The 72,089-nt window shown below is 38.5% G+C and overlaps 1 long non-coding RNA gene across 2 annotated transcripts; it reads right to left on the bottom strand.

Annotated features, from left to right (window-relative positions):
- Positions 1-29,873: 29,873 nt before the first annotated feature.
- On the bottom strand, positions 29,874-71,383 carry LOC134728777 (uncharacterized). Of its 2 annotated transcripts, none has more exons than XR_010109576.1 (5): positions 71,215-71,383; positions 61,155-61,248; positions 53,436-53,517; positions 42,692-42,773; positions 29,874-30,898 (listed from the first exon to the last, which is right to left on the bottom strand). It is a non-coding gene; the product is annotated as an uncharacterized LOC134728777 (long non-coding RNA). The 2 variants fall into 2 exon arrangements; XR_010109577.1 differs by lacking the exons at positions 29,874-30,898; positions 42,692-42,773 and adding exons at positions 51,620-52,603; positions 52,781-52,867.
- Positions 71,384-72,089: the final 706 nt, after the last annotated feature.

The following is a 72,089-nucleotide window of genomic DNA, read 5'->3' as shown; positions in this document are numbered from 1 at the left end:
TTCCCTGGGGATGGGGTTCTCTGGTGGCTGTTGTATAACACTTAGCAAATAAATAATAATGGGGGAAATTAACTTGGGAGCTGCTAGGCCACGCTGTTGTTTACAATGTTTGCACAAGGGGTTGTGTGGGCGGCAATGTGGTGAAGTGGAAAGAGGCTGAAGCAAGTAGATCAGATTTTAAATCCAGGTTCCTTCCTTAATTGATGTATATCCTCAGGGAAATTGATTATGTTAAACTATTCAAAATTTACTTTCCTCATCTGTAAAATAAAGATATTATAGGTATCATATAAGGTTTAAGTGAAGAATAAATGATAACATATATAACAGAGCACCTGAATTATATTAGGTTTTTAATTAATTTAGTGCTTCCAAATTAAGTTTTTAATTAGTTGGCTCCTCCAGACCTATGCTGTAAGGTAGCTGCATTTTTTTGAGGTCTGTTATTCACCTTTCTAGACTGATGGACATACCTGTCAAATTTTGAGATGGAATTGGAAAATCTATAAGGTCTCTTTTGGCCTTAGTGCCTTTTTATCAAAATTGCAGCATTTGAAATAATCAAATATAAATGAGTATTCAGAATTAAAGTTGTACTAAAAACACAAGGCTACATATATTTAGTTATTTTAAAAGTTTCAAATACAGCACGCAATAAGCTTTTAAAAATTAAAACCATTCAAAAGTAAGATCAAAAAAGGAAGTTCCCCATAACGCATAACATTAAACTTATAACAATACACTCTTCTCTCCATAAAAAAGCCACTCATACCGATTTGAGTATATTGTTAAAGATTTTCTTTCTATACAAACACATTTACATGGTTTTTAAAAACACAGATCAGATATTTTATACATATTGTTCTGAAAAATGCTTTTTGTTTTCCACTCCTTCTGTTTTTACCCTTTCCATATGCCATTCTTAGCATATGGCTTTCACCTTCCAGATCATCTCATAATTCAAGATAGCTACAGGAGCTAGCCATTGTATCACTAATACAGACAAGAGTGAGGAAGAAATTGATGGGGAGAATGTAATTTAATCAGCCAGTCCCTCTTCATTAGCTTTTCCAGAAACCCACCAACTTCTGTTTGCACAACATTACCTACCCATCTCTCAAGAAAACCTTCATCTGGGCACATTGCTACTTTAAGTGAATTGGAATTCAGTCAGGAGGGAAAAGAAAGAAATGCATGTTGATTACCTTCTAACAAAAATCATGACTGGCGATTAATATCAGACTATTATAGCTGCCTCATTGTTTTCCATGACTGAGTAGTATTTCACAGAATACATCTGCCATACACTGTATAATGCTTAGACTATTATAAAAAATTAGATTACAACAATTTTTTATATTGCAAATAATATTAACTATTGACTTCCGTATACAAATATCTGTTTGCATGTATCTTGGACAGTTTTATAGATTTGCTGGAATTTCTAATTTAAAAGACATGTATGTTGTAATTTTGTCATATGACACCAAGTTACAGTTGCAAAGTTTAATTTGTACTCTCTGTCAAGCCTACAGGTTCCAATTTACCTATATATATGCCTGCACTGGTTATTATCAGCATTTTCTATTTTTGTCAGATTACTTGTGAGATTACTTGATTACTTTGTAGGTTAGGTATCTTTTCACATGCTAATTGGACTTGGTATTTTGTCCAATTATGCTTTATTGAAGCATAATTGATAGCAAAGACTGTGCATATTTAATATGTACAATCTGATGAGTTTGAAAATATGCAGACACCCATGATATCATTGTCACAATCAAGGTAATAGACATGTCCAACACCTCTCAAGGTTTCCTTGTGTCTCTTTGTTTTTGCTTTCATTTTTGATTTTCGGTAAGAACACAACATGAGATCTACCCTCTTGATAACTTTTAAAGTGCACAATACCATGTTATTAACTACAGGAACTATATTGTACAACAGATCTCTAGAATGTATTCATTTAGTGTAGCTGACACTTTATACTCATTAAACAACAGCTTCCCATTTCCCACCCCCTCCAGCCTCTGGCAACAATTCTCTGCTTCTATGAGTTTGACTACTGTAGATACCTCATATAGGTGGAACCATGCAGTATTCACCCTTCTGTGAGTGGCTTATTTCACTTAGTGTAATGTCCTCTAGCTTTATCCATGTTTTCACAAATGGCAGAATTTTCTTCTTTTTATAAACTAAACAAGAATGGGCACAGTGGTTCACATCTGTAATTCCAGCACTTTGGGAGGCCGAGGCGGGCAGTTCACTTGAACCCAGGAGTTAGAGACCAGCTTGGGCAAGATGGCAAAACCCCGTCTCTACCAAAAACGCAAAAAATTAGCTAGGGGTGGTAGCAGGCACCTGTAGTCTCAGCTACTCGGAAAGCTGAAGTGGGAGGATAGCTTGAGCCAGGGAAGCTGAGGCTGCAGTGAGCCATCATTGTGCCACTACACCCTAGCCTGGACCACAGAGCAAGAACCTGTCTCAAAAAAACCAAACCAAAACTAAACTGAACAATAGTCCATTATGTGTTTATATCACATTTTAAAAATCCATTCATCTGGCTGGGTGCGGTGGCTCATGCCTGTAATTCCAGCACTTTGGGAGCCAAGGCAGGAGGATCACTTGAGGTCAAGAATTCAAGACCAGCCTGGCCAACAATGGAGCAAAACCTTGTCTCAACTAAAAATACAAAAATTAGTTGGGCGTGCCTGTAGTCCCAGCTACTTGGGAGGCTGAGGTACTAGAATCACTTAAACCTGGGAGGTGGAGATTGCAGTGAGTTGAGATCAGGCCACTGCACTCCAGCCTGGGTTATAGAGCAAGACCCTGCCTCAAAAAAAGAAAGAAAGAAAGAAATTCATTTAACTATTGATGTATACTTGGGTTATTTCCCTGTGTGAACTGTGAACTGTTTTATTTTTATTTTTTTGAGATGGAGTTCTGCTCTGTCACCCAGGCTGGAGTGCAGTGGCATGATCTCGGTTCACTGCAACCTCTGCCTCCGGGGTTCAAGCGATTCTCCTGCCTCAGCCTCCCGAGTAGCTGGGACTACAGGTGCATGTCACCACACCTAGCTAATTTTTGTATTTTTAGTAGAGATGGGGTTTCACCACGTTGGCCAGGCTGGTCTTGAACTTCTGACCTCAGGTGATCCACCTACCTTGGCCTCCCAAAGTGCTGGGATTACAGGTATGAGTCACTGTGCCCGATTTGAACTGTTTTAAATAATGCTGTAATGAATATGGGCATGAAGACATCTCTTTAACATACTGATTTCATTTCCTTTGGATATATATGCAAAAGTGGGATGGCTGAATCCTAAGGTACTTCTTACTATTTCTTACATTTTTTTCCTCTTTAGATTATCTTAGGTCTTGTAGGTAGAGGATCATATCTAAGATAATTAGTTTTTGATTTCATTGTTCCCAAAATGAATTTATACCTTTATATTTTTCCATATTTTTTTCTTTGGCCAGGACTGCCAAGAGCAAAGTTGACAATGGCCATCTTTATCGCCTTACTGATTTTTATGAACGTGCTTCAAATGTTTTACCTAGGTAAAGTGTTTGCTCTCAACTTCCATTAGGTGACATTTATAAAATAAATTTATTTTTATTTCTTACTGATACCTTTGAAAGATAGAAACAGGTGTTGAATTTTATCAAATACTAAGTAACATGTCTTAAGATCTGTTAAAACAATTATTTGGGTGTCTCCTTTATCTTATTAAGGAACGTAATTTAATTGATTGTCTATAGTTTAATAAATTGACTGTAATTTAATTCATTGCTTATAGTTTTCTTCTTTATGTTTTCTTTTTTCTGTCTGGTTTTGGTACCAGGGTTATAGTTAGTTTCACTGAATGAGTTGGAAAGTATTCTATCAATTATTTTATATTCAGGAACAGGACATAGAAATTTATATAACATAGGTATATTATCTATTCAGATTTGGAAAAAATCTGCCTATGGAATCTAAGTGTGATGTCTTTTTTTTTTTTTTTTTTTTTTGAGATGGAACCTCGCTCTGTCACCCAGGCTGGAGTGCAATGGTGTGATCTCAGCTCACTGCAACCTCTGCCTCCCGGGTTCAAGTGATTCTCCTGCCTCAGCTTCCTGAGTAGCTGGGACTACAGGCGCGTGCCACCACACCCAGCTAATTTTTATATTTTTAGTAGAGATGAGTTTTCACCATGTTGGCGAGGATGGTCTCGATCTCTTGATCTCATCATCTGCCCACCTCAGCTTCCCAAAGTGCTGGGATTACAGGCGTGAGCCACCGTGCCCTGTCTAAGTGTGATGTCTTTAAAAAATTTTAGTAGTCATTTGACCAAATTGTTACTTTTGCCAGTGTCTATTCATCTTTCCATGTCTTCTACTGCTTATTGAGTGAAATACACATATTTTTAAACTTTCTGCAAAATGCATCCATTTCATGTATATTTTCAAGATTTTTGGCATACATCTGTACAGAGCATTCTCTTATAGTTTAAGAAATCTCTCTCATGTCTCCAGTTACAGTCCTGAGACCTTTTGTTATTCTGGGATTCTGATGAAAAAACTCCCTTGTTGGTCTGCATGGAGTTTCTTCAAATGTCAACCACCCCATGAGGATGGGAACTCTTTTCCACAAGAATGCAAATGCATTAAGAGCAGGAACTTCTGCCTGCCTAACACAGAGTGTGCACTCATTAATATTTGTTGATGAGTAAAAGTTGTAGATCAATATCGATTGTTTCATCTTTGACAACTTTTCTGCATTTTTAGAGCTGTAGTGACTGTATTTTTATATTTCTTCTGGAATTGTAATGGGATTTGGGACAGAGAATACTTATTTAGTTAGCAACCTTGAGCTGGCGGTCTGTGAACATCACTCCGTCGTGTGTGCGGTGGAGTACCATGAGCTCCTTCAGGTGGCATTAATGCCTAGGGATAATGACACACTCTTCCCTCAAGCAGTATTTGCCTTTTCTTTTTCGTTTATTCTTTCCCCTCCCCACAGTTCTTAGATAGTCACATACAAAAAAGGTAACTCCATTGAAAGGTTTAACACTCATTATTACTTAATTCTTTATAGCCCCTAATTGTCTCAGCTTTTCTTGATGATCTTATTCTCACTCCTTTGCAGTAGGACTCTCCTCACTTTCAGTGTTGTCCAGTAAGTTTCCTCTGCCCCCAACTTCTCACATCATTCTTCATCCATGTCTTCAAATGTCATGCCCCTTTACAGTGTGATCAGATCTGGATTCCAAACTGAAAAGTTCACGTTACTGATTGGTCAGAACTTCCCGAAGCATTATTCTGTTATTTTTATTGATTTTTATTTTTTTTAATTCCTGGGTCAGAAACAGCATAGCTTTATTCTAATCATTAAAGAAAAAACCCCAAATTCCCAAATTAGGGAGTGAGGACACCAAAAGGTTGCATTATTTGAAAAGAAACAACTAACCAAGCCAGTAAGTAAACACACAGACCAAAACCAAATACACAGAAATATAAATGGGTAAAGAATTTGGGTATAGTGTATACAGGTATTCTTTATACATTCTTGAAAATTTTCTGTTCATTTGAAATTACATCTCAGTAAAAAGTTAAAAAACAAGCAAACAAAAATCGTGTAAGCGCATGCATACAGAGAATCTTGAGTATATCAGTTATTCTGGAAGAGCTTTTCTTCCTCACCACTCATCCCCATCTTCCTGGAATGTGTTACCAGCTGTTGTTATGTGGTAAGATAGAGGTTGGTCCCAGGCTTCTCAGGTGCAACCACCAGGGAAGCGATCAGGAGACACAGAAAGCTTTCTTGAGAATAACAAGGTTAATACTCCCTGGTAAAAACACTTCCCTTTTTATCTGACCTCAGAAGCATTTCCCTTCAGTAAAAGGAGGTTCTGTGATGAAATGAGAATCATCTGAAATAACAGAATGCATTATATTTTCCCACATATTGTTATTTTTGTGTTATAGATTCCCTGGGTATCACAATACATTCCCAACTCTTCCCATTTAATCTTCCTATTTCCAAAGCGATGAAGCTGTGCCAGAGCTAATGGCTTCCTACGAAGTGCTGCAGCAGCAATTGCTTCCTCAGAGACAAAGCTGTTGGTGGAGACTTGAAGTGGATCTTTTCTGAACTCTTAGCTATATCAAGGAGAAGGCGGAGGTATACATCTCCCAGCACACTCAAAATGTGCCGTACGTGTCTACCCATAGCCTGGGTGGATGTGTACATGTGAAGAATAATCTTGCAAAAGGGCTTTGTGCAAAAATAAGGAAACGGGGATGAGAAGTCACTGGCTGCTAGGTGGCCTTATCTATGGCAGCCGTTCCATGGATCAAGTATCAAGCCACTGGGAAGGGACAGCAGGCACAACCACGCCATCCTTAGAGGTCCAGCAGCAAGGAAAAATGAGATGAATCAACCATAGCTATGGTTCTCAGAGGAACAAAGACAGCTACCTGGGGCTATAAGCAAAGGGTGGCTAAAGAAAACTAAAAGATGGCAGAGGTCGACATGATATCTGAAAGAATGCCAGGGAAAGAAAACAGATGGATGCCAGGTGGTGACAAGGATAACGCAAAGACACCAGGACAGTGAGGCACAATCCAAAATAGCAGGAAAAAGATGGTTTCTTCTGAAAACAAAACAAAGCATAAAACAGAGGTGGCATGGTTCCACAGTCACCTTATCTGAAGTCTAGAAACGAGGAATGAGAAAAGTAAACACGTGGGACTGGCACGTGGTATCCTGTTAGCATCTCTTTCCAACTCTGCATTCAGTGATGGCAGGTTGGTAGCTTGAAATCGACCACAGTGAGGGTATTTACACCACAGTAATCAGTAAATGTTACAAATCAGGGCTCTCCCACTCCAGAGTTGGTGGTTAAACTTTTACCAGCACACCATGGTGGCAGGGAGGAAGATTAGGTTCAGTGAGACGGCTGAATACCGACGTGAAGGGAAAGAAGACCTGTTAAGTGATGACGATTCCTAAGAGGATGTGGGTGAAGTAGAAATTCAATGTCCCTGGGAGAGAAGCAGGGGCTGCCCTTCTCTGAGGCTAAGCCCAAACCTCCAACTCCTTCTGTCACATCCTAAATTGGAGGGCTGAGCTGGAGACAACCAGAGGAATAGAGCCAAGTCCAGCTCTGAGCACGTTGCTTGCCCATCAGATTTCACTGAATTCCCCCTTTGAAGCTCACAAAGTACTGACGGTAGGGCACAGGCTGAATATTGGTTAGAAGATTACTTTCCAGGGAAAATCAGGCTCCAAGTGAAAACTTTCATGAAAAAAAATTATTTATTGTTTGAAGCCAGACTAAATGCTGATGTTCTGTTGAGAGTTTTATTTTGACCTTTTTTTAAAAGAAAAAAAAACAGAAAACTACCCATCAGCAATGAAGAGCTTTCTTTTTTTATAGCAAAAGCAGTCTGATAAACAGGACTTTAAATGAAGAAGGAAAAGATCAGTTGAATGCGTATCACTTGCAGAAACAGCAAAACAAAACACCAAAGCAAGTAGTTAGAAGCTTTTCTTTTTACAGGAGTTTTGGAAGCTAGTTGCCCAATGGGGTGAACTAATATATGCCTCAATGGCATAGATTTATCCACAATTCACTTGGAGCATTCCCCCAAATCTAATCTTTATGAATGATCACCATTTAAATTTGGATAGCAGAACGCAAAGTCATTGGTTCTCATGAAATTGTATGCTCTATGATGGTGTTGCCTCATTTGCCTTCTTCATTGCTGTATCCCCGGCTCTTTGTACAGTAGTGACTTGCACAAAGTAGGCACGCAATCAATATGTGCTGAATGAGCCAATAGGTTAAGGAGGTTTTCCAGGCTGGAGTTTGACATCAATTGTCTGTGTTTCCCAACTTCAGGGGCATGTGTCAAATGCTCTTGGTAGTCCCACTGAAACTCTTCTCTCTAGATTTAAGGTGATAGACAAAGACTCCCCTTACAGCTCCCTAATGGAGAGGGACACAGGAAATTAGTAGCTTTCGAGCAACACTCGTCTGAAATCCTCCCTCAATCTCCAGTGTTCTAGCCCTTTTTCCCTCCTTATTATGGATGAAAGGTTTAAAAGATGGCTGATCTGGATCATTGAATTAGAAAGTTTAACAGTGTGGTCTCCTTTGAATTTAATGTTTTCCTGCCTCAGCTAAAACTGACACAGAAACGGTCTCATTATAACATCCTCTTAGGTAATATCTTAGAAATTTAATTTGCATTTCTCTAATTATGAGTGGATTGAGCACTAAAAAATATTGATAGGATTTGTGTGGGTGTGTGTATGTGTATGTGTTTGTGTGGATCACATCCTTGCTCAAATTTTGTGTTTTTTCACTTATTGATTTGTAAAAGCTCTTTGTATATTAAGGAATAAGCTCTTTGTCTTATGTCCAGAAGGTACGGAAACTGTATTTTATTCGTGTATTCCCAGACATATATGCTGCACAGATGAATGAACAAATTAGTAAGTATTAGAAATATCTTTCCACAGGGAGACTTTCATACAATTCTCCTTCATTGGCATCATAAAACCAGGGTAATAGGGCTATTGGCAATGTGAAAATAGAGATAAAGCCTGTATGTACATTTGAATCAATAATCATTTACAACACTCACAAGACAAACATGGACCTTCTGGTTGCCTTTAGTATCAATAAAGGCAAATTCAACTGACACATGAACATATAGATTTTTTTTTTTTTGAGATGGAGTCTCTCTCTGTTGCCCAGGCTGTAGTGCGGTGGTGCGATCTTGGCTCACTTCAACCTCTGCCTCCCAGGTTCAAGCAATTCTCCTGTCTCAGCCTCCCAAGTAGCTGAGAATACAGATGCACACCACCACACCTGGCTAATTTTTGCATTTTTAGTAGAGACAGGGGTTTCACCATATTGGACTTGAACTCCTGACCTCAGGTGATCCACCTGCCTCTACCTCCCAAAGTTCTGGGCTTACAGGCATGAGCAACTGCATCCAGACTTAGACTTTTCATAATTTGACTTAGTTTGAAAAAGTGTGGAGAAGGAGAGCCTTCCTGGAACAAATACAGAATATTATTATTAGTACTAGCTGCCATTATTGAGCGCATGTTCTGTGCCAGACACAATGCTAAATGCTGTACATAAATAACAAAGAAACTCTACTTTGGAACTTCCCTTATCAGTAAACTGGTTCCTTTCTTGTTCCCCATGCACTTTTATGGCCTCAGAGAAGTGGGCCTGTTGGATGCCACTACCAGAAGAAGGATATGACATTGCAACGTCCCTTCCAGACAAAGAAAAGAGCCTGTGTGAAGACAGCATTGTTGGAAAACAACAAACGTTTGTGTTTTTTTTTTTATTTGTTTGTTTTGTGTGGGCATCTTTTTTTTATTTTTAAAAAACTTTAATTTTAAGTTTGGGGTCTAATGCAAGTTTGCTGCCTAGATAAACTTGTGTTACGGGGGTTTGTTGTACAGATTATTTCATCACCCAGGTATTAAGCCTAGTACACATTAGTTATTTTTTCCTGATCCTCTCCCTCCTCCCATCCTCCACCTTCCAAATGGCCTCAGTGTGTCTTGTTCCCTACCATGTGTCCATGTGTTCTTATCATTCAGCTCCCACTTATAAGTGAGAACATGTTGGTATTTGGTTTTCTGTTTCTGTGTTAGTTTGCTAGGGATAATGGCCTCCAGCTCCATCCATGACCCTGCAAAGGACATGATCTCATTCCTTTTTATGGCTGCATAGTATTCCGTGGTGTATACGAACCACATTTTATTTATCCAGTCTATTATTGATGGGCATTGAGGTTGATTCCATGTCTTTGCTATTGTGAATAGTAGTGCTGCAATGAACATACACGGGCATGTATCTTTATAATATAATGATTTATATTCCTCTGGGTATATACCCAGTAATGGGATTGCTGGGTCGAATGGTATTCCTGTGTTTAGGTCTTTGAGGAATTGCCACACTGTCTTCCACAATGGATGAACTAATTTACACTCCCACCAACAGTATATAAGCATTCTTTTTTTTCCTCCACCATCTCACCAGCATCTGTTATTTTTTGACTTTTTAATAATAGTCATTCTGGCTGGTGTGAAATGGTATCTCATTGTTGTTTTGATTTGCATTTCTTTAAAGATCAGTGATGCTGAGCTTTTTTCATATGATTACAACAAATGTTTTGATACCTCTTTTTGAACCAAAGTTCCAGGGAGGGCCAGAGTAAGGAGAGTGTTATTGCAGAACGAGGTATATTGGAAACAATGGTTCTGATCCCATTCCCTCTTTGAAACCCTGAGAGACAACTGCTAATGCTATTGGCTCCAGTGTTCAGGGGAGTGATAGCATAAAAAGGGAGTAGAGAGGTGGCCACACATGCTAGCTCTGTTGAGCTGCACTTATCTCCAGTGGGATATCAAGGGACCCAGCAGTTCCTAAAAGCCTTTTCTGGTGGCAGAAAGGAGAGTAGCTAAGAATTCTCTGGGGGTAGAATTGCCAGGGACAGGGAAGGACAGGAGTCCTGGCACACCTGCACACTGAATTGGGACCCAGTGGGCAAGGCAAGTCTTGATCGAGCCAAATAAATAGATCATCATTGTGTCAGCTGCTGGCTTGAGCAGTGGGCAGCATAGAATGACCACTCCCAACCAGGTACAACCCTGTCACTTGGACCTTCCCAGAGCCCAGGCCAGGGCAGAACCAGACCAGCCACTCTGCAGTAGAGATCAGTGAATACCAGAGTTGGCACCTGGAGTTGTATCCCTTTTCCCTGCTACCGTTAAGTCATCCTAGTAATCCTCCTTGCAGAAGAGAAGTAGGGTGGAAGATTTGACAAGGTGAATGTGTACATGAAATACGCTGTTACCCCAAGGATACTCTTAACTGGAAGGAATTGAGAGCTCTTAAATGGCAGAGTTTAGGGTTTTGTTGTTCGTGTTGTTTCTTTTTTCTACTCTTGGTGGGTTGGGTGGGAATTCTTAGGGAGAAGATGTCATCAGTTAGAAATAAGAACTGATTTTTCTCAGTACATTGACTAGGGGGCCAGAATACTTATTTGCAACTCTAGTACCTATCAAGTACCTCATTTAAATTTTTACCAAAAAAATTGTTACCTGGGTGTCTAACAAATAGGGACACTGAAATTTAGTGAGAGTAAGTGATTTTTCATATGGCCCTTCACCAAACCAGGTGGTGAAACCTATATCCAAATAAAACTTGGAATTTGGAGTCTTAAGCCCTATAGTATTAATATTTTGTTAACTGTTAGATGAAGCATTGCAACAGTAGGAAATCCCTTTCTTAAGTTTTGGGGTGCTTTCAGGGTTAGCATGGTAGGAGCAGAGAACCCAGAAATGGTCTGTTCAGCTTAGAGTGAATGTTCTGAGCTTGAGATCCATTGCTGATGCGGCACTGCACTGTGGGGTTATGAATTGCTTCTGGCTTGGCATCAAAGCGGAAATGCGTGGGAATGCACACTGGGTTGGCTGGGCTCCTACCCTGGGTGAATGTGGTGCAGATGGTCCTACTGAGGATGAAAAGCCCGGTGGAGAGATGTTCAATAGGTTAATTGTGCACGTTCTTGGATGAGTCAGCCTGTAATTGCTGATTACCAATATGTTCGCCGTTGTTGCCTCAGGGGCTTGGTGTGTGAGTCAGATGATGGAAATGAGGATAAAGTTGGCCTTGTTTCCTGAAATCTTAGAAACCGAATAATAAGTTTTTGAACTTGGTATGTGATCAAAATCACTTTGGGAGAAAGATGAAAAGACAGAATGAAAAACTTGTGAGTAATATTTCTCTATGCATTGTGAAGGTAATGGAATTGAGCAGCTAATTATAATGTAACTGGCTATTAGTCTTTATGAAGGTGAATGCAATCAGCCTAACCTAATTTTAAATCTTAATTCTCCTTCCCCAAGCCATATTTTCTATTCACAGCCTCAGAATGCACCTTAGAAAGCCAAGGAAGTCCTTAAGACTATATGTAATTGCATAGGTCAATGGTTGCAGAAAAGGTGGGTAAATTCAACTTGCTGATATTTTGCGTTTGTCTGACATGAATTTTTTGTCCTTTTGATTTAATTTTACTTTTTGAATATATGATTCAAAAGGTGTACTCATAGAATTCTCATTTCTATCCCTATTCCCCTGACCCTGTTGCTACTCAGCCCTGTTAGTAACAATTTTCATTTGTTTTATCAGTTTTTAAAATATATATACACAAAAGTATCATATTATGCCATATGCACTGTTTTGCATCTTGTGCTTATAACTTTGCAATATATATGGAATTTTGAAATTCATTCCATACCCATTCATGAAGCTCTTTCTCATTCTTTTTTATAGCTGCAAAGTACCCCATTGTGAGGATGAACCATAGTTTATTCAATAGGTCTCTAGTTGTTGAATATTTGGATGGTTTTCAATCTTTTACAGCTATCAATGATGCCTACGTGAATAACCTTGTGCCTATGTTGTTTCCTTTTGTGGGAAATAGTTTCAGGTAGGTTTCTAGAAATGGGATTGCTAGGTCATAGGATAAAAATGCATATAATTTTGTAAGATATTTCCAATTGTCCAGCTTAGATTTGTACGATTTTGTACATTCACCAGGAATGACCATAGTGTCTGCTACCTCACGACCTTGCCAGCAGCATGTTTTCTCAAGCATTTGGTTTTCGTCAATCTGTAAGTGAGACATGGTATTTCGGTGTTGTACTTTGCATTTATTTTATTATGAGAAAAATTGAGCCTCTTTTCTTGCTTACATGTCAATTCATATGTGTTTTTTTTTCTGAACTATGTGTTCAAGTCTTTTTTCATTTTTTAGGTGCAATGTAATTAATTTTTACTTGTTTATTTTTAATTTTTAAAACAGCTTTATTGAGGTATAATTGGTACATAAAAATGCACATACTTAATGTGTACATAAAAATTGATGAGTTTAGGCTGGACATGGTAGCCCATGGCTGTAATGCCAGCAGTTTGGGAGGCCAAGGCAGGTGGATCACTTGAGGTCAAGAGTTTGAGACCAGCGCAGACAACATGGCGAAACCCTGTCTCTATTAAAAGAGAGACGGGCTAAAGATTAGCTGGATGTGGTGGTGCATGCCTGTAGTCCAGCTACTCAGGAGGCTGAGGCAAGAGAATCACTTGAATCCTGGAGGCAGAGGTTGCAGTGAGCCAAGATCACCCCACTGCACTCCAGCCTGGGCCACAGAGCAAGGCTCTGTCTCAAAAAAAAAAAAAAAAATTGATGAGTTTAGATGTATGTAAACATCCCTGATACCATCAACTACAATCAAGGTAATAGACACATCCAACATCTATCTCCCAAAGTTTCCCTATGTCCTTTTGTTTTGTTTTGTTTTTGTAAGAACACATAACATGAGATCCATTCTCCTAACAAATTTTGATGTGCACAAACAATATTGTCAACTACAGCATTGTACTGTACAGGAGATCTCTAGAACTTATTCATCTAGCATAACAGAGACTAGATTCATTGAACAGCATCTCCTCATCTCCCCTTCTCCCCAGCTCCTGGCAAGCAGCATTCTACTCTCTGCTTCTATGAGTGTGACTATTTTAGATGCTTCATATAATAGGAAATATGCAGTATTTGTCCTTCTTTGACTGGTCTTGTTTTAGTTAGCATAATATCATCTAGATTCATCCATGTTGTCTCAAATGGAAGAATTTCCTTATTGTTTAGGTCTGATTAATTTCATTGTATGTCTATACCACATTTTCTGTATTCATTCATTCATTCATTCATTCATTCATAGACATTTGGGTTGTTTCCATGTACTGGCTATTGTGAATAATGCTGCCATGAACTTGGGAGTGCAGTTATCTCTCTGAGATAAAAATTTTATTTCCTTCAGACATATAACTGGCAGTGGAATTACCGGATGGTCATTCTTTTTTAAATTTTTTTGAGAAATTGGAACCCTTGTGCACGGTTGATGGAAATGTAAATGCTGCAGCTGTGGACAACAATACAGAGCTTCCCCTTTTGTCCATTTTTGTATTAGGTTTTTGGTGCTTCTTTTTTCTTATTTTTAGGGACTTATTTACAAATTAACAAGGTTAGTACTTTGTCTAACCAAATTTGTCTAAGCAAATATTTTCTCCCAGTTTATAATTTACCTTCCTACTTTTCTGACAGCATTTTTTTTTCCATGCAAAAAGTTTTATTTTACACTGCTGTAGTTGAATGTATCAATCTTTTTCTTTCTATTTGTGTACTTTCTATTTCATTTAATTGGGCCCCAGGACCACTCTGTTTTAATTATGCAGCCTGCATACTGAGTTTTAATCTGGCAGAATTCATCTCTACTCATTTCTCCTTTTTAGGGTTTTCCTAGATTTTCTCGAATGGTTAAAATGCATGTAATCTTTACAATCAACTTATTTAGTTCCAGAAAAGCAAACGCCTTAGTTTTTAAAATTGGGGTCTCATTAAATTTATATAATGGGAAGACCTGACAAGTTTATGATGTTGAATTGTTTTGTTCAAGAATAAGGATGTCTTTGCATTTGTCCCAATCTAATTTTATCTTTTGGGGGAAATATTTGAAAGCCTTCTTCATTTGACTGTTCAAATTTTTCATCTTTTCTTTTTTTGCATGTGTGGTTATAAATAGGGTTATGTTCTAGCTGATTAAAGTTTGTATATATAAGATTACTAATTTTTGTATGCTGGTATTCTATCTTTCTAGCTTACTAATTTTTTTTTCTGTTTTTACTAATTTTAGCATTGATCCTCTTGGCCTTTTTTCCAGGGCACTATTTCATCATCTGAAAACATAGATAGTGTAATGTCTTCTTTTCTAATTTCTGTGCCTGCAATTGCCACAGAATGTTTATTTATTGATATTTGAATTGCTTTCTGTGGTAGAGCATATGCTCTCCATCTGCCTTATCTCTTCCACTGCCTCCTGTTCCTCTCAGCCTGCTTCATTCATTTACGTGGCGTGCGTGGCTCCTGCAGGCATTGAAATTCATGACCCTGTCAAAGGTTCACAACACTGACCTAACCTGAACAGCTGCTGCTGCCCTTATGGTGCAGTTCTTTCATTCCATTGGAGGTTAGTTTGGTCAGCATGATGAGGATGGGTCAGCCCCATAAACTTGAATTGGTTTGGAGAAACTGACTATTTACTGTACTCATTTTCACTGTACACAATTTCATACATTTCTTTCACTGATTCTAGAAGCCTTGTACACATTGGCCGGATAACCTTTCATTTTGCACAGAAATTAACGCTAATCTCAATGCATATATGTATATGCAAACAAAGCTCAATAAACAAAATAGATACATATATTTATGCATACGAACCTCAGTAAACAAAATAGATACAAAATATCTGTATAATATGTTAGAACTGTATCCTTGGCTGGTGGGAAAGGGGGAAGAAGATTTGACCAGACATGCTCAGGACTGTAGTAATGGATCAGGAGCAGCTGGCCAGCAATCTAAAAAGTGATAACTAAAGAGATGTAATCAGATTTCTGAGAAATTGATCAGGTGGGTTGTGGGCTTAGCACGGGACCTCCAGGGCAGTGAGAACACGTTGGTGGAAACTTCTGAAGGGGGGAGTAGGAATAGCTACAGTTGTTGGCTAAAATAGGATACAACCAGCATTAGGGACTATTAGAACAGTGTCTGACCCTGTGGATCCTACCTGTCTCATTCACTACTGAATCCTCAGCCCCTAGCTGAATGCCGGGCATTAGTTGGTGCTCACTATAGGAACCACCTCACTACGAATTAAGGATATCGAAACATCATGTTGTACACCTTACATATATGTAGTGAAAATAAGTGTTGAAAGAAGAAATAAATTATCTTAGAAACTGGATAGGACTGAGTTAGTTGGTTGCAGCTTATTATTGTCGAAGCTGGCAGGGCTGAGTAGGAAGGGTCTGAGGAACTGCTATAATTGTAATTCCAGTTACCTCAATTGGTGAGCTCTTTAGACTGGGACGTTTATTCTGGCTCTCTATGCCAAAAACCAAGCATGATGGCAAAAGGCTGGAATAGCATTTGGTTCCATCATGTTCCTGTTTATGTAACCAGTACTTGTTTCTCAAGTTTTCACACACAGAAGCTGTGCCTTTCAAGACTGGGGTGTTTTGCAGAGGGGTTTCTGTCCTTCCAAATATGCGCTCATCTTCCTGCTGGTGTTCATCGTGTTTGCTAAGACAGTTTCTATGGCAAAGGCCCACCAGCCAAGTGAGAATTACATACAGTAAATATTTCAAAAAGATAAACTTGACATAGAAGCAGCTGCTTCTCACCAAACACAAGGCAGGAGTGTGCAGGGATCAGATCAGCGATTTGAGCGGCATTTTGCACCTCCGTTCCTGGAACGCGATGGCAGGCTTTTGCTACTGGCCTTTGTGGCCAAAAAGATCTGAAATCCATCCACAGTGTATATACATTTAGGAATATTCTGATGTACTGAAAGTAGTATAGAAGATACTTTATAAAATGAAAGGTTAGCAGACATGTTACAATAAAAAGATGATTTTGGAATCAGCTGGAGTCCTGCTACTGATTGCTTGTAAAGTGATATTCCTGTTAGATTTTATATATATTTTTAAGCTGTTACAGGAAAGAAATGTGGGCAGGCTTAGCTTGGCTTGATGGCTTATCATGAAGACCAAAGGTTAGCTTCTTTCTACGTCGCACAGGGACCTTAAAACCTTTTGAACGATTTTTTTTGTTTGTTTTTGACATGACTGGTCATCATTCACTCTTTACAGGCACACATGTGCCTACCTATTTTTCTTTATGAAATAGAAATTGCAGTCTTCACCTGCCAATTTCATACATTTCTTTCATTGATTCTGGAAACCATGTACACATTGGCCAGATAACCTTTTTATTTTGCACAGAAATTGAAGCTAATCTCAATTAACATTTAAAGCATGGAACTTAAATGTTTAAGTACTCAGGCCTTATGATATCCTCAGCTGTGGCTTGTTCACACTAAGGCAAATCTCACCTTCTCTCCAATATCTTTCTTTACAGTATTGAGAGAGAAGTTGCTTTCCTTATTTTACGGTTTCTTAAGGAGTTTCCATCTAGTAGTGTCTGAGGCCTCCTGTTTTCCCCTTTGTCTTCCTTCCAGAGAACTATGCTTTACCCCCAGCTGTATGAGGATATAAAGAGCAATTGCTGAAGTGCAGAGCTCTCCAGCTCATGGTAAAGATCACATGTGTCCTCTCTTCCTTCATTCCTTTAAAATCAACAAATGCTTTTGAAAATCAACTATGTGCAAAAACAACAGTGGTAGGGGTTACAGCAGGCAAAGGCATCTACAGTGGTTTATAGTGAATCCATGCTCCATCAAATTTGGAAAAATGCTGCAAGCATTTAGCCTAGTTTTTTAATTCTTCCAGGATTTCTATAACTTCCCAGGTTCACTTTAGCCTTCTCTAATACTATATTATGAGACAAAATGCATGGCTGTGTGTGCATGGATGCATGCCAAACTACATTTTGAGTAGAGTATCCAGGGAAGTTGGGACTGGTAGTTTTATTTCAGACATGTCTCTGATTTTGGTGTTAAATAATTAATGGATATCTACACTAGAAAACACAGTGCAGTTATTTAGAATGAAGATGCAAATGTATATTTAATAACATGAAAAGATGTACATGTGTGTTAGGCCATTCTTGCATTGCTATAAAGAGATAGCCGAGGCTAGGTAATTTATAAAGAAAAGAGGTTTAATTGGCTTACAGTTCTGTAGGTTGTACCAGAAGCATGGCACTGGCATCTGCTTGGCTTCTGGTGAGGCCTCAGGAAACTTAAATCATGGTGGAGGGTGAAGGGGGAGTAGGCATCTCACACGGCAGAGTGGGAGCAAGAAGAGGGGAGAGGGGAAGTGCCACACACTTTTAAACAACCAGCTCTCATGAGAACTCACTCAGTATCTGGAGGACAGCACCAGGTGGTTGGCGCTAAACCATTCATGAGATGTCTACCCCCATGATTCAATCACCTCCCATCACACCCTGCCTCCAACACTGGGGATTACATTTCAACATGAGGTTTAGTACATTTCAAACTACACCAACATACTTCATTGTTGAGTGAAGAGAAGCAAATTACAAAATATTTAATACATTTCAAGATGATTCCCTTTGTGAAAAGAATATAAGTGGGTGTATACACATTTATAGGTTTATAGGTACAAGTATATACTGACTAAAGAAAGTCCAGAAGATGATAGCTAAAGCATGAATGATGTGATTACTGATAGGTAGCATCACAGAAGATTAAGCTCTCATTGACTTTTTTTTCCCCAAGTAATTTCTATAACAAACATGTGGTCTTGTGTATAGAGGCATAAACAATAAAAATGGTTAAAGTAAAGGAACATGCAATGGTGTGAGAGGGATTCCATGCCACTGTCAGTCTTCGCACACATGAGTCCTCCTCGGGACACTTTCCCTCAAGGAAATAAAGAGACTGGCATTTGGAAACTTGATTTTCTTTCTTTCTTTCTTCTTTCTTTCGTTCTTTCTTTCTTTCTTTTCCTTCTCTTTCTTTCTTTTTCTTTCCTTCTTTTCTTTTCCTTTCTTTCCTTCCTTCCTTCCTTCTCTTTTCTTTTTTTTCTCCTTCCTTCCTTCCTTCTTTCTTTTCTTTTCTCTTCTCTTCTCTTCTCTTTTCTTTTCTTTTCTTTCTTTTCTTTCTGATGGAGTATTGCTCTTTCTCCCAGGCTGGAGTGCAGTGGTGCGATCTCGGCTCACTGCAATCTCCACCTCCCAGGTTCAAGTGATTCTTCTGCCTCAGCCTCCCAAGTAGCTGGGATTACAGGCACTCACCACCACCCTTGGTTAATTTTTTTTTTTTTTTTGTATTTTTAGTAGAGACAGGGTTTCCTCATATTAGCTAGGCTGGTTTCAAACTCCTGACCTCAAGTGATCCACCTGCCTCAGCCTCCCAAAGTGCTAGGATCACAGGCATGAGCCACCATGCCTGGTCAGAAACTTGATTTTCTTTAATGAAACAATGATATATACAGCCTTTTTAAGAGTAATTACTTTTTTTTTTTTTAGATGGAGTCTCACTCTTTTCACCCAGGCTGGAGTACAGCGGTGAGCTCTCAGCTCACTGCAATCTCCACCTCCCAGATTCAAGTGCTTCTCGGGCCTCAGCCTCCTTAGTAGCTTGGATTACAGGCATGCACCACCACACTCAGCTAATTTTTGTGTTTTTAGTGGAGACAAGGTTTCACCATGTTGGCCAGGCTGGTCTCGAACTCCCGACCTCAGGTGATCTGCCCACTTCTGCCTCCCAAAGTGTTGGGATTACAGGAGTGAGCCACCGTACCTGGCCTAATTACCTCTGTTCTTAAATGGATTTACTTAAATTCAGAGAATATCCACAGTTCTTTCATACTGAAACTTACGCAGAAAAAAAAATAACAGGATGTGAAATGGGTAAGACAAAGAAATAATCTCTCAAGCTCTTCGTACAAAGTTTGATTAAGAGAGAGTGTCTGCAACTCTCTGCTTTGCTCCCAGCTGGGTCTGCTGTTCTAGTGAGCGCCAGCAGTTATTCTCGTTTTCTGCAGTATTCCCAGGCTGCCAAAAGGCTCTGCTCTGTAAGCTGAGAAAGACTCAACAGCTACAACACTGGTGTTCACAGCAGCAAGGTTTATTTCCTCACAAGATGATATTCCTGGGTTTGCATACGTTTGCTCTTTTCAGTGAACCATGTCCTCTAAATGTCACCTTGCTTCCATTCAGCACGGTCTGTGTTCCGACTGTCCAGGGGCCTCCAGGAACAGCCCACAGATTGATGGCTTGCTGAAAGCTCCCTCGTTATCTTTCACTGTAAATTCCTTTCATCAGTAATCTCTTGTGCCCTGGATGCAGCACTTCTTTGTACGCGTGCTGTGAAATAAAATCTCAGATAATGTGTGTGCTAATTTTCTTTCTTCCCTCCCTACCCCCATTATCCCCACAATGTGACCTCAGAGCTAATTGTTTGTTTGATTGTGAAGAACTAGTTTGGACCCTGGCATGGGTTTCATGATTTATGATAGAACTCAAGAGATGTTGGTCTGTGAAGAAAAAAATGTCCTCTGTTAACTCACAAAAGGGGCTGTCTTGGCCCATATACCCCTTTTAGTTTAAAAAGCACAGGAAGAATAGGAAATAGAGAATTCTTACCACATACTTACAGAGGGATAGGTAATGTTATGTTTTTCTGTTAGGAAGAAGAGACTTGGTTATCTAGCAAGCTCACAGTCACTGTTGGGAGCCAGCTAGGGCTGCTTTTAAAATACACTTGGGATGTTGGGAACTGGAGGACCCTAAAGGTAGCAAGGATGCAACTATTTTAATATTTTGGCTTCAAACCTTGGATTTGTGTTGAAGTTTGTGAAGTATAATTAGCTATTCTAAACACAAACATTTCACTTTATATTTTGCCTTTTTCATATCAGGGCATGCAGGTAAAAGCAGAATTCAGGAACCAGGAAAACAAGAAGTGCTGTAATGTAATACAACCCTCTATTCTGTTATGACTCAGCAGAATCACAAGATTTGAGCTCTGGAGGTGTTTTCTGTCCATCAAACAAACGAAGCCCACTCCACCAAGGTAGTATGTATATAACAATTATCTTCAGCTTCTCAAACAGTCACACACAAGGCAAAAAAACAAACAACTCCCCTCCCCATGAAACAGGGGCCAAGGTCTGAGAATACACACGACAATTGAATGGCTGCCAACACTGCTTCTTTCTCGGAGTTTGCCTGAAAGTCTTTTTCTTTTTTTTGTGTGTGAATAACTAAAGGAGAGGCAGCTGCCACAGCGAATAGGATTCAAAACCCCATTAATATTGGTGACTCATCAGCCAGATTCTTTTCTCCATGTCTGAAAATGTCAGGAAATTAAAAAGGCACCATGGCATCTCCAGGAGACGAACCCCAAATCAGAGCTGTAACCACTTCTAAATATTCTTGGCCTCATTTGGAAATTGGCTGTCACCTGAGACATGGCCTGGTTTGTAGTCCCATCTGTGGGGGGCAGGACAGACTATCAACTCACTGAGTGAGCCACTTAGCCCACCCACCTTCCAGCAGTGCTGGAATTATGGGGTTGGAGGTATTGCTTGTTATTTGTGGAGTAGATAAGGTAACTAGGTGTGGCCTGGGTACTCAATGAGGCTTCCTTTAGAGAAGGAAAGACAGCGGTAGTCAAAAGCTGAAGCCACATGCACCCTTCACTTAACTAAATGACCAGCTGAATAAGACATAGGTAGAGATAGATATTCAGAAACATCTGGATAATGGCTCTTTAATTTGTAGTCTTTCTCTGAAGATTTAATCCTAACATTTGAATTCCCAGTCACTTAAAACAGACCCTATGATCTCATTTTAATTCAATGAGCTTCCTTAATCTACAATACGGAGACCAGCCACTTTTTGTGTATATAATGAGCAAAAAATGTATCTTCAGAAAAATAAAATTTCAAATCCTTCTTACAACACTGGAATGAGAAAAATATCTAGAAACCATAATGTTGCTTGTAAGGTTGTCAGGTTCTTGGCTAAAGTGAATCTTGGCTAGAATTCATTTATTTAATGAGCTCATTTTTAACTGGAGTTCCAGCTCTGAGCATGGATGACACGAGTAGCTAAGAAGAGTCTCTGTTCAAAAAGGAAAAACATGTCTATGAACATCTGTACTACAGCATGGGCTATGGGAATCAGGGAAGGTTTGAGGGAGTTTATAGCAGGTGAGCCATGCTTTGATGGACAGGTAGCAAGGGGCATGTCGAGATGGTGAGGAACCATCTGGGTAGAGTGCAGGAGGAGAGGCTTAGAGTTCGGAAAATAGCCAGGCTGAGGTTTGGTGTCTAGTGGGAAAATGAAATTGGAACGGTAAATTATGGAAAGCCTTGAAAGCTAAAAGGAACAGTTTGGATGTCATTTTGTGGTCAATGAAAAGTCACTGAAAGTTTCTCATCAGGAATAAGAGGATTCTTTTGTTTATTTACTTTACCAGTATTTATTGAGTACTTACCATGTGCATTAATCACAGGCATGCTTGACTTAGCAGTGTAAAAAGAAGCCCTTTTGGCTTGTACTCAAGGAGAGAGGAGAGGAGACAGATAAGAAGCAAAGAGAAAATAGACACAACACAGTAGAGTGAAGAAGTGTGTTATTTTAGATAGGATTGTGGTAAGGGAAGGCCTTTCAGAGTCAATGTCATTTGGTGAACGAGCTGAAACAAGTGACAGAGTGAGTGAATCATGTATGTCCGAGGGAAAGTCAGTCCAGCCAATGTCATTCCAGCAAATGCCAAGGCCCTGAGGCAGGAACCCATGCAAGGAAGACCAAGGAGGCCAGTACAGTAGAACAGAATGAGCAGGAATAAATTAGAAGAGAGTGAGGTCAGAGATGACTGGGAGCTGGACCCTTTCCAGCCATTTGATGGACTTTGGGTTTTACTCTTCATGAGATAAGAGCCATTGGAGGGTTTTGAGTACGAAAGTCACTACGTCTCAGTTATGTTTCTAAGACATCTCTCTAGAGAATAGATTTTAGAAAGACAAGGACAGAATCACGAAGAGCAGTCAGGAGGTTTTTGCAATAATACAAGGGGGAAGTGAAGGTGGGTTAAACCTGGGTGGCAGTGATGAAGGCGGTGAGTAGGGGTCAGATTGTGGACACACTTTGAAGGTAGAGCCAGTGGGATTGCTGATAGGCTGGATAGGGCAAGTGAGAGAAACAAAAAGGCCAACAATTGCTGCAAAGCTTTTGCCTTGAATAATAACGGAATGTAGGTGACATAACTCAGTTGGGAAAAACTGTGTAAGGAATGGGTGTGGAGGGATCAGGAGTTTGGCCTGAGCAAATTGGGTATAAGCAGATTAGTAGCTATCTACTAATATTGAGTAGATATTAAGTAGAGAGCAGAGGATTTGAATCAGGAGTTTAAGGGAGAAGCCAAGGCTGTACATATACATCTAAGAATTATTAGTATATAGATGACATTTCAAACATGAATGTTGTGAACTCACTTACTGATTGAAGGAAGATGTAGAAGTTTCCAGAATGGAACTAACAGTACTCCAATGTCTTAAGGCTAAAGAAATGAGGAATATCCCTTTATTAATTCTAAGAAGGAGAAGTAGCCATGTAGCAGAGGAACCAAGAAGAGAGTGGAGTCCTCACAAATTCCTTGAGGACGGCATCATTGTTACCATCATCACCTCTTTAAAAAGTGGATCCATGTTTCCATAGCTGGTATGTAGCAGTGCCCATGCTACTAACCATTATACATACTGCCTGTCATGAAGAGGTAAGGGTTACCTTCATGAGGTGGAAACACACAAAAGCATTTTGTTTTATAACCAGGTTTTTGAGCTCCATAGTCCAAAGCTATGTCTGACTCATGAATCTACTCCAGTATTTCTGGAAAGGAGGAAACTCAGTTATCCTGGTGCTACATCAAGGAGGGAAGAATTGATTTTGAGACTACAGGGTAAGATTTTTAACAGCAGAAGGCATTGCAGTATTTTTTATAGACATTAGCTAAATAGTTTACTATTAATGGTTGAACAAAAGAATAATTTACTGTTAATTGTTGAACAAATGAAAATGCTATAGTAGGAAATTCTAGTAGTAAACCGAGATTAATTTTATTCTGATTGAGACAACGAAGATATTGGGCTGCTAATTATATTGGGGAGTGAATTGATGTATCTCATTTTGCTTTTATCTTATAGAATAACTGGCTCTATACCTTGTTTTTCTAACAACCTAAGCTACGTTGTTTCCAGTTCTGGCCCTGGATTATTGGACTCACTGAGTGACCTTTGGCAAGTCACTAAACATCTCTGGACTCCAGTTTACCCATCCAAACCTCAGGGGTCAGGTGAGTGAGATCCCTTTCAAGACCCCTTTCTATTAGGTTAGTGCAAAAGTAGTTGCGGTGTTTGCTATTAAAAGTAACGTCAAAACCACAATTACTTTTGCACCAACCTATATTTCTAGCATCTAGCATCCATACCTCACTATTTATGGCAAATTTATTCCTATATTGAATTCCTACAATGCAATGCACAACTCCCAAATGCTACATCTTTTGAGCCCTCTAAATTACTTTAAAATAGAAATGCTGAAGGTGGCAGCCCTGTAGATAAAAATGTTAAATACTCCAAGTCAGGTTGAACAATTCCTAAAAACTCATGTTCTTTGTAATTTTTCGTTTTGGCTTTGATTTTCTGGGTAAAGGAAAAATGCCAACCTTTCCCTCCTCTAAACTCTCACAGCACTTTATTTTTGTCTGTCTTAGAACATTGATTGCTTAAAAACTTATTTGCACCTACACACCTTAAGTGTTTCCATTATGAAGCTGTGGTTGAATCAACCATCTCATCAGTGTATTCTTTCAAACTCAGTGTATTCTTTTGCAGGGCTGCCAGAACAAAGTACCAATGGGTGGCTTAAACAACAGACATTTATTTTCTTGCAGTTCTGGATTGTTAGAAATCTGAGATTAAAGTGTTAGCAGGATTGATTTCTTTTGAGGCCTTTGTCTTGGCTTATAGATGGCCAACTTCTGCTGTGTCCTCATTTGATTTTCCTTTTGTATGTCAATGTCCTATTCTCCTCTTTTCATGACACCAGTCATATTGGATAGGCCCATCGTAATGACCTCATTTTAACTTAATCCTTTTGTTAAAGGACCCATCTCCAAATATAATCACATTTTGAGATACTGGAGTTAGGATGACAACATATGACTTTTCAGGGGACACAATTCAGTCTATAAGATTCAGGAAGCACAAGTCTCCAATTCCAAACTTGATCTTGTTTCTGTGCACCACAGTGCTTACTGCTCACCCTCCATTCCTGAGAAGTTGCATCTGTACTCAGCTGATTTATAGGTAAGGTGGGATTCAAAAGTGATATTAGTAATACAAGAAATAGAAGCTAATCTTTGCAGTTTAGTCAGTACTTATGCCTATCTACCAAGATGTGCTTCACTCCAACTTTATAGACTTTCTAAACTTTATGGACTTTACTCTAACTTTATATAGACTTCCACTCAATCTTTATGGAACTTTGAGGCTCTAACCTAAAAAACAGATAGTGTGTTTTTGATGAGCAAAATCATTCTTGGCCGTATGGCAACATTTTGCTCTGAATAGGATTCTGTTGGTTTGAAACACAGCATTTCACTTGCTCTTTTGGAAGTATATTCCATATTGTTTACCTGATGCTCAGAGGTAAATGTATAAAAATGCTCGACCCTTCTCATACCTGGAGAAAGCCACGATCCATTCAACATGGTATTTAATTTCTGATAACTATGACAAAAGAAGGCAGAAAATATTGCCTTAACAGCTGTGTTTCCCTGAACAACCCATTATAGCTCTCCCATCTAAGGTTCTTTAAATCATTTTGGAGTCTCTTAGAGAATTTTAAGCCCAAGGAAACTTAAGAAAAAGGCTTCCATATTTTGAGTTAAAGGTATTATTTCAATGGCATTCGGGAAACAGCAAATGAGTTTAGTGTGTTCATGTTTCAACTTAGGTCCTACTCTTGGAGCTAGAAGATCAGAGCTTAAGTCACAGGTAGGCTCAGACCTTGGGAAATTAACTCCACCACTTCTGAGTCTTAATTCTTGAAGTCAGCAATTAGTGTAATGATTTTCTGCCATTCTTAACTCTTGGATAGTGTGAAATACAAACTGACAGAATTTGTTATTTTTAATAAGTTTAAGAGCAGGCTGGTCAGCTGCTGTCATCTAGGCTTGCTCATGGGTCTATGGTCAGCTGTGAAAGGTCTAGGATGATCTCAGGTGGACAACTCAGCCCTGTTCCTTGTGTGATCTTGTGTTCCAACAGGCTAGTTTCCTCAAAGACACAGGAACAAGAAGGAGAGAATAGAATCAAGGTATTTGGAGGCCTTGGCTCAGAACTAGTGCCCTATCACTTCTTCCTCATTGCATTGGGCAAAACATGTGACAAGCCAGTCCAGATTCTCCAGCCAGTGTTATGTTGAAATCTCAACTCCAACCCTAAGCCTACCTCTTCCTGGTCATGATCACTTCTGCTGGTTGTAGCCTTTATCACTACTGCCTACCGAAATTCAAATTCAAATATGGGCCCTCCCCTTCTGCTATGTCACTTTCCATCTCTTCTTCTTCCGTTATCTCTACAGCCACTTACTTCCCTACCACTTTCCCTGTCTTGGACGAATAGGAAGAGAAGACTCCATTCTTGACTAGAGAAGCTTCAAAATAATTTGAAACTGAGTGTTGACACAAGGCAAAATCAGATTGGGGCCATTTTGCAAACCATCTACTACCACAAAAATAACTGAAAAATTAGGCCATTGTTCCCATACAATTTGTGACCACTGTCTTTCTTAGGATCTCCGTGTACACAGTAAAACATTTTTCCAGGATTTGATTCTAGTTTCTTGCCCTTTTTAGACGTGGAAACCATGCAGATAAGCTTCTTACTCTGTAAGGTTACTATTTGGTGTTTTCTATCACTTCTAATTGAAAAGATACTACATTTTTAAAAGTATAAAGTTTGGGATGACTCAGGGGAAATTTTAAGAGTTCCATTAGAAGCCACGTGTGGCATACTTCACAGTTGCAATATAAACACAATGAAAAGTGTACACTTTATTCTTTCCCTTCTTGAGAAGGCCATTATTATTTCCATTTCATTGTTTTCAAAATAATTGAAAATGGTCAATTTTATGTTCCTCTATGGTAAACATATTGAGTGGAAAATTTCAAATTTAGCTATTTCTCCTACTTGAGAACATGATTTGCATTGTAAGTCATTTGCAATAAATGAACTGCTTGGACTATTAAACTGGAGGATCTCAGAATATATATATTTGTCAGCTATGATTTAAATCCCACCTTTTTTCAAAAAGAGATCCTAGTCATTTATAATAAAATGAATATATAGCAAGTTGTTTAAAATAGTTACAGAAGCATGAAGAAGAGGGAAAAGTGAAAACAGAAAAAAGTTCAAGCCAACAAAATTACTGTAATTTAGCATTAAATTAGGCTTTATGCCTCCTAATTAGAAAGAAACAATTGAACTTCCAAGTCAGGAAAGTTCAATTTATTCTCTAGAGTAATGCTTTTATCCCAGGGTTAATAACACAATAGTGCCACAAATAATTTGCTGTTAATAACTGTTAAAGTTGTTGAAGTATTTCTTTTTTAAAATATAGATAGAATGGTGTTTGGAAAAAACTCTCAAATTTTTTTTCTTTGCCCTCACACCACACAATAAACACAGACTTTTGTGACCAAATGTGTGTGTGTGGAAGGGTTTCTCTCCACCACCAAGTGAGCAATTAATCCTGCATCAGATACCAACTGGATGTCCTCCAATTCAGTGCCAACACTGTCTACCTGGAGATAGCATCAGGTCCCACAAATTGAGGGTTCAGTCCCACGAAACTGCCCTCTTCACTTCAGACACCAGTCTGAAGTCTGGGCCTTCAGAATTTCTGACCCACTGGCTTCAAGTTGGGGTTCCCATGACTCCTCTTTGGGTTTCGTTAATTTACTGGAACAAATCTCAGGCAAATGCTTATGTTTTACTGTTTTATTATAAAGGATATTACAAAGGATATAGACGAAATGTTGCACACGGAGAGGTAGTAATGCATGATTTTTCTCAACCCCTTTATTGGACTTGTGATGGGGATACCCCATCTATATGGCCCATCATGCTCAACCTCTTGCAGGAGGGAGCTCGTGAGTGAGTGTGGGATCTAGCTGGCTGCTTTGGGCACCAGCAGAAGCAAGCTCCATGCAGGCCCCATGGTGGCACCCAGGTGGAGGTGTCTGCAACCCCCGAAACCCCAGAGCGCATGTACAATGTTCTCTTAGCTCCACCATCTGTGGACAGCAGTGTGTTACCAGCTCAGTGGGCCCCTTGCCTCGTCACATGAGGCAGCTGGCCTCTGCCAGTGAGGGCAAAGGGCCAGTGCGACTGCCTTTTTTTGGTACCTGAACTTTGTGGGTCCTGAGCTCTTGTCCAGTGTCCAAGAAGAATGAGGTTGCTGGAACACTTGAAGGATGGTGAAGGTGGAGAATTTTATTAAGCAATGGAAATGGCTTTCAGAGGAGAGGAGAGCTGGAGAGAAGATGGGGTGGGCAGGTAATCTTCCCCCAAAGTCCAGCTGGCTCTTGCTGGCTCTTCCCTGACATCAAGCCACCTCTCCAAAGTTAAACCATCTCTCCTCCGAAGTCCAGTTGCCCCTCTGAAGTCAAGTTACCTCTCTCCAGTCAAGTGGCTTCTGTCTCTCTACTGACTGAATTTGGGGTCTTTATAAGCACAGGATGGGGAATGGGGAAGGCCGTAGGTAGTTTTGGAAAAGACAACGTTTGATTGGTAAAAAGACATCATTTGGAAAGAACCAATCAGGAGACAGCAGGCAAACAGTGACAGAAGTTCTCACTTTGGGCCACGGGTTTCAGGCTTTTCGGCTTGAAGGTGGGGTTTCACCAGGGATCTGCCCCTGTCTGCCTAGGATTTCTCTGCATCCTGCCTCTCTCAGTAGAAGTGAAAGAGTATGTTAAGGAGCTTCCGTGTCCTCCCTGGAAGTGCCACCCTCCAATAACCTCCACGTGTTCAGCTATTTGGAAGCTCTCCGAACCCTGTTCTCTTGAGTTCTTAAAGAGGATTCATTAGTTAGGCATTGATTAAACCATTGGCCATAGGTGACCAACTTGCCTTTCAGCTCCTCCCCTATCCCCAGAGAAGAGATTGGGGAGGGGACTGTCAGTCCCACCCCCCATTCATATTTTTGTTTTTCCTGTGACCAGCCCTCATCTTAAAGCTGTCAGTCACCATTAGCATACAAAAAGATAGCACTTGAGGGATTCCAAGGATTTTAGAAGTTCTATGCCAGGAAATAAGAAAGAAGACCAAATATATATTTCACAATATCACAGATGGATTCATTTTCACCCACTTACTTTTTGAAGTGGGAAAGAAAGGCATGTGTGTACAACTAGGTTGCTGTTTTATATCTATAGGAATCTAGCTATGTGTAAAATGTAAAAGTCATCTGATACACACGTCGGAGTGGTGAAAAGATTGAAAGCTGCTGCCCACAAAGATTCTTTGCCTGTGACCAGTTAATGCATATTGGTTCTTTACCTGAATTTGCAACCTTGGGAGAATATAATGAACTTTCAAAATCCACAGCTGTCCAGGGATCGCCTATAAGGGGATGGTCATCAGCAGCAAATAGACAATACTAATGATGTCACCACCACCTGGAATAAAGCACTTTCAAAGGTGTTTCCCGCTTATTATTTCATCTTAGCCTCCTAAATTCATAAGAGGTTTAGGAAGGTATTTTTTTTCATTTCACTGATGAGCAATCAGGACCCAGAGAGATGAAATACCTTGCAGAAGTTCACGTCTTTTAGGAACTAGAGCTAGCCTGATTATTTTTGCTCCTGAAATTGCTGGACTGCTCTGAATGACCTGAATTTTTCTTGGTAGAGACCAGAGATCTCCATTGAAGGTTCTTCTTGATTGGATAAAACCAACCTTGGCTTGAGAGAGTCTCACACTCACTTTGAACTGTGAGTTATAACCTTACAGCTGGCCAGGGCAAAGACCCCCTGGCTCAAGCTGTCTCTGTGCTCGGTGCATTGAACCATTTATGTGAATATCCCAAGGAGTTGCCAGGACTGAACTGGAAGAGTTAAGGTCTTCCCCAAAATGCTTGGTCTTGCCAGAGCAACTGACTCTAAAGGCTGGCTTGTTACTGACCCTGGGTTCTTGGACCTTCAATGCAATATAAGTTGACATGAGGCCCAAAGAGTTTTCCCAGACAAGTCTTTATTGGAACTTACACCAGGGCATAAAGGAGGCAGCACCAGAGAGAGAGAATTTTCTGGCTGGCTCCCCAGAGGGAAATGAAAAGACAGTTTTAAAAGGGCTGCAGAGGGAAAGGAATGGTGTTTGGGTATGCAGAGGCAGGGAACTGTTAGCACTTGGGCAGTTTGATAACATGCTTCTTCATATGTTGCATGTCTCATTTGCATGTTAAGTCTCTACCCCTGGGTGTGATTTTTAGTATGTGATTTTTAGTAATGAAGCTGAGGTTAAGGGTTGGTCATCTCCTGGTCTTGTGCATATGTGGGAGTTAGGGTGGACTCTCTTGAGTAAGATTTATGGTGGGAATTGCTTATTTTAGCTTCTTCAAGGTCCTGTAGTCAGTGGCTATGGCACCATGCACAAGATTATGATACAGGGTCTGAATGATCTGATTGGGGTCTCTGCTGGCCAGGAGCCCTTCCCCTCACCAGCTTGCAGTCCTTGATGGGACATGGTTGGGGGAAAGTCCCATTCTTATTCTGTCTCAGGCTGATAATTAAAAGGAATACCTGTTATGTCACCATGTATCTAGACCTCATTACTGAAATACCATTAGACAAGAAGAGACTAGAAGACAAAGCATTATGCTGTCTCTATCTTGTTTTTTTTTCACATGATTCACTAGTTAGATAATTATTGAATTTAAAGCATTTTTAAATCCTGAAATAAAAAATTTTATCTAAAGCAACAGAAAGCAGATGGTGTATGTGAATAAGAGAACCAGCTCAGAGTTATACACAGCTGTATTCTCTTCTCTGCTGCCAGAAGTGGAATTTGATTATGTCCGTGATTCACTTCCAAAATGACACATCCTTAACATCCTAGTGTAATACCAAGCTTTTGGCAGCGATGAAGCTAATCTTTGTCCTGAAAATAATACCGCCTTCTCCTCCTTACTCAGGAAATTAATTCAGTGACAAATTGGAGTGCAGTGTTCTTCATTAGCATCAAGATTTTCTTTAATAACTAGGAAAAAGCAGTGAAAATAATAAGTGTTTACAAAGATAATCAATAATGTCAGAATGCAATAACTGAGATTCTATCAATATCAGGTTCATTTTGGGGTAGAGGTCTAGTGTACTGCTTTAGAGGGTAGCCTCTGGCATCTGACAACTCTGAGTTTAAATTCCTAATTACTGTGTGAGATCAGAAAGTTGTCTCACTTTTCTCCTTTAAAATCAGATAATAGTCCCTGGTGTATAATGTTCCCCTTCCTGTGTCCATGTGTTTTCATTGTTCAATTCCCACCTATAAGTGAGAACATGTGGTGTTTGGTTTTTTGTCCTTGCGATAGTTTGTTGAGAATGATGGTTTCCAGCTTCATCCATGTCCCTACAAAGAACATGAACTCATCATTTTTTATAGCTGCATAGTATTCCATGGTGTATATGTGCCACATTTTTGGGGGAGGGATAGCATTAGGAGATATATCTAATGCTAAATGATGAGTTAATGGGTGCAGCACACCAACATGGCACATGTATGCATATGTAACAAACCTGCACATTGTGCACATGTACCCTAAAACTTAAAGTATAATAAAAAAAAAAATCTGATAATAGGCCGGGCGCAGTGGCTCACGCCTGTAATCCCAGCACTTTGGGAGGCCGAGGCGGGCGGATCATGAGGTCAGGAGATCGAGACCATCCTGGCTAACACGGTGAGAAACCCCGTCTCTACTAAAAAAATACAAAAAAAATTAGCCGGGCGTGGTGGCGGGTGCCTGTAGTCCCAGCTACTCGGGAGGCTGAGGCAGGAGAATGGTGTGAACTCGGGAGGGAGAGCTTGCAGTGAGCCAAGATCACGCCACTGAACTCCAGCCTGGGCAACAGAGCGAGACTCTGTCTCAAAAAAAAAAAAATGAGATAATAATATTTATCTTAAATAATTGTTGTGAGGATTAGGTAAGATTATGGAAGTAAATTTCTCACCACAGTACTAGGCATGTAGTGAGCGCTTAATAACTGATACTTGAAAACAAAAACTAATGGACTAAAAGATGGGTATATTATTGGGCTTTTTTGTTAATCACTTGCATAATTCTGAAGACGTCAAGTGAAACACAAGATATCCAGAATACTGTGGTACTTACACTTGGAAATTATATTTCTAACATCAGTACATGGTTGACTTTTTGGTACTTTCTATGGTGCTACCAATTAATGTCAGGAAATATAAATAGTAAGCTCAAACAACAATTACTTCTCTTTCCAATCTCTCTCTCTCCTTTTTTTTTTTTTTTTTGTATCTCTCTCAATCTTTCTCTGATGATAAGTGGCATTTAATCTACTAGGGCTGCCTGAACAAACTACACAATCTCTAAGCTCTCAGTAGCCAACAGCTAAATCTAAAAACAGGTGATTAAGCTGCTGGACTTAGAATTTAAAGTATAATTAAGAGTTTATAAGACTTGGATGTCAATAAGGACTCAATCTCATGATTTTCTTTTTAATAAATAAGAGTTTACAAGACTTGGATGTTAATAATGACTCAATCTCATGATTTCCTTTTTAAGGTCACTGTTCATATGGGGATAGAAGGCTGGGATTTTAACATAATGCTCCATACCAAGATTTTGTGCCCCAATTCTTCCACCATCAGGGACTGTTGTTTCTGGGTACTGGAGGTGGTGTTTCAAATGATTACCAGGCAGTTAACAAGGAAACCCAGGTGCCTGATGTTTTATTCCAGCCTGTCTGACTCATTGCTCTGTGAGTGTTAAATGTCAGGCAACAAGAGAGCTGGTGACATCTTATGGAAAGCACAGATATGGAAGTCAGGGACTGATTTATACACTGGGTCTTGCCACTCATGATTTCTTGGACTCCAGTTTTATAATTTCACATCATTGAATAACAGTAAGGAGAGGCTTCTTCCTGAAGAACACTTCTTATCATGAATCAGCCATGTGGCCCAGGTTGAACTTCTTTGCTGGTAAATTGAGGCTCTTGGCAGGAAAGTTAGGGGAGGGGAATACCTGCACTCTGGGTGTGTGTTGAGGGGATGCCTTCAGTGCCTACCCATCATCAAACATCAGTGGGTAGGAATCCTCACATCTCAAGACTTTGGGATTAAGCAGAATTTTCACTGGGGGACAGGGCCCAGATATACCTCCTGAGGTGTCAGAGAAGGTCAGGTGGATGGGTCAATGGGTGAATGGGTCTCCACAACCCTTCCCTCCTTGACAAGCACAGTTCAGTCACTCTAAGAACACACTAGCATTTCAACCCTGGCTGTTGCCACCACTATCTATTAATGCACTTCATCTCTGTTGGTTCTTGGACTTTCCAAACAATCTGAGACCAACTAACAAGCCGCCTATGAAGGGATTTCCAGGGTAAACAAGAAAAGCTATTTGTACTTCATTAGTTACCTTTACTGGTATGAATAACCATATGGCCTTCTCGAGAGTTTCTGCCTCTGACCTAGAGATTTGTGTCTGTCCTACTATTTTATTTGCCTGTACTAAACCAAAAGTGAGATCAAGCCAGATATTGGCAGATAGATTTGAAGAACCACCTCCCATTTCTAATGATAACACCCCCTGTTGCATCTGGAAAGAATGTCTCTTTATTTCCATCATCTGGGCATCTTTTATATTCTAAGTCAGTAAACTAAATATACTTCACCAAAATGGGCTGAAAGAAATGACAGCAGCACACAGGCTACGAAGGCCCAGCATGTCCTGAGAGGGCATATGTTCAAATTAGCCATCTTTTACAGATGAGGGACCTGAGGCTCAGATCATCATGGCTAAGCATGTTCCTACAATGCACTTGGTTATAATTTCTTATTAAAGAAAAACCCAACAGTTATGTTGGAATAGTTGAAAAAAATGTCACAACATGTGAAAATACTACAGATAGAATTTATGATCATCACGAGACCTCAGTGAGATTATTTTCACTATTTTATTGTTAAGGATTGGATTCCAATCTTGGCTCTCATACTTATGCACCTTGAGTCGTTGTTCAAATCACTAACTTCTCTGGGATTCAGTATGAGGAGGTTAGACCATATTATATCTAAAGTTTCTCCCTGGGCTAAAATCATGTGATTTGAGAGTATCATATAGCATAATGTCTGTGAAAAGCATTGTGAATTATAAAGCAATATTCAAATATTGGTTGACGTTATTATCTCTCCATGTTCCCATCACAATGTAACCTCAAATGCCTTCAATAGAACATCATTTGTCTGAGTTTAAGTTTGGGGCACAAGCAGGGAATTAGATTATTCAGCAGAAATAATGAACCTGAAAATACCCTTATTGAGTGAGGAAAGACACATTTTCACAGTGTAGTTAGAACAAAACAATACTAGTGTTTATTTTTATAGGTAATTCATTTGCTGAGCAATCCTATAGAAACGTTTTTATATATTTTATTCTCCATTGGCTATGATGGCATTAAGTCCAACTACATAATATTATTCTCAGAAATGGAACCAGATATCTGAATACTAAAATGAAATGGAGAAGAAAGAAATAAAGCTGAAATATAAATTGATTGGTCAAAAATTCTTTATTTTAAAATAATTTCACATGTAAGTAGAATTAGAGTAATTGTTGATGTACTTACTGTGAAATTAAAAATATACTATGATATATTCTACTTACATTTGTAAAGTAACAAAACTCAGATGTTACCTATTTAAGCTGTTGGTTGGATAATCTGTATTGAGAAAGCTGGACATGGTTTGCTTTTGCTGGCTTTTTGCTAGTGCAGACCTTAGGGTGGCTCATGGGAAGTAGCCTGACAATAGCATAGTTGTGGAAACTTGTTCAGCTTTGAAACAAGTCTTTGTGATCTTTGCTTCAATATGGAATGCACTGGTTCTGAGAGGTATGTTTAATCCCTTTTTCAAAAGACAATGTGGATGGTTCAACTCATGTTCCCTGTATAAGGCTCCTGATTTAAATACAGCCACAGAAGCACTATGAATTCTTTCTGAGATGAGAAGGGATATAAACAAACCCAAAGACCAAGGAAATACATAGTTTTGTTGATTCTTACACTTTACATATGGTTTCCATTCCTTGCTTCAAAATACATTTGCTGAAATTATGAATGCACTCTAGTGCGGAAACATTGACTGAATTCCATGTTAGTTCAGGGTAGCAAGCCAATCAGGAAGTAGCATTATGGAGACTATTAATAACCTCAAATAGTGAGTCAAATTTGGCCCACAGTAGTAAGTCCTTAGAAAGTTAAATGCTGATGGAACCAGTGGAAATAACCATCTTCCTCTGATTAGTAGATGCTAAGAAAACAAAAGGCAGTGCTGACAAAAATAGTGATTATATTGATTAGGTTGGGGCTCACATCCTTTACCCAGATGAATTCTGTTGGCCAACCTATACCTTCTTAAGGAATCGCAACATGAAATAAAGACAAAGTATGAGTCATAGTCCTGCGTGGTGTTGAAGAAACTGGCTTTTAAGTCATGATTCATGAGGACTTTACCTTTGGGAATTAAGAAGTCTTTCTTCTTCTCTAAAAGTTAAAGAAAGAGAAACTTTGATTCTTAATTGTTGTGATCCCATGGAACAACAAAACAAGTGCTTTCACGTTATTTTGATCATTTATATTTTGAATTATATTAAATACATGATTAAACTTCATATTCTATTTGTTTTAAATCTAAAGGAGTTAATTGTCTAGTAGTTCTGGCCTTGAGCTAGAAATTAGAAGTCCAGAAAGACTCATTTATTTGATTTTTAAATTAGCTGCCTTTGCTAAAAAGCCTAGGATAGAAGCACTAAGGCATCATTAAATATAAAAAATATTTAGGCCAAGAGATGACAGTAGTAATACAAACAAGAAACCAGGGCAGTTGAAAAACAGCCCTCAGATAATGGTGCCTCATTAGTATATTGGAACAGTCAGGATTTTAAATAACGGTCTAAAACAGAAACTGGGCCACTTGATTGAGACTGGGGTGAGGGTTATAAAGACAAGGTCCTACCACAAGAAAAACATTTTTGAGGCAAAAACTTTGTCTCTATTTCTTTGTGTTATAGACAAAAAATAACAGATGGCAGAGTGCCACAACAAATCTCTACTGTGGAGAAGATAGTAGAGAAAAATCTGATCTCTGAGGTTGTCAGGATTGCAACTACAGTAGCTCTTAAATAAATCCAAAAAAAGCACTGCATGTGTGGAGAGAATATTTGGCGTTCTTTGGTTGAATACCCAACATCTAATTTCAATAGTACTTCAGTTTCTTTCAAGGGTGTTACCTTTCCCTTATTCTGCATTTTTTGTGCGTGTGCAAGGTTAATTCCTTCTGCATGCCTCCATTTATAGAGCTGAGAGGTCCACAGCATTTTTCTCTTCATTCTGATGTTTCAATGGAATAAACTTATGACCTAATCTAGACTGACTGGGGGCTTTCTTTTAGGACTTTGAAACTTGAAAGTGTGAAGCAAGGGCGGAAGAAGAAATAGCTGAATAGAATTCTTTATGGTGGCAAGTATGGAGTAATAACCATATACATTTTGGTATGAGACAATTGTATGCTTCTGGGTCTTAGCCTTCTGATGTTCCTTTACTATCTAGGTCTCCTACTTCCATCAATTTTGTGAGGCCCTGAATTCTTTCCAATAACTTCCCTTTTGCTTAAGTGTCCATTTCTGTTACTTCCACCGTGGAACCACAGCTGTTCCACCATGGATGTTAAATATAGCCAGATTGCAGGAATAAATCTCTTCAATGAGCTCTAAGTTTCCTTGCAGAGTGGGGGTTGTTTGAAAGCTCATGGAGATATTTTAAGAGTGAAAGCACTTTGAAAGGAGATGCATAATATTAGTATTCATATACCTTAGATGTCTGATAATAATTCTTCCCAGGGATGAATGGCTCCTGGAAAATTTAAGACCTACTGAAATGCTACATAACCTAGACCTTGCAGGGTTGATAATAGAAACCACTTTTGTACCCACAGAAGAAAACTCATAACTGTATGCAGAAACACACTGTGGTCTTGCTTTTATTATTAAATAGGAAATCTTACTGATCCTTGTTCATAGCATTTATGTGGTTAAATATCTACATAAAAGTAGTTAGTAAAATATAATGAATTAGTAACATACATTCAAAATTGGAAGAGACTAGAAATCACGCAGTCCAGTTCATTTCCTGATGCTCAGATCCCTTCTATAACACACCCTGAACAGCTGTGTTGTTGAAATCCCTTCTATAACACACCCTGAACAGCTGTGTTGTTGAGTGAACACCTTTAGTTATTGAGTGTTCACTACCTCGCTAGGCAGCCTACTCTGTTGCTGAATAACTATGCTTATTTACAATATTTTTCTTGACTTTGCACCCAAATATATTTTTCTTTAAATTGTATGTTTTTAGTAATCACAAAATTGGTCCCTGGTGATACAAAGAATAAATTTACTTCAAATATTTGCTTATAATTTCTTAAATTCTTTTTCTTTCTATATCTGTTCCGCTAATTAAAGATGAAAAATGAGGCAACACAGATGATATGATCTTTTATACAGAAAATCCTAAAGAAGCCACCAAAAATAACTGATGGTAGTAAACAAGTTCAGCAAAGTTGCAGGATACAAAGTCAGTATACAAAAATTAATTGTATTTCCATACAATATAAATGAACAATTTGAAAATGAAGTTAAGAAAACAATTTCGTTTACAGCAGCATTGAAAGGAATAAAATACTAAGGATAGATTTTATCCTTATAAGAAGGGCAAATCTTATACACTGAAAATTAAAAATATTGTTGACAGAAAAAAGAATATCTAAATATCTCTATGTAGTCTTCTGACACCTCATTTTCATGAATCAAAAGATTTAATGTTATTAAGATGACGATATGACCCAAATTGATCCACAGATTTAACAAAATCCCTATTAAAATGATATCTAGCTCTTTGCAGAACTTGTCGATCTAATCCTGAAATTTATTTGAAAATGCTAGGAACCCAGGATAGTCAAAACAGTCTTGAAAAAGAACAAAGTTGGAAGACGCACAGTTCCTGATATAAAAACGTACTACAAACTTGCAGTAATCAAGACAGTGTGTTATTGGCATAAGAACAGACTAATAGATTAATGTAATAAAATTGGAAGTCCAGAAATAAATCTTTACATTTATGGCCAATCAATTTTCAACAAGAGTGCCAAGAGAATTCAACAGAGGAAAAGAACAGTCTTTCTAATGAGCAGTGGTGGTGCCAATGTATATTCACATACAAGAGAATAAAGCTGGACCACTGTCTCACAGCACATACAAAAATTACAAAAAAAAAAAAAAACCCTCAAAAAAGGGTCCTACACCTAAAAGTAATTTTTAAAATTGTTTTTATTTTTTTTATTTTTTATTTTTTTAGTCCGAGTCTTACTCTGTCGCTCAGGCTGCAGTGCAGTGGCGCGATCTCGGCTCAATGCAACCTCCGCCCCAGGTTCAAGCGATTGTCCTGCCTCAGCCTCCCGAGTAGCTGGGACTACAGGCATGTGCCACCCTGCCCGGCTAATTTTTGTAGTTTTAGTAGAGACAAGGTTTCACTGTGTTAGCCGGGATGGTCTCTATCTCCTGACCTCTTGATCCGCCCACCTCGGCCTCCCAAAGTGCTGGGATTACAGGCGTGAGCCACTGCGCCCAGCCCTAAATGTAAAATTTAAAATTATAGCAATGATTCACGCCTGTAATCCTAGCAGTTTGGGAGGCTATGGCGGGTGTACGGCTTGAGCCCAGGAGTTTGAGACCAGCCTGGGCAGCATGGTGAAACCCCGTCTCTACAGAAAAACAAACAAAAATTACCCGGGCGTGGTGGTGCACACCGGTAGTCCCTGCTACTCAGGAGGCTGAGGTGGGAGGATTGCTTGAGGCCAGAACGTGGAGGTTGCAATGAGCCAAGATGGTGCTACTGTACTCCAGGCTGCGTGACAGAGCCAGATACTGTCTCAAATAATAATAATAATAATAATAATAACAATAAAATAAAAATTAAAAAAATTTAAAATTATAAAGGTCTAAGGAGAAACATTGGATTAAATCTTTATGATCTTAGGTTGGGTAATGGTTACTTAGATATGACACCAAAAGCATGTGTGAAAAAAGTGAAAATAGATACACTGGACTTCAAATTTAACACTTTTTTTTTTTTGCTGTAAATGATAGTATCAAGAAAATGAAAGGTCAAGTATAGAAGGAAAGGAAATATAAGAGACTTATATTCACAGTATGTAAAGAACTCTTAGAACTCAAAAATGAAAACACAAATAACCAAATTTCAAAAATGGGAAAAGCATTTGAATAGCCATTCCTCCACAGAAGATATGCAAATGGCCAATAAGCACATGAAAAGTGCTCACTAGCCTTTAGGGAAATGTGACTCAAAACCACAAGATACCACTTTACATCCACTAAGATGGTTATAGTCAAACAATATCAAGCATTAGAGAGAATGTGGAGAAATTGCAACCCTCATATATTGTTTGTGGGAGTATAAATTATTGCAACTTTTTTGGAAAACTATTTAGCAGGTCCTCAAAATGTTAAACATGGGGATATCATATGACTCAACAATTTCATTCTTAGGTGTATATCCAAGCTAAATAACAAAACATATGTCCACACAACAATGTGTACATGAATATTCATAGCAATATTATTCATAACAGACAAGAAGTGAAAACAACCCAGTGCTTATCCACTGATGAATAGATAAATAAAATGTTATATTCACGTAATGAAATATTATTTGTCCACAAAAAAGAATGAAAATATTTGTACACTTGTGTTCAGAGCAGCATTATTTTTAATGGCCAAACAACAAGCCAAATGCCCATCAAGAGATGAATGGATAAACATAATGTGGTATGTACATTTAATGACATATTATTCAGCTTTTAAAAGCAATGAAATTCCGATAAATGCTACAACATAGATGAACCTTGGAAACCATGTGCTAAATGAAAGAAGCCAGACACAAAAGACCACATATTATATCATTCCATTTATATGAAATGTTCAGAATAGCTAAATCTATGGATACAGAAACAAAGTTAGTGGTTTCTTGGGGGAGCTGGGGGGAAATGGGGAGTGGCTGCTAATCAGTGTGGGGTTTCTTTCAAGGGTGATTAAAAATGTTTCAAGATTAGATATTGGGGTTTTACTACCCTGGGAATATATCAAAAAGCGTTGACTTGTACACTTTAAATGGGTGAATTTGAAGGTATGTGAATTTTATCTCAATGAGGCAATTTAAAATAAGTTAAAACAACAAACAAACAAAAAATGGGCAAGACCAAGTATAAATCTTTTGACAGTTTAGATATTCATTTTCTGTTATTCTCCATCTCCATCACCCTGTGTGATTTTTTTGCAGCAGCATTCAAAAATTTTGTAATTCCACCATTTGTTTCCTTATTATTGCCTGTTTTGTTTACTAGCTTTTGAGTTTCTTGAGGGCAGGGATTATTTCTAGCTTGTTTACCACTGTATCCTCAGCACTTAATATAGTGCTGGACCCATAGATATTCAATAAACATTTGTTATTGTTGGTGGGCAAGTTGAAAGTCACTTCTAAGCTGAAACGAATACGTTAGGTGACTCATGAGGTAATGTCCAAATGGTTAAATATTCATCGAGTAATCTAAGCTGCTCTATATTGCTCATGAAAATATTTTGGACCACATCAACAGTCATGTAGAAATCTAATACTTAATATCCATGGTACTGCACTGGAACATTAACAAAATGGAATTAGTTGAGTTGGCATAATGTTCTTGATGAACCTGAAACAGCACAGGAGTTTCACATGATGGAGACGAGTTTATCAAGAGTTCAAGAAGCTCAAGGACCGTGTATCAGCAAAAAGCTTTACACGTAATCCTTGTGCCAATGATTCCCAAAACATTGACATTCCAATAATGATGATATTACAGCATTCTTCAGTTTACAAAGATCTTTCACATGTATTTTTATTTGGCCAATAGCCAAGCGAATATAAGTCCCTCCCAAAATCTAGACAATAGCCTGGGGTCCTCCTGCTAGTAAAGATTCTAGTTACCTAATTACCGTGTATAAAAAAGGACAATGCTATCAGATGTCAGTAATAGGAACCCTGGAGTCACTGACCATCTTTTAAATTCTTCAGGGACACTTACAAATCCTGCAGTGAAACTCCGTGCTTCATTCATCCAGAATCTTGCTCTCTGTTATCTTACTTTCTGGCTTCCCTGCATGGTATCCTTTAATAGATATCACCTATCCACGATCCCCCTCTCTCAAAACATTTTCTTAGGATCCATGGGCTAATCACTATTCCCTGCTAACAAAGCTATCACCAGGTAGTTTCCTTATCATCTCCACTTTCCTAAAGTCCATTGTGGACTCATCATTGTTGTGATGACCATTTCCTAGTGGTGGGAACTTTGATCTTTCTATTTGGGTCTTTTTAAAAACCATCTAAACATATATGTGGTCTTATTTCCTAGTCAAACAGTGATTATCTTTGATCCAAATCAGTCATTACAATTTTTTCTTTATACTAAATGTTAATATTGATAATTATTAAGAAAAGAGAAAAGAGGATTGGAAATAGGAAGTAAATGAATACTGGAACAAAGATAAAATTTTTCTTTGCTGTCTTAGTTGGGAGAAGGCCAAAATGAAGCCAATATTGCTTTATATTCCTGCCTCTTAATAAAGAGGAATTTTTGCTTTCTGCTTTGGGGACTAATCATTTAATTTTTAAGCATGTCATTGCTTTTATAATAGGTACAAACATTAAAATATTGCCATTTAGAATAAGTAAGTGAAAATGATTACTCGACCCTAACCTTTAAATGGGACAGAACAAATATTTCTCACTCTCAAGACCATTTGATTGACTTGGTAAATGTTTCCTAGGCCTGTGGCTTAACAAGAACAGATTTTATTTTTTTAAATAAAGAACTTCACAGAAACCTACAAGATTTATCTAAGTATTCTCTTCTGTATAAGTAAATGCCCAAGCTCTATAACTGAAACAGATTTATTGCCCCTCCCTCAAAATTATTTTAAAAATTAAAGAAGTGCTTTGAATCCCATGGGAAGGGAAGGCAGGGGATCAGATTTGAATTTCTTCACCAGTTGCCCTTTAGATGATCATTACTTGCTTGTGTTTTGGAGGAAAAATGTAAGATGAGTTAGAATGATTTCTCCTTGATCATGAACTTAAGACTATAAAAAAATAAAACTTTAACCTAGATTTTCTTTCCCAAACACACAAAAATCAAGTTATTTTCCCATTACAGAATGACTGTTATATGAACAGGAATCAATGAAAACTCCTGCTGAACAGAATTATTTGTTGGGTAGAATTTGCTGTTAAAAAATTCAACAAAGCAATGTTCTTTGCATCATTCCTTTAGATGTGAAAATTGCTTTGTTGTATAGAATGCTTCTCTGCAACGGTTTTTGACTCTACTAGCACTTCAAGATTCTATTATTCAGTATGTTGTTTCATGGTATTAATATCTCTTCCTTCCTAGAGAAAATGTTAACAAGGTTGAAATTAATGTAAGCTGATCGTGACTTCCAATATTTCAAGGGATCTGATGATTTTAGGGCGTGATTTTGGTGCATTACTATTTCTTCTCTTGGCTTGATTATTGTATAGTACTTTGGATATTGTTCAGTCTTTTCTTTCATAGTAAATAAAATGATTTAAACTGTGGAAATGAACACTGGATTTGGCATTAAATGAAGAGAAGTTGAACACTACCTCTGGCACTTACTAATTGTTTGAGCTTGAAAAATCCACTCAAATTCTCTGTATTCTGATTTCCTCAAGCAGAATATGGAGATAGATTGTAGTCCCTGAAATGCAATAATGCAAGTGAAATGTCTAGAAACTAGAAAGCACAAACAAGTATTATGTAGCTTTATTACTGTGAACTAGTTAACCTCCAAAGGTTCATTTTTCAGTTAGTTATTTATTAACGGCAGAACTGTTATTTATTAATATTTATTATTTTATTGAAAATGTACTATACGGAAGAGATTCTCAAATTTATTCAGATGGTGGCACACATGAATGGCATGGTGCTCTTCACAGAACACCATGAAATACTGACATATTTAATTTCATCACAGGAAGTAGTAACATTCAACTAATCAAAAATATGCATTAAGCCTATGGATATAATGTCAAATCATAACCAAGAGCACACACATCCATGAAAATAGTTTTTCCATTTATATCTTAGATTCCCTGTTAATTCATCATTGGTAATTTTTCTGTCATCTGTTAGGCTTACTTGCAGATAAGAAGCAATAGTTGGCAAAGATTTAAGAAATATTAATGAGGAAAATTCTATTTTTTCCCCTTTTTCCTTTTTTTGTGGAGACAGGGTCTCACTATGTTGCCCAGACTGGTCTCAAACCCCTAGGCTCAAGCAAACCTTCCACCTCGGCCTCTCAAAGTGCTGGGATTACAGGGATGAACCACCATACCTGGCCCAGAAATTTTTAAATTGGTAATATATTCCAAGAGTATAGATTCAACTCCTCTCTCCCTCAACTCTTCACTGTAATTGAGACAGGACTAACTCATGAATCTTCAGAGTTGTGTGGGAGCAGAGATTGAGGATCACCATCATAAAGAATGATTGTGTACCCAGGCCAGCCCACAAACATCTAATTAATCCATAATGTGGCTGTTCTAAAGATTATCTATTTATCTATTGAGATAGAGGTAGAGATAGGGACAGAAATAAAATTGGGGCTTGTGGGACAAATGTCCCAGACTCTGCCCAAATCTCTTTTGAGACTATATTTTGCAACTACAGACTGCACAGACATAATAAATACCCAATACATATGTGTTGGATAAATTAATGAAAGTATAAAGGAATAAAATGGGATTAGGGCCAGGAACAAGACTTTACAGAAGGGAGAGAAAATTAGAGATAGTGGATAAATTAGTAAAAATATATTCTGATGTAGGTATAAAGCCCTTCCCATGTCTTTTGAGCTTTATCTACATTTTCATGCTCGCTATGCAGGAGAGGAGGATTTCAATGAATAAATACAGGGTTCATTGGTAGAGACAGTGTATTTTGAAAAAGTGAGGGGCCATGTAAGAGAGGAAAGAACTGAGTGGATGCCCCTGGAGGGAGGCTCTCTTACATGCCCACTGAGAAGATGGGGATGATTGGTACAGCTGGGATGCATGGGAGATTGTGAGGTTGGACCAGCCCTGGGCTCCTGCTCTTTCAAGAGCAGTGAGAAAGCATGAAAGCAAGTGTCCAGAGCCTCTCACAGCATATGAAGCTAAACAAGCCCTGATGTGTTTTGGATCTCTGTCCCCACTCAAATCTTATGTTTAATTTAATCCTCAGTGTTGGAGGTGGGGCTTGGTGGGAGGTGATTGGATCCTGGGGTGCGGTTTCTCATGGTTGAACAACATCCGCTTTGGTGCTGTCATCAGGATAGTGAATTCTCCTGGGATCTGGTTGTTTAAAGATGTGTGGCACCTCCCCCCTTTCTCTCTGTCCTATTCTGGCCATGTAAGGCAAGCCTGCTTCCTCTTCACCTTCTGCCAGGATTGTAAGTTTCCTGAGGCCTCCTCAGAAGTTGAGCAGATGCCAGCACCATGCTTCGTGTACAACCTGCAGAACGATGAACCAATTAAATCTTTTCTTTATAAATCACGTAGTCTCAGGTATTTCTTTATAGCAGTGTGAGAACAGACTAATACAAGCCCCAATAGTCTTTTGTGCCCTAATGTGACTCACCAACCACTTTGTTTGTTTTTTTCTCCATCTGGCAACAGGAACTTGGCAAGCCCATGGATCCCATGAATCCTTTGGTTCTGAAGTATAGAAATGTTTTGGCTCCTTGAGGCCATACCAATAGGGGCTGGCTAACAAAGATGGCAGTAACAGCACAGGTCATTTATAAACTCAGTGTTTTTAGATTAGAAAAATGCTGTTTTTGAAATGTCGATGAAGGTAAGTTCTAATCATCTTTATGGGTGCTTTTAGGATTAAAGAAAAGCAGCTTATAGATTCTTCCTTTACATAATAATGAAAAACACTGAGGCTGAAAGCCCTAAGAAAGCTTCTATTGTTGCTTATGTTAGAAAGAAATAGTCTTACTACTCCAGCGAAGACTTGTTTAATGTAAAAATTGCACTGTTTCTCTTCTTCTCTCTTTCCCTATTATCTCACCTAACCTTATCTACATAATCTCAGAAATGTATACTATTGCCCAAAATCTGTTGGCTATTTGGCCAAATAATTCCCTGAACTAGAAGAGTCAGGCTTAAAAACATGCCCTTGATTTAGGAAAATTTGATAATCTGTCTTGCATCTTCTACTGACACATGCTGATTAATTACTAAATCAGAAGTGAGAAGTTAAATTGTTTTCCTTGGAAACATCTCTGTTTCTATGGCTTGTGCATGAAATATTCATCAGGCTTTTACCTTCTTCTCCTCCTGACCATAATGCATCATGGCATAAAGCACCTTATGCTCACTCAAAGATCACCAAACTCGGGGTCAGGGGACTGAATTCTGATACAGACATGACCCCATTGGATAAGTAACCCTACTTCTGTGGACTTTTATTTCCTCATCTTTAAAATAAGAGAATGAGATGTAGGGAATACTGTCATACTCTGAGCCAGAACTATGCTCCATCTTCCATAGGCACCAGGGTCCTGGACCTGGCAGAGCTCAGCTACCCTCCTCTCTATTGTGCTTAGAGGCTGATGTGTATGTATAGATGCCCTAATTTCCCTAAAGAATTGGCAATGCATGTGTTATTCATGAATAAATTAATAAAGACAGTAGGGATTTTCACGCTCAGTGCAAGATGGCTCATTATGCTGGCAATGTCAAATTTGCCAAAAAAACAAAAACAGAAACAGCTTCCCTCAGGTAGTGCTGAAAGAAGGACAAAAAATAAAGATAGCAACTTCGTTATGGGCAAATATACCTCATGGAAATTGTGCAGGACAGAGTGGCATCGTAGCCATGACATGGTATTCTGATGAAAGATAAATGGTCTGATGTGTTGCCCCCAGCCCCTCTCAACCTATTTAGGGGCACTCAGGAGGGTGACTGGCTCCCATGATTATCTGCATATCCATGATTATCTGGAAACCAAAGGAAATTAAGAAAAGCAGATTAAAAAAAAATTTTTTTTTGAGACGGAGTCTTGCTGTGTCACCCAGGCTGGAGTGCAATGGCGCAATCTTAGCTCACTGCAACCTCCGCCTCCCAGGTTCAAGTGATTCTCCTGCCTCAACCTCCCGAGTAGCTGGGATTACAGGCACCCGCCACCATGCCCAGCTAGTTTTTGTATTTTTTAGTAGAGACAGGGTTTCACCATGTTGGTCAGGCTGATCTCGAACTCCTGACCTCGACTCCTTGTAGCCATAGCTGACCAAAATCCTTAGAAAGGTGTACTTAATGTGTTATGAGATGAGAATAGTCACTAAATTGGATAGTAAGTCTATCCATTTTCCCTTTCCTTCTCTCTTTCTGTCTCTTTGAGCCCTTTCCTTCCTCCTTCATTCATCTTTTCTCTCCCTCCTTCCCTTTCTTCCACAAATATTTATTTAAAGTCTAGTATGTGTCTAAAAGTGTTTTGGTGCTGAGAAAGGAGACCAACACAATCCTATCCTTATGAAACCTGATGGCTAGGATGAGTGTTTTAAAGAAGTGCAGTGTGACAGGCATATCCCAAGGAGGTTAACCTAGGCTGGAGTGTCAAGGAGGATTTCCCAGAGGACAGTAGAGTTAAAGATGGAAACGCTGAGTAACCTGTGTGGACTGAGGAGTGGAGGGCTGAGAAAGGGTGGGAGAGGAATTTTCCATGAGACATAAAAGTGTGCACAAAGAATCGAAGACAGGGAAATGTAAGCTTTAAAAACAAACAAAACAAAACAAACATCATTCTCATCAACCACAACAAAAACAGTAGAGTGTAAGGCAGAGATTGAGGGAAAGTGATGCGAGAGGAAAGATGATGCTAGTGGACATTATCACTTACCTGGGAATAAAATTTAAGTCGTTATAATTAGTAATCACTGAGAATCAGTTTAACCCAAGAGTCATATAACTATTTTAGGAGAATGAGAGATAATAGGAGAACTAGGAAGAGGGCAAGAGAGAATTTAATAGATAACATATAAAACTGGAAAAATAGCTGTGTGATTGTGTTATTTGAAAGTTTTGAGATATAGATTTTAAAAAAATAGCGAAAGGAGATGATAGTGAATGTCAACAAAGAGGAGTGGGGAAAAAAGAGGTGATTTTTTTTCCTCTGCCATAAACCCGGTGTAATTTAACTTTAGAAATGATGTGCATGTTTTATTTTTGCTTTAAAAAATAATGCTTAGAAAAGCAAAGACAAATGCAGTGGTATGCACTATTTTCTTTTACTGGAATATTCTGGAGAAGCACAAATCAGTAACTTTATCTGACAATCTGGGTTTCAATCATTAAATTCTTCAGTGCAGGAAATAGCTTCTATTTCAGAAGGGCAAGCATGGTAACCAGTGAGCTGGAGTCCTGCTAAATAGTCGCAAAACTTGCCAGAGGTCTCATGAACACCTGCCAGTCAAACCCTGGAGTGCGGTCCTCTTCCCTGGCCAGCCCTCATCTCTTCTTCCTTGCCTTTTGACCCCGACACATGGGAATTTAGTTCAATTCTTCCCTCACTGCTGCTACCTACTTCTCGAGATCAGCAGCCCCCACTGCCCTGTGGCTGTTAGAACGATGGAAAACCTTTCCAGCTTCTGGCCTCCCTGCTGTTTTTGAAGTAAGCAAGCAACCTCTTTTGGCGTCTTGGACTTTTTATATCTCCCTTCTTCAGATAGCAGATGGGGAGTGACAAAAATAACCAACGTTAGGGAAATGACTGGGCTCTAAGCATCTCTCAGAGTAAGTTCTAGCCCAAGTGGTCATGGTGTTCACTAAACAGCAACAGAGCCTGGTTTGATCTTCTCCTACTGCTTCTTAGCTTCCTGTTCTGAGGAGGTCTTAGGGCTGCCTGCTCTGTAAAAAGTGGATCCATGTAATTATCAGTTTTATCACGAAACAATCGGACTCATCATTCAACACATACTGTTATTCATGTGGTTCTATGGGCACTAGCCTCCTGGCTGTTACTAGAACACATCAAACACCCTCCCGCCTCAGGGTCCTCTCTCCCTGGAAGACGCCTCTCACAGATAACCACATGGTGCAAACCTCGATTTCTTTCAGATCTTTTCTCCAACATCACCTTGTCCGTGTGGCCTTTCCTGACCACTTTATTTAAAATTACAATCTTCTCCAAGCAGTCCTTGTCCCCAGTCCTGCTTTTCATTTTCTGTAGCACTTATTGTCATTTAAAATGCTGTATTTTACTTATTTGTTCATTGCCTGTCTTTCCCTTCTAGAAGGAAAGCTCATGACAACAGGAAATTTTATCTCTTTTGTATCCCAGGTGTCTAGAACAGTATCTCGCATATAGTAAGTGCTCAGTAAGTATTTTTTGAATACATGAAATAATAATATCAATCAATAGTAGATCTTAAGCTCAAGTCTAGTGAATTGTCCAATTTATTGAGCATTTTCCATCAAATAAAGACCAAAAATGTGAGAAATACTTTTGATCAATTCAACATTTTACCTCAGGTCCAAATAATGGATAATGTAAGAGGGAGGAGAGTTATGATCATTTGCTAATAGAGTAGTGGGTATTCAATAAACATTTGCTGGATGACAGCTATGGATGGCAGAGGACATGGTTCCACTGAAATATGTATCCTCACGTTGCCCCTAAAATTCAAATAAATTCATTGTAAGTGAAGAGTCTTAGAAGCTGAGCATAAAGGATGTGTGAGGTGTAAGGAGAGGAAGCAGAGGCTAAGCAGCTGGCACCAGATTATGTTTAGTCCTTTTGGCCATGTGAAATATCTGTGATCTTTAACATGAAGTGATTTGGTCAGGTTTGTGCTCTACAGAGAAATCTCCCTGGTGGAAGTGGGGAAGATGGATCGGGAAGCCTGGGCAGCAATGGTTAGGTCAATCAGTTGATGGTCATATTTCAGGTTAGACGTGATGAGGACCTGAATAAGGCATTGATAGTGTGATGGAGAGGAAGGTGCAGAGATTTCAATATTCATCAAGTCAAACCTTCATACACTTCCGGTGGGGTTGTAAAATGGCACGGCAACTTTGGAAAACTGTTTGGCAGTTTCTCAAATATTAAACTTGGAGTACCCTGTGATCCAGAAATCTGACTCCTTAAGTATCTACCCAATAGAATTGAAAACACGTCCATACAAAAACATGCATATGAACGTTTATAACAGCAGTATTCATAATAGCCCAAAGTGGAAACAACCTAAATGTCCATCAACAGATGGAAGGATAAACACAATATGGTATATCCTCCTTACAGTGGAATATTATCAGCCATAAAAAGGGATAAAGAGCTGATACATGTTATTATGTGGATGAACCTTGAAAACATTATGCTAAGTGAGAGAAGCCAGTCACAACAGACCACACATTGTATGATTTCATTTATATGAATTATTCAGAATAGCCAAACCCTGGAGACAAAAAGTCAATTGATAGGCACTTGGGAGAGGTACAGGGACTGACTGTTAATGGGTACAGGATTTCTTTTTGAGGTAATGAAGAAAATGTTCTGGAAATAGAGAGTGGTGATGGTTTCACAACTCTGTGAATATAATAAGAGCCACTTGACTACATTTTAAAAGGGTGATTTTTGTGGTATATGAATCATGTATCTATAATGCCATTATTTTAAAAAAGGACATTCAGCAAGTAAAATGGACAGATCTTAGTGACCTCTGGTTGTGGAGGAGGAAGGCAAAGGTAGAGTAGAAGAGACTCGAGCCTTTCAGTTTGTATAGCTGATGAGCAGATGATGCTCCTTTCCCAAAGAAAGCATTTTTAGGAAAAATTGGGGGGATAGATAGGGAGATGTTAAGAAATACATAGGAGGCTAGACAAGCGGTGCCCAGGGAGTGAACCAATGGATGGAGTAAAAAGTAAAGATTTTTTTGTTTTGTTTTTTAGAAAAACATTTAAAAAATATTTCTGGGGAAGGAGAAGTGATGGAAAGAGTACACTGCTCTTTAAAAATATAACCAAATAAATCAAATTTGATTAAGATGACAAGTATAAATTGGTCAACCAAGAAATACTAAGAAGTAACAAAAAAAAAAGTCATTTGGAAACAATAGGTTAGAAATGGCACAACTTTAACAAAGAGATTTATTTTGGCCCATGAAATTTAGTTCATATTTTACCACATTCCACTGGATAAACTGCATGGCCAAAATGGAAAAAAAAGTTAAAGTCAAATCTGATCTTTAAAGACTTTATGGGTTTAGAGGTCCAGAAGAAACATTCTCAGACATAAACATGCAGATCTTATTTCGTGCCAATTCTGTCAACTTTAGAATCTGATAAGAGCATGAATACTTAGAATAAAACTGACTTTCTTCATAGGCTGCAAAATTACCAGCACTGGCTTCTCCTGACCCAGCTCGCTACCGTTTTCACTGGTGCAGGGACAAAGTAAAAGGGTTGGATCTCAGGCCTGTCTCCACATCTAAGCTCTGAGGCTAAGCCTTCCTCCCTAGGACTCCTCCATGTTGCCATGGTATCTTTGAGTCACCAATACCACATCTCTATCCTTTATGGCACAGGATAGTTTGAGTTAGAAGGAGTTCGAGATGAAATTCCTGTTTTTATGCAGGATACTGTGTCCCCTTCCAATCAGGTGAGCTCATTCATGCATTAAAGGCAAACCCCAAAGAAGTGTGGGAGAACCATGTGACTTCAAACCATTGCTCTATGCACTGAAACTTATGTTTAAAGTCATATTAATAGTTATCAGTATTTAGATATCCACTAGGTGCCAAATTGAATATAAAAAACCAAAGCTTAGTTATTCAGATGGAATAAGCCACATGGCTGGTAAAAGGTAGAATCAGGATTGGGCATAGGGCCACCCATACCTAAATCACACTTTTTTTTTTTTCACTGCATTAGGTATTTTCCCAATCCCCTTCATTAATAGCAAACATTATCAGTTTCCCTTGTGCATTTTTTCCTGAACATTATCCCAAGGCTTGGATATCATAATACTCAGAGTCCCATAGCTCTCTGCAGCTCTCAGAAACACCGTATTGGTCCCAGAACCCATCAGCAATGCTGCCTTTAAGCACCGTGTCATCTAAACCATTATATATATATATATATATATATATAACTTTAAGTTCTAGGGTACATGTGCACAACGTGCAGGTTTGTTACATAGGTATACAACCATTTTAAATAGACAGGATTATATCCTGATATCAATTCCATCCATCTTTTGAGAAATTGCTTCCTTTTCTTTCCAAACTGCCCTTTGGCAGCCCAGCCTTGCATAGCTAACACCCCTCCTGATTGGTAGAGCCACGCTCACATTTCATTTAGGAATTACTTTATTCAGAAGTATTTAAGCTCAACTTTCTGACTTTGGAGACATGAAGCACAAAGAAGAAAACTTGAAGCAATACCTGATTAACGCTGAATAATTCAGAATTAATCAACGTGTATTCTAAGCTGAATGCCTAAGCTAACACATTCAGAATGTGAGCCATCTGATCACTCAGAAAAAAAGAAGAGAAACTGAAGTTCAAACAGATTTAGAATCAACATTTTAATTGTAGCAACACTTCATAGTCTTCTCATTTTCTTTGTTTCTACAAATGTATTTTCTCCCCAGATCCTTATATTTTATTTTATTTTTCTCTGTGATAGTATTTATTTTAAGCTGTACTATCATGTTGTTACTCCTCAGTTCTCCACATCAACAGAGAGGTATCTGGCAGCATGAGCCAACAGAGTTATAGGCAGGGCCAGAGGTACAGTGAGTAGCCATTACTAAGAACAAGAGGCTTTGTGGAGGAAAATGCAGCTCTAGAAATTGATGAAAACTCAGAAAGCAACAGGTGATGTCATCCCATAAAAGTCAAGGCCTTGTGGGATACAAAGAAGTACTATCAGGCAAGCAATAGTCATAAAAATAATTGCATTATTTACTTATTTTTTAAAAAGAATGACAAAGAGGACTAATTTATAACCCACCAACGTATTATGTAATGTCCTCTTTATCACATTAATCTTCATTCTAGAATCCTCTCACCTCCTACATCTCTAGCCACATCTTTTTTCTCTCCATTAATTCTCAGGTCTTCCTCTCTGCCCACCCACAAACACTCAAAAGTTCTCGTTAAATGATACTTTCTTTTTATTTTTCTCCCCTTCCCTCTTCCTTTTTGAATCCTTTCTTTCTCCCATCCTTTCCTATTTCCACAAATTTACATCACATATTTACTACAGAGAACAACTGTACTTATGCGGATTATGAGAGTGAAGTACTTATGCCATGGGGGCTGCCAAGGTTGGAGATGTCTGATATAATTAGGTCTGCTTTTCCCCATGGTCCTTCCTTCTAGTGGGCAACACTTTGTCCTTAGAGTATCAACAACTCAAGCGATTCTAAAAAAGACCTCTTTTGATGCCTATTTATGCTCTAAAGAAATGAAGAGCTCAATGTTCCTCTACTCACGTGATTGCCTGAAATTGTAGCTTATTTATCCAGTTTGAAGCAGTGCTGGACCTTCGGTGAGAAGAGAGATGTAGCTGAACATGTTTATAGAAGTGGAAGCCCTTCCTACATTTTTCAGAAACCCAACTTATCCATATCTCATCTGCAAAAACCCAGTGATTAGGTGAGTTGAGATTTAAGTCAGAAGTTCAATGTGTTAATCCATTTTGTGTTGCTATAGAAAAATACCTGAGACTGGGTAGTTGGCTCATGGTTCTGCAGACTGTACAAGCATGGCACCAGCATCTGCTCAGCTTCCAGTGAGGCCTCAGGAAGCTTCCAATCATGGTGGAAGGTAAAGGAGGAAGATGGTGAGAGAAGGAGCAAGAGGAGAAGGCGCCACACTCTTTAAACAACCAGCTCTCACATGAACTAATAGAGTGAGAATTCACTCTTTGCTGTGAGAATAGCATGAGGGATCTGCCTCCATCACCCCCACCTTCCACTATTGCCCTACTTCAACACGGGGGTAAAAATTTCAATATGAGACTTGGAGGGAACACACATCCAAACCATATCTCTCAATGAAGTCTTTGATCCTAGCTATGAGCCCCTCATTCTCCAGCATGCTAAAATATTCAGAAATTAATTTAAAAATATTTCACATATGTTAAAATAAGGTCATAAAAACTGGATGAGCATGACTGGGAACTTACTAAGCAATTGTGATCAGGCCCTAAGGCAAGTATAGTAAAATCAGTTATTGGGGAGTAGATTAGTTACCTGTTAGCTGTGCAAACTTGGGCAAACAACTCAGTTTCTTCAGCTTTAAAATGAGGTATTATGTAATCTAATCTCTATTAATCTTTTCAGCTCTAACACTTCAAGATGTTAAGTTACCTACCTGGGTTGTTTTCATGTCTCATTTTCATGTCATCTCATAAACTTCTAAAGTTGTCCTACTTTCTCCTCTATATAGTGTTGGTCTGAAGAGACAAAGAGAATGTAATCCACATTTATTATGCCAGAGGAGACTGCAAGATTAATACTATCTTCTCTAATTACTTTAATTAATACTATCATCTGTAATTACTTTAATTAATACTATCATCTCTAATTACTTTAACAAATGTTGTTTATTTCTCCTATTTTTCTGGACTACCTCTAGCTTTTTATATTTCTCATACCATTTAATTTTAAAGCACTGGACATTTTCTAAACCTTGAAGGTTATATTTTCTCTCTATGTGCATCTTGAAGAATTGTCTTTGTTTGCATTATGTATTTATGCTGTTTAGTTAAAAGCATTAGCAACTGTCTTAACTTGTATTCATGAGGCCTTTTTCAAAAAGAGTCTTGACTTTGTAGTTGGTGGACTGATAGATGTGGTTGCTAAAACGCTGACGTTCTAAAAATAAATCTTAGTTAAATTTACAATACAATTACATAACACCAAAAGGGAGAGTTCCAGAGGTATCCATTGAAAAGGTGTTTTTACCTTAGTTAGTGATACTATGTTATTGGGTTATTGCACTGAATTACTGAAGCTGTCCTCCTCTCCACCCTCTCCAATGTGGGGAAGTACTTTATGAAGTACTACAAGGCCACAGTAAACAAAACAGCGTGATACTAGTACCAAAACAGAGATATAGACCAACAGAACAGAACAGAGGCCTCAGAAATAATGCTGCATATCTACAACTATCTGATCTTTGACAAACCTGAGAAAAATAAGCAATGGGGAAAGGATTCCCTATTTAATAAATGGTGCTGGGAAAACTGGCTAGCCATATGTAGAAAGCTGAAACTGGATCCCTTCCTTACACCTTATACAAAAATCAATTCAAGATGGATTCAAGACTTAAACGTTAGACCTAAAACCATAAAAACCCTAGAAGAAAACCTAGGCATTACCATTCAGGATGTAGGCATGGGCAAGGACTTCATGTCCAAAACACCAAAAGCAATGGCAACAAAAGACAAAATTGACAAATGGGATCTAATTAAACTAAAGAGCTTCTGCACAGCAAAAGAAACTACCATCAGAGTGAACAGGCAACCTACAAAATGGGAGAAAATTTTCGCAAACTACTCATCTGACAAAGGGCTAATATCCAGAATCTACAATGAACTCAAACAAATTTACAAGAAAAAAACAAACAACCCCATCAAAAAGTGGGCGAAGGACATGAACAGACACTTCTCAAAAGAAGACATTTATGCAGCCAAAAAACACATGAAAAAATGCTCATCATCACTGGCCATCAGAGAAATGCAAATCAAAACCACAATGAGATACCGTCTCACACCAGTTAGAATGGCGATCATTAAAAAGTCAGGAAACAACAGGTGCTGGAGAGGATGTGGAGAAATAGGAAGACTTTTACACTGTTGGTGGGACTGTAAACTAGTTCAACCATTGTGGAAGTCAGTGTGGCGATTCCTCAGGGATCTAGATCTAGAAATACCATTTGACCCAGCCATCCCATTACTGGGTATATACCCAAAGGACTATAAATCATGCTGCTATAAAGACACATGCACACGTATGTTTATTGTGGCATTATTCACAATAGCAAAGACTTGGAACCAACCCAAATGTCCAACAATGATAGACTGGATTAAGAAAATGTGGCACATATACACCATGGAATGCTATGCAGCCATAAAAAATGATGAGTTCATGTCCTTTGTAGGGACATGGATGAAATTGGAAATCATCATTCTCAGTAAACTATCGCAAGAACAAAAAACCAAACACCGCATATTCTCACTCATAGGTGGGAATTGAACAATGAGATCACATGGACACAGGAAGGGGAATATCACACTCTGGGGACTGTGGTGGGGTGGGGGGAGTGGGGAGGGATAGCATTGGGAGATATACCTAATGCTAGATGACGAGTTAGTGGGTGCAGCACACCAGCATGGCACATGTATACATATGTAACTAACCTGCACAATGTGCACATGTACCCTAAAACTTAAAGTATAATAAAAAAAAAAAGAAAAGTTGTCTGTCACACTTGACAAAACTAAAGCAAGAGCAATGATATGCAAATAATTTATTATCTATATTCTTAAAGAATTGTTAATTTTCACCTAATAGTAAGAAAATTAAGGATCTCTCAGATTTTCCAGTCATATGGGTTGAATTAGCATGAACCACACACACATGAATGTTTTGTTCTGGCCAGTAATTCCATTTACATGAAATCTTGCTTCACATTAGACAGCAGAATGAAATAAGATGCCAGAAAAATAGAAATTATATATATATATTCTAATTTTTATTTATTTATTTTGATTATACTTTAAGTTCTAGGGTACATGTGCACAACATGCAGGTTTGTTACATAGGTATACATGTGCCATGTTGGTTTGCTGCACCCATCAACTTGTCATTTACATTAGGTATTTCTCCTAATGCTATCCCTCCCCCAGTCTGCCACCCCCGACCAGCCCCTGTGTGTGATGTTCCCCGCCCTGTGTCCATGTGTTGTCATTGTTCAACTCCCACCTATGAGTGAGAACATGCAGTGTTTGGTTTTCTGTCTTTGTGATAGTTTGCTTAGAATGATGGTTTCCAGCTTCATCCATTTTAAGGCTATGAGGGTCCCAGCCAATTTGCAAAATGAACTTTGATTCTTTCTGATTTTGATGGGGCCTTCTTCAGCCTTCTTCTTGCTAACATAGGAATGATGTTGGCTACCTGTGGTAGATTGCACATTTGGACCACTAATCCTTCCTTTGGTTCTCTCCTCATCATTTGTGACATGACTTTGCAGCTCCTTCCATCAAGTGTTGGAGTCTATTTCTCCAGTCCTGGAGTCTGCACTGGTCTTGTGACTTGCTTTGATCCAAGAAATGCTGTGGAAGCATTCCAGTGCCCATCCTAGAACTGAAAATATTTTGCAGGCCTCCACTTGCTCTTGGCTCCCTGTATGCATCATTTGAACAAACTCAGGCCAGCCTGCTGTATGATAAGAGCTCATATGGAGAAGTCAGCCGAATTGTTCCAGCCAAGCCTCCAGAAATGTGACCTAAGGCAGCCAAGAATGCCCCAAACTAGCCCAGATCAGAAGAATCACCCAGCTGAGCCCAATCTACTTTGTCACCCAAAAGATGTATAAGCTGGGCTAACGGTTGTTGCTTCATGCTTGTAAGTTTTGGGGAGGTTTTTTTTTAAGCAGCAGGAGATAAGTGACATACTATCCAAATTGCTTCACTGAGATGTTCTCTCATAATTTTCACCTAAAATTTCCCACGTTATAAACTTGTAGTTCATATTCCTTAACAATCCAAACTCTCCAAATGGCTTCATTTAAACAAACTGAACAGGTAAAGTACGTTCTGAATAGATGTGAATGATTCTCCTAGAGATAAGTTGCATTAAAAATGGAAACCACCCAAATTAGGAATTTGGGAATGATACCTAGATTGTTCCTCCTTACCCCAAAACACTTCCAGGTTGGACAATGACAAGTAGTGAATGGAAATATTGGCCTCTTTGTCATCCCAGTTTTAATTTCTCTTAACATAGAGTTTCAGTAGGGAAGGTAGGAAATATTTATTTTTAACATTTAATTACCTCCTTCACACCTTTTGGAATTGAAGCATCCTGTTCTGGTGCATTAGTTTTTAATAAAATTATTCTTAATCTTTATTGAAAAAGAGTAATATATGCTCCCCCAAGAAAAGCTAACTAATATACTTTTCCAGCTTATTTGATAAATAAAAGTTATATATATTTAAGGCATACAAAGTGATGATTTGATTTATGTATACATTGTAAAATGATTACCACAAACAAATTAATGAACACAAACAAATCACCTCACATAGTTACCGTGAGTGTATATGTGTTGATAAGATCTAGCTTTTTTTTTTTTAGCAAATTTTAAGTACACAATGAAGTATAATTAACAATGGCCATCATACTGTATATTAGATACCCAGAATTTATTTATCTTATGATTGAAACTGTAAAAGCTAAACAACATTTATTCTTTTTGCATTCATCAAGCACTTATTTTGGCTATGCATTGTTCTAAACTTTTATATACATTGATTTAGTTCATCTTATAGCAACATTATGCAGGAGATACTATTTCCATGTTTTGCAGATGAGGAAACTGAGACACAGAGAAGCCAGATGGCTTGCCCAAGGTTGCACAGGCTGCATAGACCAAGCTTCACCCTGGTGTTCTACTATGTACTCCAAGGAGACATTTGGTATGATTATTAACAGCATATATTTCACTTATTTAAAATGCTTTGGATTTTTATATGGTAAACACAGTCTTAGACAAACATAATAAGCATATTGCAGTATTTAGTACATAATCATATTTTATAAAACAAAGTCATTTATAAAATATATTGGTCCCAAGTATCTCTCCCCTAATTTTTATATATCCTTTAATAAATCAGTTTGTGTGACCTAGATAGTTTCTAGAGCCATTCTCTAACTTAGAGCTTGACTGTACCTTTAATTGATAATAGAGTAATAGCTCTTTGCTGTATAAGTCTTGGAGGACTGATGAGATAATTTTGCAGAGTGCTTTTCAAGAGCAGAAAAATATAGTGTTATATTTCAACACATCTTTTTCTTTGCACTATTTTTATCGCTGCGTTTGAGCAGTAGGCAGATAATGAACTTACCCTTAACATGATAAAACTCAATCATGTATTTTAGACAATGAATCAGTCATTCTGTAATGTTCAATGGATAATTTAAATGCAGAATTTGCTACAGAAGGAAACCTTCTCTGCCTATATAAAAGCAAAAACATTTACCAGTAAAACAGACCTTTTTTCCAAGAGCTGTAAGGCAAGTGGATTCACCACTGTTGCAGCATCACAATATTCCTCATGAGAAAAATTAAATTCAGCAAATTGGTTGCATTTACAGTCCATGCAACATCTGCACTTAAATTATTAAGCATCACTAATGTTCTAGAATCTCCCCAAGAAAGCCAGAAACCAGGCTGCTTTGTAGGCTTTCTGTGATGACTCATCTTAGACTTAATGACAGAGACACAGAAGGTAAAAATCTGGTCTCACTTTACCTGCTTCCAGTCCTACTTCTGGACCAACCTATCAGCAGTACTTGGGTTAAAAATCCAACCAACCACAAAATTCCACAGAAACTGAAGTACTTGGCAAATACCGTTCATGTGTCCTGGTCTGCAAGTGTTTGTGAATTTGGAACATATTCTAAGATTAAAACAAAGCTGTAAGTGATACCAGTGTTTAGAGAGCTAGTAGCATTATATAGCTCTGCGTAAACACCACCAGCTTCCTAACTATTGTACTAAGCCAACCTGCAGGACTAGCACTGCTTTAGTAGATTTATATTCTACTAAATTCCTCAGTTAGGATGGGCTGATTCAATTGCATTCACTTCTGATTTGAGCCGTCACGCTCTAAGGCCATAGGTACTCATATCTAGATCTCAGGCATTTCACTTGACCTTGACAAACTTTGGACACCTCAGTGACCAGAGCTGGTTAAGAGACCAGCATTGTAGTTATGGCCGGCTCTAGAATGTGGTTAAATCTGGCTCTACAGCAGGATTTCCCAAGTGGAATCCTGGTTCTGCCACTTACTAGCTATATGGGCGTGGGGCCAAAGAATAAGCTCAGTGTCTCTGTTTCCTCATCTGTAAAATGAGGATAATAATAATACACACTGTATAGAGTTGTTTGTAGTATCAGTGCATGCAGAGTGCTTGGAACAGTACTGACCATGCAGAAAATGCCCAATTTTTTTTAAATCACATTTATTATTATGGACAGAGTAGGAGTGAAAGTCCCTGCATTGCAGTGTCATTTTGAGGGTTAAATGAGAACATATGTGTGTGTCAATGTGTATATATAGCACAATGCTGAACAAAAATTAAGCATCAGCAAAAGTGATTAATAACAGCTGCCATCTGTTGTGAGCTTACCTCATGGCAAGGACTGTGAAAGCGCCTTACGCACGTCCTCCCAGCAACTCTTTGAGGTAGAACTAGTAATACCACTATTTTACTGAGGAAATAATTGAGGCATAGAGAAGTAACTTGACCAAAATCCGGGAAAAAACTGGCCATATTCATTACAATATTGTGTGCTGCTATGAAGGATAAACCCGTAACTCTTAGTGGCTTAATGTAATAGAATATTATTTTTCATGTAAAATCCAAAATGGGTGATTCTAATTGGTGAGAAGCCCTCCTCTAAGCAGCGATGCAAAGATTTAGGACCTTCCTCTGTTGTGGTTTTACAGTTTTTTACATTTGGTCTCCAAGGCCACCATTGTTTCTCTGCCTCGAGGAGGCAGAAGGAGAAAGAATGTGAAGAATTTCCTATGTTATACAGGCAAGGCTAAGCTGCACAGCACTTGTGTTGATGTTTCATTGACTAGAATGTAGTTATGGTCACACTTATCTGCAAGGGAGGCCAGGAAATGTAGCATTGTTGTGTGCTGAGGAAGCAGAGGATTTGGTGATAGGTCAGTTGTCTCCGTCATGGTGGCAGGGATGGGAATCAAACCCAGGCATGTCTGATCCCAATCAATTGGCCAATATACTCTCTTTCTGCCTTTATGTCCCCTCTTTTTCCAAAAGCAGCTTGGAAGCCATAAAACATCATAAAAATGCAAATTGTTATCCCTATCATCTCCCTGGTATGCACTCAGCCTTCATAGAGCTGAATCCTCTGACCCCACTGTAATATAATTTGTATTAAAAATACTTTTATAGAGCTTGTATCATAAAAGAACAGCTTTAATGATCTGATTCATAAATATTCCATTTGTTTGGCTGCTAATACTCCTTAGTATTAGATCAACATGTGCCATTCACCAAAATTCACTCTTTGGATCTGTCGTCTACTGGGCGTTTCTGTATTTTTCAGGTTCTGTCTGCTGAATACTAAGTTAATTGAATCAACTATATCAAAAATTTCACCTTTTAAAGCCTCTAACTGAAAAATAGCAAACAGCCAATAGTGACTGAATTTTTGATTGTGTAGTTTAGAGGCTTGTAATTCTAGTCTATGACATTTAGATTTGCCCAGAATTAGATTGTCCTTCCACTGAAATTGCTTTTTGAAAAAAAAAAAATTTTTAGCTTCAGGCTGCATTAGCTTGTTTGAACATGCAAAAATGTCTAAAATATCATGGACAATTTGAGATATCAAATAAGAACATAGCACCCAGTTGTGTGTAGTACTAAATCTCCCTAAATGAGTTATACATAACAAGGCTCTGTAAGAGCGGGTGAATTTTCAGTCATCTGATTCCATAGCTCTATATCACCTATGATAAGAATCAGGACTATCAGGTATTTCGTACTTGGTAAAATGTCTCTTGATTACTATTCAACATAAAAGCAGAGCTTGAGAATATTGAAATTCTCTCCTCTTCTAGTGTGTGACATTTTGGAAAAGGTCACTTCATATGTCACAATATAGCATAACATTCTTCCAAGGAAGAACAGGCTCAAACTTCCATCTAAATGAAGACTGAAAGTGAAAACAAAGATGGGTGATTCTTCAGAGTTAACCCTAGTATCTGTGGCTGGTAGATTTTTAGAAGGAGAAATACAGGTAAGGAAGCATTCAGTCTCAGGGACTCACATGAGGTCAGGAATTATATAGCTATTCCACTCTATGGTAGACCGCTTTCACCCTCATTTTGGTCACTGCTGCTGTACAAGATGTCCTCCTTACCCTGGAATAAGCAGAGGACAATTCAGTGTCAGTTATGCTTGGTCTAAGGAGTTTCCTACCCGCAGTAGGGGATGAGATCGACAGAAACCTGCCACACATAGAACATTTGCCCTTAGAAATATTGAGGGAAAAAAATAGTGTAAGAAAGGCTCCACGATTATTGCCAGATGGGCGGTCTCTATTGATACCAACCACCTTCAATTGTTGCTATTTTTTTAGGGATATTAGAAAGTGGCATAAGTGGAGATCTCCTGGAAGGAGGAATATATCACACCGGCCACCTATCCTGGAGATGCTGGCATACCCTCCTGTACTGGGCACACCTTCACTGTCCACACGCACTGTCATTTCCACACCTTCTAACTGGGCCATGTTGCTGTCCCTGAGGAAAATAGAGAGGAGGTAGGAGGCACTACAGGTTGTTCTCATATCATTGCTAATTCAAAACTTTTCATTGTTTCTCACTTGAAATAATAAAATTCTTGAGTAGCTCCTATTGAGAGGCAACATAATGCCTCTTTTCTACCAGGGTTCATCCTTAGCAAAATCAGGTAGAATGAAAAAATGTGTTCATTGTCCTTCATTCATCATTCCCAGTTTTTTGCCTGGTTTGTAAGAGGGACGACCTTCTACTTTCAGTACTGGCTATAGAATTATGTGAACTAAATGCCATAAGAGTCCACTGAAAGGTGTTATTAAGTGGGGCATGAGTACTTGTGGAAAACCTCAGAGAGGAGGGTTTGAGGCTGAGCTATTTGAGTAGATACAGGGGAGAGGAAAGGGCACCCCAAATCCATTCATTCTATTGGCCATAATCTTGAATGGATGACCAACTGACTGACTCAGATGAAAATGGTGAAAAGCTTTATAATGATATCTGCAACTAATGATATCTGCAACTAATATTTAGTCTTTGGAAGCACAACACATTATAACAATCTCATTTTCATGTTTCATAAAGTGTCATTCTTGCCATTATGAAAAAGAAAGATATTTGTGCCACTGTGAAAATAATGTCTGGTAAAGACTACTGAGCCAAATTCTGATCTCTTTTGTCCCAGTGTTTTATAAAACTAAGGAGATTCAAGTAAGAGCTCCAAATACAAAGGCTTGACTAAGTTAATTTTTTATATTAACGTTTAACAATGATATTCTGATTGTACAACAAAATCATACTAGAAAAAGGAGTGTAATGTATTTTTAAAAGAGAGAGAGTGTCGGGGGTGAGAGGAATAGAAATCACTGGTAATTTATCATCATTAGAAATGAGTGCTCATAGAAGACACTATAGTAATCTGCTCAGAACCCTCTGCCATGGCTATGCACCCATGCCTCAGCTATGGAGAATTTGGCTGCAGACAGCTCATAGCTTTGCTCCAAACTGGAAATTGCCCTTAGCTGCAGGGTATTGCTTCACCAAGTTCACACTCTATCTTAGTCCATCAGGGTGCCAGTATGGTTAGGTTCTGGTGAGGGCACTCTTTTAGGTTTCAGGCTGCCAAATTCTTGCTGTGTCTTCACATGGTAGAAGGGGCAAACCAGCTCTCTGGGGGGTCCTTTATAAGGGCAGTGATCCTATTCATGACATCTTCACCCTCATCATCTAATTGCCTCCCAAAGTCTCATCTCCTAATACCATCATCTTTGGAGTTAAAATTTCAACATACAAATTTTGGGGGGACATAAATGTTCAGTCTATTGCACATACCCTGTAGGGGTGGCTCTGGTTAATGGCTGGTTGGTGTAGTTATAAAAGTTCTGGTGTAGTTATAAAAGTTCTGGCTTCACCTGGGTGTGATGGCTCATGCCTGTAATCCCAGCACTTTGGGAGGCCGAGGTGGGTGAATCACAAGGTCAGGAGATTGAGACCATCCTGGCTAACATGGTGAAACCCCGTGTCTACTAAAAATAAAAATAAAAAAATTAGCCAGGCATGGTGGTGCGTGCATCTGTAATCCCAGCTACACTGGAGGCTGAGGCAGGAGAATTCCTTGAACCCAGGAGGTGGAGGTTGCAGTGAGCCGAGATCTTGCCGCTACACTCCAGCCTGGGTGGTAGAGTGAGATTCTGTCTAAAACAACAACAACAACAACAACAACAACAACAACAACAACAAAAAACAGTTCTGGCTTCATTGTCTAAATTTGGAGAAACTCTGAAGGGCCCTTCCTGTTCTGGAACACCCTGTGGAACTGTCTGAAGCATCCATTGCAACCACATTGCAGCACAGCTTCTCCCCCTGCCCAGTCTTGCTTCCCTCTATTCCATGATGACTAATCCCAGAGATCAATTCCAAAAAATCTCTGTGCAGGCAAAGCCTATCTCTAGGAACAGCATCCTTTATCATTTTGGTATATCTTTCTGTATTAGTCCACTTTCATATTGCTATAAAGAACTGCCTGAGACTGGATAATTTAAAAAGGAAAGAGGTTTAATCGACTCACAGTTCAGCATGGCTGTGGAGGCCTCAGGAAACTTACAATCATGGTGAAAGGCTAAGGAGAAAGCAAGGCACCTTCTTCACAAGGTGGCAGGAAGGAGAAGTGCTGAGTGAAGGGGGAAGAGCCCCTTATAAAACCATCAGATCTTGTGAGAACTCACTGACTATCACGAGAACAGAATGGGGGAAACCGTCCCCATGATCCCATTACCTCCACCTGGTCTCTCCCTTGACACATGGGGGTTGCAGGGATTATAATTCAAGATGAGATCTGGGTAGGGACACAAAGCCTAAACATCACTTTCCCAGTGTATATTTTGCCAAATTGGGATCACACTCAATATATGCATTTTGTAATCTGTTTCTTTTTATTTATATTTTGAACATTTTAATTTTGTTGATTCATTTTTAAAGTACACGTTATTTAGTAATTTCATCACATTTCTGTTTTTTTTTTTGAGACGGGGTCTTGCTCTGTCACCCAGGCTGGAGTGCGGTGGCATGATCTCAGCTCACTGCAAGCTCCACCTCTCAGGTTCATGCCATTCTCCTGCCTCAGCCTCCCGAGTAGCTGGGACTACAGGCGATCGCCAGCACGCCCGGCTAATTTTTTGTATTTTTAGTAGAGATGGGGTTTCACCATGTTAGCCAGGATGGTCTCGATCTCCTGACCTTGTGATCCGCCCTCCTTGGCCTCCCAAAGGGCTGGGATTACAGGGGTGAGCCACCGCGCCCGGCCAATTTAATCACATTTCAATAAATGGATGTGTCATAATTTATTTAACCACTCTCTAACTCTTCAATATTTATGTAGTTTCCAATTTTTCCATACCCAAAATAATACCATGATGGCCTCAAACAGCTTTATAAATCTTTGACCACTTAAGCTTATTTCATGAGGTTATATCCTCAGAAGAGGAATTACTGAGTCCCAGAGCATAAAGCCTGTCAAGAATTTCAACATATGTTGCTAAATTGCTTTTCAGAAATGGTTTCAATATTATGTTTTAATGGATTTATATTTCCACTACTATATAGGATAGTACTGATCTTATCATTTTCTTGACAGAATTGAGTATTTATTTATCCTTAATTCAGTTTGGGCATTGCTCTTTAATACCAACTTGCTGCTTGTGGGTTGAAGTCTAAAATTAGCCATTTCATTAGACGTTACCTTCTCTTCCAAGATTCATGCAAACTTGCTACCTCACTATTTCAGTACTTTGATGTAGGCCCATGCTATAAAATCTGTACATCAATGTCATGCTAAGCACTTCCCCTTACTTTGAATTAGAGTTATTTTTGGAGACTCCGATTATTAATTTCTTTTTTTATACTTACTGAATTAGAAAAAACATGATGACTAATTTCTTTTTTTTATATGCTCAAATTCAGGCCCAGGTTACTCATTTCTTGCTCTTATTAATCTCTATATTTTCCCTAGCACCAAATATGAGTCCTTGTATATAACAAGTATGCAATAAAAGTATTTTGTAACATAATTCATTGTCTGTGGTCATTCATCAGCGTGTAAACTATGCAGTTTTTCACTTGGTGGGGCAAAGAATCAGTGCAAATCACTGAAGTATCCGGTTAGCTACTCATATTCCTCCATTATAGATGCAATAGTCTTCTACAGAGCAACTGTGAACCAATTTGATGAACAAATCCTTTGATGCTAATGTATTTTGTTTTGTAATTTTGGTGCTGAGATCAGTTGACTCTTAGTGCTTAAAGAGTTCAAAGCAGAAGTCACAAAGAATATGATTTTCTCATTTACTTTTTAAAATTAATATATGTATTTCTATAAATATATGTTCCTAAAGCTATAGTCTTAGAAATTAACAGTAATTAATATATTAACATAGCAAAGTAAATATCTAATGACATTTGTTTGACAATGAAGTAAAATCTACTTTGGGCAACAGAAGTCGGTGGTTATTATTAATAATTGATCTGAATAAGATTAATGATTTAACCAAATTGTGGTGACTGTTTTGTTCAGTCCACATGGAACTGTATTTTAAGTAGCTTAGACCAGATTCTCCCCCTATGCATTTCTATTCAAGGGGAAAATCCAAAAATCTGTTCTGTTTTAGAGAACATAAAATTGCAATTTCCCACTCTGACTCAGATCTCCCGTTTCTATTCACTTACTGAGTTCTTTATAGAAAATACATGTTGGCTAAAATCAATGAAGCAACTCTAAAACTCCTAAACAATACGCTGGTACAAAATAATTAGCTTGGGAGCTCTAATGTTTCAGTGGGTAAGCAGGCCAATTTTCTCATCCAATACTCAAAAACTCTAAAATGTTGGGTAGTAGGCATTCATTTTTGAAAGGCAGTGTTGAATCTAGGGTATTTTTATTTACAAGTTTACCAGTGGTTATATGGCAGTAAAATTCATTTATAGAGAAAGGATTTTCTATTCCCTCCAGTTCACAACGTAAAACTGCAGTGGGCCATTTTGTGATAAATTTAAGATGGGTAGGAGTTTAAGAGCAAGGCGAAAGTGAGGAAACTCAAGGATAGCAATCATAACCATTTTCTCAAAGTTACTGCCATGAGTCTGCAAGCACCAAGATTAAATGCCTCTGCTATAAACCCCTCAAGGCTCTCTTCCTTGATTTCCATGCAAACAGAAACAGGCAAGAGAGAAACGAGTTGCCTTCAATAATCAAAACAAATCAATGTGCTAATGAGAGAAAGGGTAAAAAACATAGATAGCATCTCCATCCCAGGAAGGTAAATGGATGTCATCATAAAATCAAAATACGATTGCACTTTATTAATCTAGAGCCATCAGTAAAAATCTTCCAATAGTAGCTACCTGCAATTTAGTAAGATAAGTCTTAATGCTTCCACCTCTTTCAAAGAGAGGTAGAGAGCAAATCCAAGATTGTATGATGAATGCTCATATATTTCTTCACATTGGTGAGATCTAAAAAGGATACTTAAAATGAGAATGTGACATGATTATAGAATGTAAATTGACTTACTGCTAGGATTTGCAAGTAGGTAAAAGCTTGTACAGGCATCAGTACAAACCAATGTAGTGTCTTACGAGGGATATGCCTAACCATAAAATAGTGGATTAAAAGGTTGAACTATTTCTTAAAGCTTTAGCAATTAAGGAATAGCTGCTGGCTCACATGATGTATTCATGATATTACTCAAACACATGGTAAATACACTTGTTATCTTAAAACATGACTAAGTCTATTCAAAATATACTGTATCAGAGTATATAAACAAACTTGGGTTAGTTGAAATTAGTGGGTAATCATGGCTAAATTATCAACACTATGCCAAATTTGGTTCCAGTTGACTATTACACATTCTGAACCTAACATATTCTGAATTTATGGACTTTTGCACTACAGGTGATTTTCTTTTTCATTTCTTTTTCTCTCTCTCTTTTGTGTGTGTGTGTGTGTGTGTAGTTTTGCTATTATCACCCAGGCTGGAGTGCAATGGTGTGATCTCAGCTCACTGCCACCTCCGCTGTGGTGAATCAAGCAATTCTCCTGCCTCAACCTCCCCAGTAGCTGGGATTACAGGTGCCTGCCACCATGTCTGGCTAATGTTTGTATTTTTAGTAGAGACGGGGTTTCACCATGTTGTCCAGGCTGGTCTCGAACTCGTGACCTCAGGTGATCCACCCACCTAAGCCTCCCAAAGTCCTGGGATTACAGGCGTGAGCCACTGTGCCTGGCCCAGGTGATTTTTAAATACTATTACTGCTTTTTTGTTTGTTTGTGTCAGTTAATGTGTTTTTAAATGTAGGGTAGAACCAAATAGAAATAGGAATATTTTTGGGAAAAAAAATCTCTCTTTACTCTTAACCTACCAAATTTGCAATAAGTATCCACCATTTGCCTGGGAAGAGAGGGAAAAATTATAGAGGCAGAGAAACGTCTAATTTACCATCAATCTTTAGAGAGAAAGCATTTGGATTGCTAAAAAAACAATTTAGATTAAATTATATTAGATACAACAGTCACTGAGGATTGACCTTTTAAGAAATCTGGTAAGTGTGCTTCTCTAAAACATCAGAATTTTCACTCTGACTGCTAACCAAAATTTAGCTTTGTAATTCCTTTGTCTAAATGTTTCTAAACTCTGCATTACACACACACTTAAGCATACGCGTTCCAGGAAACCAGAACAGAGATTGGAGAGGAGAGACTTAAATGTGGGGAGATGTCTTTCGGAGCCCTCAATTGTCAGTTGAAAACATTCTACTATACCTCCAGGGAGACCTGGAAAGTTGGAGCATTCATGACTTGGAATTTGATAGAATAGATGTTGTGGTAGGCAGGATAATTACCCCCACCCCCAAAGTTTTCCATGTCCCAATCTTTGGAACCTGTAAATATGTTCGGTTACATGGCAAAGGAAAATTAAAGTTGCAAATGAAATTAAAGTTGCTAATCAGCTGACCTTAGATAGGGAGATCATCCTAGATTATCCAGGTAGGTCCAATGGAATCACAAGTGTTCTTAAATGCAGAAGAGGGAGGCAGAGGGGCCAGAGTCAGACGAGGAGGTGTAATAAAAAAGTGAGGTCAGAGTAATGCAATGTGCAAGGTGCTAAACCCTCATTGCTCACCTTGAAGATAGAGGGAAGGGACCATGAGCCAAAGAGTAAAGGCAGCCTCTAGAAGCTAGAAAATGCAAGAAAACAGATGCTCCACCAAAGCCTCTGGAAAGGAATGCAGCCCTGCTGATGCACTATTTTAGCCCAGTGAGAGCTATGTCAGACTTGTGACAAACAAAATGGCAAGATAACAAATTTATATTAAGTTACTAAGTTTGTGCTAACTTGTTATGGCAGCAATAGGAAACTAAAATGAACAGATTGGGGTGCTGCTGGAACACATGTCTACAAATGCCAAAGTGGCTTTGGAACGGGGCAGCAGGAAGAGTCTGGAAAAATTTTGAGGAGGATGATAGAAAATGCCTAGATTGTCTTAAACAAACTAAATATGAGTCTATATGTTAATGACTCTGCTAGTGAGGGTGTGGAAGGAAGAGAGGCACATGTTACTGAAAACTGGAAGAAAAGGGATTCTTGTATAGTGGTGGAAAGCTTATCAGGATTGTGTCCTACAGGTGTGTGGAAAGCAGAATTTATAAAAGATGAAATTGGACATTTGGCTGAGGAAATTCCAAATGGTGCATTAAAGGTGTGGCCTTGTGACTTCTGCAGCCTCCAGTAAAATGCAAGAGGACCCCGGTGTATATTGTTCTCCTCCCTGTGTCCATATGTTCTCATTGTTCAGCTCCCACTTATAAGTGAGAACATATAGTCCTGCATTAGTTTGCTGAGGATAATGGCTTCCAGCTCCATCCATATCCCTGCAAAGGACATGATCTCATTCCTTTTTATGGTTGCATAGTATTCCATGGTGTATATGTACCATATTTTCTTTATCCAGTCTATCACTGATGGGCATTTGGGTTGTTGGGGGGTTAGGTGGGGGAAGGAGAGCATTAGGAAAAATAGCTAACGAATGCTGGGCTTAATACCTAGGTGATGGGTTGATAGGTGCAGCAAACCATCATGGCAGACGTTTACCTATGTAACAAATCTGCACATCCTGCACATGTACCCCAGAACTTAAAATAAAAATAAAAATTAAAAAAAAGAGGAAAAAAGTACACTGAGAAACCAGGATTGATGTTCATGAAATTCTCAGCCTATTCATATTGCAAAAAGTCAGAATGTTCACTTACAAAAAAGCTATTTGAAGAGATTAAATGTATGACTTACTTATCTCCTCAGGCATCTTAGCAGAAGTTAAAAACAGAGATGGGATTATCTAGGAAAGATCTGTAGAGAAGCCTCTCATCTAATGAAGTGAATCTCTGTGATATACGTAGGAAGCCCACAAGTTTCTTAAGGATTTTCTATCGGTAGAAACACAGCTTAGACTTAAAAATACAGACAGCACATAAAATAAAAGTGGATAGTCGAGAGAGAAGGAAGAGGCAATTCAGTAGCTTGACAATAAACAAGCCAGAAACATTGGAGCAGATGTTAGTTTAAAGTAGAATTCACTCAGAGAAGTCCTTTTATTTCTTCCTGCAAGAATTGAAAGAATTAAAGGCTCTTGGAAGTAGAAAATACTAGTAGGTAATAAGAATTCAGAGCTATTCACAAAAACTTAAGACACTGGTGGGGACAAAGTAAAAAAGTAAGTTTATAAATGTTTGGATGATTATATATTGATGCTATTTAATATAATAGCAGTTATATAACAATTCCTTTGGTAAGATGTATATAAAAGCTTTTAGTTTGACTAGTATTACAACACTTTTTGTTAAAACAGACCATTCGAAGATGGGACTCTTCTGTAATCAGTCCAATATATGACAATCCAAAGTCACAAGAATATGTATAGATTGATCAAAGTTGTGATGACTTTATATTGCTAAATCCTTCAATTAATAGAGAGACAGTCTTGATTTGAAAGAACAGTGGAGAGCAATACTTTCAAATAGTTCTGCTTATTTAACCTTTCCTGCTTTACCTCTTAAATTCCTAATATAAAAACAGCTAACATTTGTGAAGGATTTATTATATTCCAGGTTCCATGCCTTATGCCACTTAAATAAATTATTTCTGACATTTCCACAAGACACAATAAGGGAGGTATCTTTACCATCCCTATTTCTCAGATGAGGAGATTGAAGCACAAAGAATTGAACTAATTTGCCCAAGTAGTAGGTTGAAAATTAGGGATTTAGATTCAGCTCCACAGGACTCTGGAAACACAGCTGTTAGTCACAACATTATCCCTTTTAAGTATCTGAAAATTAACAGCTCGTATTCAAAGCTCTCTGATAAAATTGAAGAGGAGCATGCCATTTTAAAGCACAGGTTCTTCAATATAGTAAATAGGTATAGCATCTTCATTATAATCCTCCTGTCTGTGTTTAGGGAGATAAAATGGAATGCAATAGAAAATGCCCTCTCTATGTTGAGATAATTGCCCATGCACCTCCAGAAAAGAATAGCCATCATCACTAATATTGATTACGTACATATTATGACCCCAATACTGGGCCAAGTGCCTTCCATACTTTGTCTTGTTTAATCCTCACACTTGAGAGAGTCTGTTTTGCAAGAGGAAGAAACTGAGGCACAGAACGCTTACCAGTTGGCTTGAGGCCCCACAGCTGGTGACTGGTTCTGAGCCAAGGCTCTAGAGTCATCCTGAGACCACTGTGATTTCCAGCTTAGGTGTAACTATTTCTTTCTTTCTTTTTCTTTTTTTTTGCATAGGAAAAAATATGCCAAGTTAAATAACCTATTTACTTTGGGTTCTATTTAAATAAATGTTGGGTGGGATTTGGGAGGGAAAAAATGCAGTTGCACAGCATGGAGAGGGCATGAATGCTTTGTGCCTGAAATATCCTCTGGCAGCTCAAGACAAATTCTAGATTGTTCCTGATGGGCTATCACCTCATTCTATCCCAGTGTTGAATATGCCATTCACATTGTTGAATGTTTTCCTCACCTCATTTGTATGAACCACCTGAAAATCCGGGACAGTTTTCCCCTCATCCATTTTCAACACATTAGTATTGCTGTCTCCCCAGTCTGCTATCTCAAACTGCAGCTGGCGCCTCGGGTCTGTGTGGGCTCCTGAGTCATAAAGAGTGGGTACTTAGCAACTAGATCTGATAAGCACAGGATGTTCTATCTTTAATGGATGATTTGCAGTTTGAGTTTGGCCTTCTGTATCATTTGTTAACATTTTAGACTGTAAACTGATCTAAAAACAGTCTAGATTGGGGAATAGACAGGAAATCATCTCTAATCAAGGTCTGACAAATATTGTGGTCTGAAATTTACCCTAACATTTTAGTATGTTTTTTCCCCCTTTTTAGCACTGATCGTAACTTAAGCTGTATAATAACAAATTTTAGAGGTTGACTCAATATTTCCCTGGTCTAATTTTCTTCTTCATGTTGAGGGAAAAAAGAAATGAGTTGTTGCTAAGAAATACTAATAGCTACCAACTGGTTTCCTGACGCTTGAGCAAGCTTAGAAACCTATCAATAGTACATTACAAATTAAAGCCAGTTCAGATAATTTCACAGCCACATCAATCATTGAATATTATTGAAATTTTAAAAATTTGATTCTAACAAAATAATTCTAACTACAGAAAATTCACACCTCCACTTTGATAATACCAAAAACTTGGCAGCCACCAAGCTAGCCAATCACAGGTTAATCATTGAGTAAACTGTGTCTATCTTCTTAATTAAATCCTACAAATACTTTGAAAATGATGTTTCAAAGAATATATAATAAAAATGTTTATGATATAAGGTTGAGTTAAAGAAGCAAAACAAAACTCAATACATAAAATAATTGTTATTAGAA

Source organism: Pan paniscus, chromosome 13 (genome assembly GCF_029289425.2).
Source record: "Pan paniscus chromosome 13, NHGRI_mPanPan1-v2.0_pri, whole genome shotgun sequence".
Lineage (NCBI taxonomy): Eukaryota > Metazoa > Chordata > Mammalia > Primates > Hominidae > Pan > Pan paniscus.
This window is presented reverse-complemented; position numbering and strand designations above follow the sequence as displayed.